The sequence below is a fragment of the Miniopterus natalensis genome, chromosome 5, assembly GCF_054644295.1.
Source record: "Miniopterus natalensis isolate mMinNat1 chromosome 5, mMinNat1.hap1, whole genome shotgun sequence".
In the NCBI taxonomy this organism is placed as follows: Eukaryota; Metazoa; Chordata; class Mammalia; order Chiroptera; family Miniopteridae; genus Miniopterus; species Miniopterus natalensis.
In genome coordinates, this window is record NC_142085.1 from 68,180,242 (window position 1) to 68,241,464 (window position 61,223).

General features: G+C 39.3%; 1 protein-coding gene across 2 annotated transcripts; it reads right to left on the bottom strand.

Moving 5' to 3' along the window:
• Nucleotides 1-30,676: 30,676 nt before the first annotated feature.
• On the bottom strand, nucleotides 30,677-50,404 carry KIAA0408 (KIAA0408 ortholog). Of its 2 annotated transcripts, XM_087817605.1 has the most exons (6): nucleotides 49,837-50,404; nucleotides 44,404-44,644; nucleotides 39,991-40,353; nucleotides 39,823-39,902; nucleotides 36,500-37,832; nucleotides 30,677-31,265 (listed from the first exon to the last, which is right to left on the bottom strand). In XM_087817605.1, exons 1-6 carry the CDS (start codon nucleotides 49,983-49,985, stop codon nucleotides 31,092-31,094), a joined length of 2,340 nt encoding a protein of 779 aa, XP_087673731.1. In that variant the 5' UTR covers nucleotides 49,986-50,404; the 3' UTR covers nucleotides 30,677-31,091. The 2 variants fall into 2 exon arrangements, with proteins under 2 accessions (XP_087673731.1, XP_016077872.2); XM_016222386.2 differs by lacking the exon at nucleotides 49,837-50,404 and having other exon boundaries at nucleotides 44,404-47,131.
• Between the last annotated feature and the right edge of the window lie 10,819 nt (nucleotides 50,405-61,223).

The following is a 61,223-nucleotide window of genomic DNA, read 5'->3' on the forward strand; positions in this document are numbered from 1 at the left end:
TAAGCATTCTTTTGTGGTGGAGCTAATTTTTGCTCTTAAGAAGAGTGTTGTAAAAAACATCCATACAAAAATTTTTAAAAGATCTCTGATAAATTCCTTAGATAATTGCTAGAAGTGCTGCCAAAGGTCATGAATAAGTTTTAAAGGTATTTGATATTTGCTTTCAACTTGTTTTCTCAAAAGGTTAGACCAATTTACACTTCTATCAGCAGTACCTAATTATGTTTGTCTCATTTCTGTAATTTATTTCTTGGCTATATTTACTACAATTTTTAAAACAGGAATCTCTAATCGTTAAAATACAGGTGTTGCTCATAAAATATATACTAGATTTATCTTGTAACAGATATTTCGATGCCAAATTGTTGCTTCTGTTGAGTGGCCCTTTTGATTCTTTGGCCTAAAGGAGACTGGTTTTAGATGCCTACTGCTACTTCCTTTTGCAACAATAGACATAGAATCTAAAAGTATATCCATTTTAGATTCCTTGTCATATGACACTTTATCTTCCTAAAATAGCATGAAATCCTTTATATTTAAGAAATGGTGCTTATTAAAGATAGGAGATTATATTCTTTGGAATGAATTTTTTTTTTTTTTACTTTTTAAAATTTGAAGGTTTTGGCATTGGAATTTCAATTTTACTCAATACACACATTATAATGTTATGGGTGGTAGAAAAAACTGAAACTGTATTTGCTAATATATTTCAGAAAGTTACTTAAATAAGTAAATCAGTGATCCAGAATAGTTGTTGCTATTCCACACTGAGATATACTGTGCAAATTTTCCCTGGGCTGAATTGTGGTATGTGATCAAGTTATCTCAGATCAAAAGTGAGTTTCCTACTTTATGACTGAATCACCCTCATTCATTTATACCTTGAAGTAATTTTAAACCGACTCCTTATGTTGCACAGAGTATCTTGGTTTTGTTAGAGTAGGTAACTAGTGTTGACGTAAGAAATCATTCAAACCTGAGAAGAATTTTTGTGAGTTCATTTGAGCCAAACTGTCGACAATTGCCAGGAAGCCAAAACCTCAACGTATTGAGATAATACTCTGAAGAATGGCAGTTTTGCACCTTGTTTTATAGATTACAATCAAAGGGGGGGACGTAAGTGGGTTACATGAAATCCATTGGTGATAGATCAGGGAGGTGGGAGAAAGCAAAGGGGGGGAGGGTGAGACATGACACGGACTTCTGGGATTGCATAAAAAGTAAAATGATAGACATATTTCTTTTACATAGGTGGGTACAGGATAGTTAACAGTCAACGGTTAACAAGATATCAATAAGAATGAGAAGATTTCTGGTCTCTGCCCTGGTGGTCGAGGGCAGGAAAAAGGGGAAATTACTTTGTTTTGCAAAGGTAAGTGTTAATCAGATATGTTACCTCAGATGCAAAAGACAACTGACAGGCTTAATTAAGGTGAAAATTAACCTTTGTGAAGGAAAAATACTGCCTTAGGTCGTGACTACCCCCCATAGACTGCTTTTAGTAAAATGTTTTAATTTCAGACCATCATTTGTGGTTATTTTAGGTCTCTGAGTTTGCAAGGCCACCATGCAGGCCTGTCCTGAGCTTTTCAGGTTTAGTGTGTGGCCCCTTTTTGTCCACACTAGTTAGGTATTAGCTAAAGAGAAGGGAGCCAGACATCTAATTAAGCCTGATTAACTAGGAAGGGGCAGCTCCACAGACATCCCATGGGAAAGGCACATTCTCTGCGAAAGGGATGTTAACCCTGAGCAGGCAGGAAAGACCAGTTTTCCAACAACCCCGCACAACCTGCCCATTCTTCCGAGTTGCCCGGGGGGAGGGATATACAGCCAGGGGGCAATTCCCTTGCTAGGCGCATGCAGAGTGGAAGCCTGGTGACCTGCAGAGCTTTGAGGCATGCAAGTAGGAGTCAAAATGGTGACCACAAAGGGGAGGAGCCTAGCCTAGGAAAATCTGGGGAAAGGATCAGATAGGATCAAGGCAGGACACCCCAGAAGATCCAGGAAGGGGATTGGATAGAGGGAGGGCCCAGCACAGCTCTGGGAAGAACCATGAAAGAGGTTGGATCGTTTGAAAGACAACCTGCTTGTTCCTGAAACCAAGAAAATATATGGTGAATTAGCAAGAACTTTTGGGCAGCCGCTACTAGAGCCTGCCCACTCTTTACATCCCTGAGGGCATATTATGTCTTTTTACCCCAATAAATCTTGCCACTATGCTTAAACTCCTCCCACGTATGTGTCCATGAACTTCTTTTCTGATGACACTGCAAGAGCCCACTTTCTCTGGCAACAGTTTAAAAGTCTCTTTTTAGAGAGAACAAAAGTCTCCTCTCTCTGTAAAGGCGTCAGGAGTCAGCCTATAGATAGAAGAGTTGTTCTGAGTGACAGACAGCCTTCCTGTTACCCCTGAAAGAACACTGCACACGCAGCTACTGACTCCTCAGGCAAGTAAGGCGGCTTTGACCTCAGTGCCTCATGACCTCATGGCTATATCAGATCTGGACAAATATACAACTGGAACTCATTTGCTTTCACAGCTGAACTCAGCAATCAATATGATGAAACACAAGGTGCTTCTTTCCCCTCTACCGCAGTCATCATTTATATTTTAGAAATGTTTCCTTTGAGATCATTAAAAATTGAATTTCAGGAGAGAAAATAGAACTGGAAAAAAGCTGTACTTCAAGGGAAAAATGTGTCTGCCATTTGCACATAAATTAATCATCAGCTGTTTTTGTCCAGGTGATTATAGCAACTCATATTTTAAAAGACAGCGAGATACAAATATAACTTTGAAAATTAATACCTACTTTGAAAATTAATTAAGTGAAATATTAAACTTTAAAATCTTTCAGAAATGTCATCCTGAAGTTTAAGGTCCTTTGTTGATCAGCTTCTAAGACTTTAGCTCATGTTACATGGCTGCAGAACTGGGGCTCTTAACCACTGTGCTATGCTGTGTCCACTCTCTCTCCCCTTTGCCTGGTTTACAATTCCTTGTTCCCTAATATACTTCTCAGGGAAACCCTCTCCATTTAAAGGTGTACTGCAATTTATAAAAATAAATCCAGACAAAGACAAATCATTGTGAAACTACACAAAACCAAAGACAAAATATTGTTTACAATTAGCCAGAGGAAGGAAAAGTCATGTGCACACGATCACAAAGACTCAAACTGTCAGACTCACACAAAACACTGAGGTGTCTTCAACATCAGGAAGCTCCAAACTGTCAGACCTCATTTCCAGAATCCCTTCACCTCACCAGTATGTACTTAGTTTTAGAGTGTTGATGATACAGTTGTAATTAACCTAGTTATTAATAATGAGAAAGGAACAGAGGGTGAAGCCAGCCATTATGGGCATGTCATTTGGACTGTTCACCAGAAAGTTACAACTTTACACTCCTCAGGGGTCCAACCAAGGGGAGACAGACACATGCCCAGTAAACTTGGGGTGGCATAGGGAAGGTGCTTGCTGTCCGTTGCACCTGAGAACAAAGGTCATTGGCCAGAACAGGCATGGCCACTGCAAGGGTGTGGAATTTGGGATACTTAATTCCCTGAACAGAAGAATTTGTGCTCTTGGTTCCTCTTGCTTCCCTTGGGGCTCTTATTGCTTGGGGTGTGCTCTCCTGCACTCTCCTCTGTGGCCCACAGCCATGTGGACCCCACATAAAATGGATTAATGGACTGCAGCTAGCCTGAGGCTGTACTGGACCTGGCTGCAACATGGAAAGGAAACTCTGGATACTGGCTCTGATTTTAGCTCTACTGAAACCCCAGCTATATGTCTTCTATGACTGGACTAAGGGAAATGAGGCTTTGGAAACCCAGGGATGTAATTCCACAGAAATAAAAATCACTCATCCTCCCTTGGGAGTCTCAGAAAATTCTTGAGATACTGTAAGGACTCCAGCCTCAGGACTTAGTCAGAAAGGGGTCACCCCACTTCGTCCGATAACATTGAGAGGCCAAATTAGCACAGGAAAGCCACTGTAAAGGTCGTTCCTTCTTCAGTGCAATTCAGCATATAAACTGCAGACTATTTACTATGGCCAATCTGGATGGAACAGATATGCCAGGCAAAAAGCACCTGTAGCTCTGTAATCGGTACATGAAACCTCTCCTGGATCTTCATGTGTTTCTTAGTTAATGCTGCCAGTCAACATTTGCAAGGAGTTCTGCACAGGGTCAGGCTTGCCTCTGGTGTCTATGTGAAGAGAGGAATGGGCTACAGACCCATTGTTATTCTTTCTATTCCAAACTATGTAAGAATAAGTTTAGGACAGGCTTTTCAACAGCAACAATGAAACCTAGGAGAGGTTACTATTGAGAAGAAAGAACTCTGAACTTAGAATTGTATGTTTCGCAAAACCTTTTAAGAATGAGGGATAAAAATACTATTTACAAAATAAAAAATCGAGTTTACCACCTACCCACTGCCCAGCTTAAAGCAGCATTTAAAGATGCGCTTCAGAGGAAGTAAGATTATCTCAGGGGCGTTGGGATGCAAAAGGATTGCTGAACAAATAGAATGGTAAATTTTGTTATGCTATTACGTGAACCATATATGAATTAATATGACTTTTTTTAAAAGCAAAGGAAGCCCGGTCGGGCATGGCTCAGCGGTTGAGCGTCGACCTAGGATCCAGGCGACTGGGGTTCGATTCCCAGTCAGGGCACATGCCCAAGTTGCGGGCTTGATCCCCAGTGGGGGGTGTGTAGGAGGCAGCCGATCAATGGCTCTCTCATCATTGATGTTTCTGTCTCTCTCTCCCCCTCTCCTTTCCTCTCTCTGAAATCAATAAAGATATACTTAAAAAAATAAAGTAAAGGAAAGAAGAAAGTCTGACAGAAAGATGGACAAAGACTGCTCTAGTGTGCTTCCCTTCAGAAAGGTTATATGGAGATATTCAGAACTACTTGGCCCAGGATTTAGTGGCAGGGGACTGGCAGGCATTTTAGAGGAGCTTCGAGATGGTCAGTTACATTGGAGGCTAGGCTACATGGTGTGGCAAAAATGAGACTAGAGAGATATGAAGGGTCCCTGTGACTGGGGGTCTGGTCAGCTGTGCTAAGCAGCGTGAATGTCATGCTTTTCACAGGCCATCGCTGTTTCTACACTGTTTCTAACATCCACATCTATAACTGTACTTACACTAGATTATGATCATTTACTCACTTATCTTTCCTACTATAGTGTGAAGACCTTTATAGAAATATCTAATTTGGTTTTGTATTATCAACTACTTAACAGTCCCTGGTACATAGTCATTGCTAAAGGCATGCTCATTAAATGACCACATATTTAACATGATGTTCCTTGGCTGCTTCAGATAGATTGAAGTACTTTGTTTGTGGTCCCACATATCCTGTAAATACCTCTAATACGACATGTACTTGTTAAAAAACGTGTCTCTGTTAGACTACTCACCCTCAGAGAATAGGGTTAATCTTTTTATCTCCCATTTCTGTCACAAGGCACAAATATTAGTTTGATTAACGAACAGAAGTCTGCATGTGTTAGTCGATGAAACTAGACTCCAAGATGGGCTGAGTCATGTGACAAACACCATTGAGGGGAGTCTGTGGTGCCCTGGAGTTTACTGACACGAGTTCATGAGTCAATTGCAAAATTCTCAGGGATTCTGTGAGCTAGTTGGTAGCACATTGGTATCTGGAAATTGACCGTGATAGAAACAATGCACACCGTGTAAATCAGCAAATGCTGCAACAGGATGTTTTTTGTTTTTGTTTCCCCAGAAAGCCATGTAAAACATTTACCAGCCCCCACATTCAGATCCCTCATCCTTAGGTCAGATGTTTAGACATGTTATATCAAGGAAGGAAGGAAGGAAGGAAGGAAGGAAGGAAGGAAGGAAGGAAGGAAGGAAGGAAGGAAGGAAGGAAGGAAGGAAGGAAGGAAGGAAGGAAGGAAGGAAGGAAGGAAGGAAGGAAGGAAGGAAGGAAGGAAGGAAGGAAGGAAGGAAGGAAGGAAGGAAGGAAGGAAGGAAGGAAGGAAGGAAGGAAGGAAGGAAGGAAGGAAGGAAGGAAGGAAGGAAGGAAGGAAGGAAGGAAGGAAGGAAGGAAGGAAGGAAGGAAGGAAGGAAGGAAGGAAGGAAGGAAGGAAGGAAGGAAGGAAGGAAGGAAGGAAGGAAGGAAGGAAGGAAGGAAGGAAGGAAGGAAGGAAGGAAGGAAGGAAGGAAGGAAGGAAGGAAGGAAGGAAGGAAGGAACTGTGAATAGGCATGGCAGGATCCAGTTTCTCCACAGCTATTTTAATACAGACCCAGATCCCTCACTAGACAATCACCTCCCTCACTCCTTTCCACCAAGCCCAGGCTGTGAGATCACTGATTCTGAAGCTTGGCAAACTGGATTAGCCACACTAGATGCCTACCAACAGGTGGCTGATTTTCCACAGCCCGAGAGGTTCCGATGCAAAGGGTTCTCCCCTCTTTCTCACATGGAGGAATGGACCAGAAAAAGTAATTTGTTAGGCCAGCTGTTTGTGGTTCCTTGCAAATTACATTATTTGTTATTTTTTGCCAGCCTGTTTTTCATGTTTGAAACTCAGTTTCTGAGTAAAGTCATGATCTTATGCTTATAACATGGGCTCAGAATGAATTTAGCTGTACAAAATGAAGGAGTTGACTTAGGTTTAAGATTTAGAAGAAGAAAAAATTGTAAGGCAATGCAAATGGAAGCCCTAAAATAAGTAAAAAGAAAATAGTAATAGTAGTTATATTGTGAAAATACAAAATGAATTTAGTCATTTGGCCAAATGTACCATGGTGAGGATGACAAGGTATCTAGATCATTAACTCCTCACTCAGCAAACAATATTGGCATAGCTACTGCATGTCAGGCCCTGTGCTAAGTGCATGGGATTCATTGGTGTGCAAGTCAGTAGTGTTCCATTTCTCCATGAAGCATACAGTCTAGCGGGGAATCTGACAATGAAACAGACAAGTAAAACACATATAGATGTAGTTGGGTGTTCTGATGAAGCAGTGCACAATCACTGTCTCAAGCTTCCACCATAAAACAGAGAATGCTGATTCTACCACACACCCTATAAGGAACGTGTCTTTCTTTAACTTCAAGTCATCTCAATTGTAATATGATTCATTAAAATCTCTTGGTTGGGAAGAGTAAGAACCAATTCTGACTACCCTAAGCCATATGAGGGAATTTGTTGAAAGACTATAGACATCTCACAAAATCGAAAGAAAAATCAGAATAGAGGAAGGGAAGGTAGAAGGCAGGTCCAGGAATCCAATGGCAGGAGACTATGACCATTTTTGTCCAGATTCTTCCAGCCATTTAAAGAACTGAGCTCAGCTAACTCCTAGGCTCCCTATCTTTTGATTGATAAGTTTGGCTGTGAAGTCCAGTTCTTGGGTCAAATAGCTAATGGCTATGTTGACAATGTCATTTTCTACAGATACAGCTATTAGGAACCCTTACTTCCTACTGTTGTGGGTTGGCTCCCAGGAAGAGGTGACTTGTGGGTCTGTTAGTCACCTCAGAAGGTGCTGTAAATAGCAAAACTACTACTAATGTACATTGCTAAGGGGCAGATAAGCAGATAAGCTAATAGGGATTGAAGCAGCCAGAGTAAAAGGAGAGCTCTTGAGTAGCATCATCACTCCAGATCCACCCAGAAGGATCTTTCATTGTCTGTATTCAAGGACAGTGCCACTCAGGACTGACTTCTGAAGGCATTTTTCTGGAGCAGGAAGCGGCACAAGCTTGTAGAGTTCACAGAGTCCTCTTCTCAATAGCAGTTGTATTCTTCAAACCAGCTCAGTTCAGTCAGTCAGGTTTTTTTTATATACACTACTGTAATTCACATCAAAAAATGAATACTTGAGGAGAAAAGAAAAAAGACAACCTTGTGTAAAACACAGGACTCAAACCAGTTAATAGTGTTAAACTGGTGGACCCTGGAGTGTGAAAACTTTGAATCTGCAGTAAATTGCCTGTGATGTCACTCAGGGGTGGGGAACCTTTTGTTTTGCCAAGGACCATTTGGATATTTATAATGTCTTTCTCAGGCCATACAAAAATATCACCTTAAAAATTAGCTATAAAAAAAACTCCTAGATTTATTGAATTTTGAGTCCTGCCTGTGGTTGCCTTGGCAGGGCCAGAGCAAATGATTTTGTGGGCCATATATGGCTCCCAGGCCAGACATCCCCCACCCCTGCTTAGATAGTGCAGTAGGTCAACTAATGACCAGTTAACTAGCACTCAACTCCTTTCCTCCACATTGTGCTAAGGGTCAGAAAAATTCCCCAGGCAACCAGGGATAGTGTAAAAGTTTATCTCTTCTTTCTTTCAGAACTGCTTACTGCCTAATACTATTTCTTATATTTTTCCAGTGGAAGTTAGGTTCTATTTTCTCTGTTGAAACTGTCCTTGCTTATTGCTAAATTTTCTTTGGGTGCAACTTTTCCCCAAGGCTCCATTACCAGCTTTTAGAAAGAAATGCCAGCCCCGCCGTGGCTCAGCTGTTGAGTGTCGACCTTGGATCCAGGCGACCGGGGGTCAATTCCTGGTCAGGGCACATGCCGGGGTTGTGAGCTTGATCCCCAGTTGGGGGCATGCAGGAGGCAGCTGATCAATGACTCTCTTATCACTGATGTTTCTCTCTCTCTCTCCCCTCTCCTTTCCTCTCTCTGAAATCAATAAAGATATATATTTTTTTTAAATAGAAAGAAATGCCATCATTTTCTTAGGCTGTTTTATCTATTACCTTAGTTTTAATATTTATAGATTATTTATAGGCATTCTCACTTCTATACCTGTAGTTCAGATATCTGTTAGCTCTAAAAAGTCAACTAAATATGTCTCACTGTCTATTCTTCCTAAACTTTAAATTCAATATTTCCAGGTGAAATTACATCTTGCTTTGAAATTTCACTTTTTTTTTTTTTTTTTGCTATTGAGTGGACATTCATCATATGTAGTTGGCCAACTCCTTTGAATACTTCCCTCTATTTTCATAATTTTCACACTATAAGCCCTGCCTTCCTAAGGTGGAAGCCAGAAAACTCACACCCACACACTCTTTTGTATCTATAGTACAAGCATAAGAACTAGATTGTAGACATTATACATAATAATAAAAGAAACTTTAGAAACTTCTATAGCACTGATTATTCCTTGTTGAAATAGTCAGATATTAGCTCTGACTGTGGGGTCAGATGTACACTGTGGCATTTAGTTGGGTCTCCAAAGTCTCTCCATTTCCCTCAGGATAATATATGGAGCCCTGAACATGGTCCTTGATAATTGGTCCTTACTAGTATCTATAACTTGTCGTCACATCAGTTCCATTACCTAGCAGTAGGGAGCTACTATCTTGCATATAATGCTCACAAATTAACATCTCAAGGTACATGACTCAAAGGCAATCACCTTTTCAACCTTTTTACACTTCTTAAATTAAATATTAATAGTTACCTTGACTTGTTAGCATGCCCTGTCCCTTGGGTACAAATTAGCTATGATTTGACAAAAAACAAAAACAAAACAAAACAAAACAAAACCCCTGTGAAATGACCATATTTCCATATATATTTTATATCACATATAATATTTTTGGATTTATGGAATTTTATTTTCTATGCTCATTCAGTGGATATAAATACATCTTAAAGGGAATTTGTTTAAGAGTCAAGTTAGTGTTCTCCCTGTTGGTCAGGAGGTAATCAGAAAGTTTGGGAGTTTAACTGTTGTGAAGACTGAGACAGAGCTCTTGCGTCCTGGATTGACTAGATGATTATTATTACTACATCAGCGGGGCCTGCCTTGCTCCGTGACTTGCATTGAGAATAGTGGTAACAGCAGGAGTTAACAACTGCTTCCTCCACACACTGTCCAAATGGTCACTACTGTTTCCCTGTAGATCTGAACATATCTGTTTTGGACAACCAACATCCCTTTCACAATCTGTCTTCCCCAGGTCAAAGCTGAATTGCAGGCAAACTTGTATAAAGAACACATTGTATGGAATGCTGAATGAACAGCTTTTGAAGGAGATTCTCACTTAATAAGGTGATTAAGTAATAAAACACTGGCTTTATTGTGTTCTTGGCTAGAAACCAGAGGAGCAACAATTTTGCAGGGAAAGCTTCTGAGAATATTCCCAGCAGAGATTCAAACCCACACTCATTCTTCTTATTGCACAGCTATATATACATCAGGACTGTGCAAGTCCGAGAAAGCCTGGCTGCAGTTCCATTTGTGAACTAGTACAGGGCAGGTCCTCGACAGAATGGTGACTCAATTCTCTAGGCTCAACTGCTTGGCACCCTGCTCCAAACCAGTTTCTTTTGTAAAGCACTTTGGAGCAGAACAAAATAATGGGTAAAGTCTAGAAATAGTTATTAGTATACTGGATACAGAAATTAAAAGGGACAGACAGATTTCTTTTACAAAGTCTAAGGCTACTAAGAAGTAGAAAGGTAGAGTAGATGGGGAATTAACACTCACTGACGCCTCGTCTGTAGCTCACTGTGCCAGGAGCTTGACAGTTACCACGTTAAATCTTAAAAAGATATTTTCTAGAAGAAACAAGTTGGCGGCGTAGGTAATGACTGTACCCACTGCCTCCCACAACCACATCAAAATTACAGCTAAAACACAGAACCACCATCACTCAGAGCCTCCTGAAATCTGGCTGAACAGAAGCCCCACAACCAGGGAGCTGAAGCAGCACCGAGACCGGGAGGAGGGGCGGAGACGCGGGCGGATCGGGGCTGAATCACAGAGACACAGCAGTTGGCCCACACCGGGGGCCCCAGGGTAAACCCGAGAGGGAATCTCGGCGGTGGGGGTTTCCCGGAGGAGGGAGGAGGGAGGGGTCCCAGCCCCACAGCAGGCCCCCAGCCCAGGGCTCCAGGGCCGGGAAGAGACGCCCCCACAACTCCGGGCTGTGAAACCAGCGGGGACTGTCCCTGAGGGTCGCGGAGGCTGCGGGAGCCCCAGCAGCTCCTCTAAAGGGCCCGGCGCGGACTCACTCGGACGCTCCCTCTGAGCCCAGCGCCGGGCAGCAGCCGGAAAGGACCCGGGACACTCGGGGGGAACTAACCTGCCTGAGATCCGGGCGAGAGGCGGAGGGGGGCTTCCTCCCAGGCAGAAGGGCTGGCGGAGGCCATGGCTCCTGTGGCGAGTCCTCCCCACACACAGCCGGCAGGCAGGCGCCATATTTCAGTCGCCAGCACCTGACTCTCACCTTTGGCCCCGCCCCGTGATTCCCGGAGGCCCCGCCCCTCCCCACCTGTAGCTCATCCAGGCCATTTCCAGGGGCTTTTCTGTGCAAGTGGCCTCTTGAGCCTCATGCTTAGGACTTTCCTAAAATCTCTCAAACAAGCAGCAGCTGCCCCATATGGCTTGATAAGCGGCCCCAGGCCTGGCACTAGCAGCAGCTGCATTGGCTCATAGCTGGGCCTCTCCTGGGCACCTCCAAGCCCAGCACAAGGAGCAGCCAACTACGGTTTGCTGAGTAGCTCATGCTGGGTGGCCCTGGGCAAGGCACTGGCACAGGCTGACTTTGCACCTCCAGGGAGTCCCAAGAGACAGTGCACCTGGTGGTCAGACTCGACCACGCTGGATTACAGCCCTACCACATCCACCAGTGACACACTCAAGGGGCCCACTTGGTGAACACCAAAGCTCCACTGAAGTAAATCCTGCTCCATAGGGGTGTCTCCAGCACAGCAGCTCTCTGGCTGTAGTTGCAGCTGGTCCTCACAGCTGATTGGCCTGGGGGTCAATTCCTCCCAGTGACGCCAACAGCAACCAACGCTCAACTACAGCAGGACAGGGCACACAGCCCACACAGGGGGGCACCTAGAAGGCCCAGCTCAGGTGACTGGGGAGGCTGAGCCACTGGGCCCTACAGGACACCTACTACACAAAGCCACTCTACAAATTCCAGGACACATAGCAGCTCTACCTAATACATAGAAACAAACACCTGGAAGCAGCCAAAATGTGGAGGCAAAGAAACATGTCACAAAGGAAAGAACAGAAGAAATCTCTAGAAGAGGAACTAAATGAAATATACCCAAGCAAGCTAACAGATACAGAGTTCAGAGTTTTGTTTATAAGGATGGTTAAGCATACTATTAGGGAAATAACTGAGAAAATCGATAACATAATAAAGTACCAATTTGAAATGAAGGCTACAGGAACTGAAATGAAAAATAATTTACAGGGAATCAACAGTAAAGTAGAGGATGCTGAGAATCAAATCAGCAATTTAGAACATGAGGAAATAAAAAATACCCAACCAGAAGAGCAAAAAGAGAAAAGAATCTAGAAATATGAAGATAGTATAAGGAGCCTTTGGGACAATTTTGAGAAGCTCAACATTCGTATTATTGGGGTGCCAGAAGGGGAAGAAACAGCAAGAAATTGAAAAACTATTTGAAAAAAATAATTACAGAAAACTTCCCCTACTTGGGGAAAGAAATAGACTTACAGGCCCAGGAAGCACAGTGGGTCCCAAAGAAGAGGAACCCAAAGAGGCCCACAGCAAGACACATCATAATTAAAATGCCAAAGGTTAAGACAAAGAGAGAATCTTAAAAGCAGCAAGAGAAAAGCAGTTAGTTCCCTACGACGGAGCACCCATACAACTGTCAGCTGATTTCTCAACAGAAACCTTGCAGGCCGGAAGGGAGTAGCAAGAAATATTCAAAGTGATGAAAAACATGGAACTACAGCCAAGATTGCTCTACCCAGCAAAGGTATCATTTAGAACCGAAGGTCAGATAAAGAGCTTCTCAGATGAGAAAAAGATAAAGGAGTTCATCACCACCAGACCAGCACTACAGGAAAAGTTGAAGGGTCTTCTTTAAGAAGAAGCTAACGAACAAAAAAATCTGATGAACTAAATAGATCCAGACACACTGACGCATGCAACCCACGATCATATTTCAGAGAGAAGAGGGAAGGGGGTGGAGGGTGGGAAGAGGTCAACCAAAGAAGTTATGTGCATATATGCATAACCCATGGACACAGTCAATAATGGGGTGAAGGCCTGGGGAGGAGGTGGGAATGAAGTGGAGGGGGTCAATTTGGGGGAAAATGGAACATCTGTAATACTCTCACCAATAAAGATAAAGATAAATTTTAAAACAGTAATTAAAGAAAGATATTTTCTATACAAAATATGTTCCTGTTTCTAAGATGACAAAACAGGTTCGTAGAAGTGGTCATTTTTCTCATTGCACAGAGCTACTAAGGAGCAAACTGAGCGGACTTAGGATTCAGTTCTAGAGATGACTGATCTAAAAATCATGCTCTTTCTACTATGTGCCTTTCTTACAAGATTTGTCTTAGTTTTTGGTTTTAGTTTCTTTCAAAAACTAAAAAGCTCACTTAAAATTAACCCCCAAGTTTCGTCAATCACCAATTAACTAGTAACTCCCTTCTGAGACAAATACAAATTAATAAAATAATATTTATAATAGCTGCATGCTGATGTCACCAGTAGGAAAAATTGTTTAAAATGGAGAGAAAAACTTGAACATGTCAATTTTTTTAAGATGTTGAAGAGATACATGGCAGAATGTATTCCTAACTTATTAAATATTTCCATTATATAGAAATGTAGCAACAGCACTCCCCTTCTAATTTAATTCAACATCTCAGACAGATTTTAAATATTTTATTCTCTACTAGAACTAATGAAATAAGTGAACTTAAAATACCTTTTGTGAAAAGAGGCCAGAGACAAGCCAAAAATTTTCTTTGAATGAGAACACACACTTGATAGGGCCAAGAAATCCCTGGACACTTTAACATGACTGAATGAGGAACAGGAGGCGCTGACTATAGAGGGCTAGAGAGCATACACATTCCTGCAATGCTGTAGCTATTTCCAAGACTAAGAACATGGTGTCTCGGAGCCATCACACAGCCAGGAACCCCTCACGTACAGACTAATTGGCAGGACAAGTGTGCACCTCATTGCTCTGGCTGCGTGCTAGCAAGCGCGGTGGCAATGTTACAGCAGTAGGGCCAGCGCAGCTCACGGACAACCCGGTTACCCCTCTGTCTGCAGAGCTCATACCCCCCCTTGAGTGGTTCACTGCTAACAAAACCTGAGACCACATCCGTGTAATGTCAAGAATGACCTGTGTGAATGCGTAACATTCCATCAAATATAAAGCTTCTTGCTTGTAGAAAGTCAGGTTGATAGGCATTCATTTACCTTCCCATTCATTGACCACATCGGTTTTTTCTCTCTCTCATTTGGATGCTTGGCATCATTTAAGAACGATCCAGGATTTATTCAGAAATTAAAAACACAAAGTTCAAATTACCAGCATCATGTCACCACCTGGATATAAATAACAGGCATATCAATTCTCCTGCTCCTTCCCTCGCACAAGGCAGATGAGAAGCTCTGACCTCTTCTTTCTAGTGGAGGCTTGTGTTTTGGTATTTCCAGTTTATGGTTCATAAAAGACCTAACCCAACATGGTTCTTCTATTTTTACTTTGGCAAAAACTGAGCCTCAGGGACATAAGAGCCGTCTAGGATATTTTAGGTCTGCCGGGCCACACTGAGAGGCCTAGTCTTCTGTGGTAAAGCCCAGCACGCTGTTTCTGACACAGCTTTCTACTTGGGCCAGGTGGCTCACTAAGTGTGGCTTCTCTCAGCTCCACCACTGCAAAAGTCACCGTGAGTTATTACGTAACTATCAACCTCAGAAACCTTTATCCATGGTACAGACTAGTGATTTTTAGCTGGCAACCCACCAGATAACCTGTTATTGTTATAACCTGATATTACCTTTATTAACATTAGAATCACACAATTTTATAGGTAGAAGTAAGCTTCTGGATCTCCGATGTTCCTCTCCTTTAGATGAGATAGGAGGAATCAGAGGCCAGGCCAGGTGTTGGTGGAGATACAAGTCTGTCCCATGACCCAAGGAGAAGTTGTAGGGTTTTATACAGAACAAGGCCATGCAATTTTTAGATACACGATTCAGGCGAGGGATGATCAAAGACAGAGAGAGATGGTCTGTACCATAAAAGTGCAAGAAAAGTAAGATTTGTCACATGCCAAAAGGCAGCTTCCAGAGCTGCTGTGCGGGAGAGGTGTCATTTTCAGAGGCAGGCCTTTCCTGTCAGGACCTGGCTGGCTGGTTTTTACCTGGTAAACTGAGACTCCGAGGCCTTCTTTCTGGCATTGAGTTCAGCTGTTCCTAAGTTTAGTCTAAGGACTCCTCTTCTGAACTCCAGAGAATTTTCATTTAAAAAAAAAGAAGACAGTACACAGATATATATTGACATTTGATAATTCCCAGTGGGTAAAAATGTCTAACTCTTATTTTCTAAAAAGTCTTACTCTCTCCTCTCTCTTTAGCTCTTTAATTTTATTCTACTGTTTACTCATCCACTTTTTTATTATTATTACATTCATTCACTTCACATTTATTAAATACATGCCTTATATGATGTACATTCCACATTCTGGATCATATATAAAGATGTATATGCTCCCTATTCTGAAGGATTTCACAGTCTCCTATGTCAGATAGGTACATAAACAGACAAATTACAATAGCATCATACCACAAAAATGATAAGAATTGCTGTTGGAGCACAGGAGAGAGTATTGCCTACTATGCTTGGGGACATCTGAGACAGAACTTGAAGAACGAGAAAACTTGGCCAGACAGAAAGAAGAGAAATTTTTTCTTGCAAGTAATAGCATGTCCAAAAGCACAAAGTTATAAAAGGGGCCTGTGATGTTTGAGAAATGATAAGCTGTTTCGTGTGGGCAGAATAAAGAGATACTTTTGATATAACATCACCAGAAGTTGTTTGACCAGAGGGATGTTGGAAAAAAGAAGCTCCAAACTTTCTAGCTTAGAAAATAGAATAAATAGTGCATATTGTAGATACATCTTTAAACAAGTCCAGGAATATAGCATAGAGTTTAGTTTGGAACATTTGACAATGTACAAAATCCAGAGGTCGTTTGTAAACAATTATTATTCTGCCTCTTCAGCAGTTATAAAAATGGTTTTCACCAAAATAGGTGGTCTTGCTTTATTCTCAGTAATCAGGAGATAAAAGAATAAGTAAATTCAGTGGCAGATACTAGCTTTAAAAAGTGCTTTATTTCCTGCTATTGGTAATAATACTGGAAAGTCGAACCACATTTCTACTGCACTTAGTTCATTAACCCAGGAGACCCCATCAGAAGCGTGGTCTAGATTTTCAGTATGATCAATTATTTAATTAATTGAAACAGTTACACACATAACTTATAATACTAGTTATTAAAATAATTTGAATTAGAATGAATGCAGATGAATAGAACCTGTGCAACATTGGAAAACACATATTAAAAGTAAATTAGATCATGATAGAGGAAACAGAGGGAAATAAAGCTAATATATTAAAAAAATGTAACTGATTTACATCAGTGTGTAATTTGGTTTTCTTCTTATTTAATGCAAATGTCTATTGTTCTATGGATGTACCTACATAATCTATTATAAAGTGTTATGAAGCATTGGACTGGAACAATCTGATATATTTCTTATATGTTCCATTTTTTCTAAAATTTTTATTTTAAGATGATTTTAAATTTATAGACAAGCTGTAAGAAAACTTCGAACGACTATGTTACCACAGTATAGTTATCAAATTCAGTATATTTAGCACTGATAAAATAGCTTTATCAAATCTACAGTCTGTATTACAATTTCGACCATTTTTTTATAACGCTCACATAGTGTTTTTCCCTTCGGTACAAGACCAATCTAGAATCAGACACTGCACGAAGTCTTCTCGTCTCTGTATTCTGCCACCCAGAATATTCCCCAGCCAACGACGCTGAGCTCTTGAATAATACAGGCAAGTTATTTCATAGAACATTCCTGAACTTTTATTTTTCTGACGTTTCCTCATAGTTAGAGTCAGGTAAGAATGCTACAGAAACAATGTTGTTCTTTTTTAGAGTGTCATATCTGGAGGCGCATGCTATCCATCTGTCCCCTCCCTGGTGATATCAATTTTAATCCCTGGTTAATGTATTGTCTGGTGTCTTAACTGTATAATTACTAATTTTCCCACTGAAACCATTAAACAGTCTTTGGGGAGACACTCTGAGACCATGAAAACATCATCAAACTTGTTTCCTACACCCTGCCTTCATATCCATCCACTGATTGTTCTTACCTAAAGCAATAGTTGCTACCATGAGGCAAAATGATGACGTCACAACCAGCACTCTTCCCGTGGTTGGCAGCCGTCATTCTACCACAAGGAAGAGCCCTTCTGCCCTCTGTCAATCAATCTCCATTCTGGGCCTATGGACTCCTATTTTATCTGAAGATATTTCTGTTCTCATTTACTTGGATAATTAAAACATCTCAGATTGCCAAGGTGGAGCCGTTTCAGGCTGGCTTCTGTGCTATTTATTTATGCCTCCATTTAAAAAACATTTTTGGGGGGTGAACACTTCCTTCATTTCTGACACAATAATGGGTTCCAGGCTCACCTTGCGCCTTCTTTGCCCCAACCCTGCAATCGGACATCTCATTTTATCGGCTTTATGGAGCCATTTAAAAAATTTTACTTTCAAAACATTTAAAACATAACCCAAAGACTTATTCTGGCATTTGGGATATATTCTTCAGTATTACTTGCTGTACTAATGAGGAAAAATATGAAAATGTTTTCTTTTTCACAAAAGAGCAGCTCATTTAAAAAAATTTAATGACACTTCTGTGGATTAAAAAAATCAACACTAAGAGATCTCTAATAGAACTTGTAAGTCAGAGAATACTATGCTGGATCAGAATATTTTCCTTGGCCATTAGAGCATGTTAACAGGGACTGAGGTGCTAATCACACAATTAAGTATTGCTGGAGTGATGGGAACAACTGTAAGATCTATATTTGTCTGCCCAACATCTGCTGCACATTAGCTCAGTACACCTATTAATTCTGGTGACACAACACTTTGCATTCTGTCACAACTGTCAGCAGTAAAAATTTGCTTTTATCACTGATTATTTAGCAATTTGAAACAGCACTTGCTATTTTTCTTAAAATTAATTTTTTATTACATGATCCAATAATGACTTTCTGCTTTTCAAAATGAAATACAGTCTATTCAAAAATATCTCACTTAAATTACATCAGAATACAAAGATGGGGTAAGTTTGGGACTAGGACCACTAAGGTGATCCTGCTCTTGCAGAATAGCCTCTATTTTTTTTCTTCCAGTTAAAAATGAGGTGAGGTAAACTGTTGAAAACAGGAGGGGCTGTGAAAGAGAGGGTTTGAAAATCATGGAGGACTGAACCATCCTTAGGACAGTGGAAGAGGGATGATTTGGGAAAACCAAAAGAGTGCCAGGCACTGAGGCCCAGGTAAACTTGATGGTTGCCCTTTGAAGCGACACACCAACCTTCAAAGGTGTAGGATCTCGTCTGGATTTCTCAGTAGTCCCTATAGACAAGAGCAAAAAAGCGACTGGACTGATATAAATCTGAGTTTTTTCTAAGTGAATGACATGGCTAGGTACAAATACTTCCCTCTCCTCCTAATACTTACTAGAAGAAATTCTAAAAATTTAATTCATAGAAGAAATTCTAAAATTTAGAAGACAGAGGAAAGAGGAAAGAACACACTTCATAACATAAACGAACACATAAGTAGCTCTTGGATATAATTATTTATGCCCTTTAAATACATAACATGTTTTTACTGCTTATATAATGAATATCAATGAGTCAATGAGGTATATTTCTTCAAATTGAAATAATATTTTACAGTGATAAGTTATGTCTCAGGCATGTGGGAAATTCAGATTTAAAATACTTTACTGAAAATGATTGGCAGTTGCCCTGAACCCTGACCTCCTTTTGACAATGTGCAGAATGACCCACCCTCTCAATCTTATATGTCTCCTGTAGCTGGTTCAATAATCATCAAGTATCTTTTGCCCAAATATAATTTTGTAAATGCGTTTACCATAGTTTCCCAATTACTCTGTTTGGATTGGAATTAAAAAATAAAATAAATATTCTCCATGTTCAAAGGCTGCTAAGTACTTGTACAAATACCAACTCTTTCAGAAATGTTTAATTGGGGGAATTATTTTTACATTATGTCGTAAAAAAAGATGAGTCAAAAGATTAGAAATGTTCTTGTGTTTGTTTTTCATTGTGATCTAAGTAGAAGAAAAAAGCCAATGAAATGTGTTGAACAAATAATGAAAAAAGGCAAATATGCGTGTATCTGTCCCCCAGAATAAAGAGCGAGCGGGCTCACTTCGATTGTTACAGACACTGTAACACAAACTTAAAGACATAAAAACACCCAGGGAGGAGGTGTGTCCTGCCTTTCTCTGAGTTAACAACCATTTGAATCCCGACACCAACAGCAGTGTTTCTGTTATCTTTAACCTCAGTTTGGCCGAGGTTCCTAATCCGATTCTTTTCCTCCCAATCTTTGCTCTGCCCGCTGAGAGCTACAGATCAAGTTTTCCAGCTCAGGCAGAGGAGTCCTGTATCTTCCCAGTTAAAAGACCAATTGTGTTATGCTTTTTGTCTCCTCCCCTTTGGACGAGCAGCATTCTCTTGTAACAGAAGGTCCCATACTCAATGTCAACAGCTTCTTTCTCTCTCCCTCTCTCTCTCTCCGCCACCTCTTTGGCCGCTTGGCTTCCTGGCCTCGGACTTGATTCCTGATTGTCACCACTGGGCCTTGAGCCTGATGCCTCTGCTCTCAGTGGCCCTAGTCACCTCGGTGAGGGTGTTTGTGCTCTTTCCCTTGAACTTTTCTTTGAAGTGCCTAATTACCACTTTCTTAAGGACAATGCGGGGGTGCGGGGGGGGGGGGGAAGGAGGTGTCCTCTTGCCTGTATTCCTTCTGGTGAAAACATAATTGTGTCCTGGATACAATCCTGGTATTTTAATGCTCAGGAAATACCTCTCCCATGAGGGGAGTGTATGTTTTTTATAAGGTAAGGGGGAGGAGGAGGGGACTGAGAAAGCTAGCAGATTTCCTGCCTTTTTCCTCCGGTTACCACTTTCCCCTCTCCCCACTCAGTGCTAATCTCTGCTCTGAGGTGACCCTCACGCTCCCTGCGTCCCCACTGCTCCGTGAGAAGTGCACACGCCACAGAGATACCTCAAACCTTCCACCCCAGCGCTCCACTCCTCACGGGACTTGAATCCATCTCCCTGCCCGTGGTCAAACCCCAGGCCCTGCACGACGCTCATACGTCCCAAATGTTCTAAAGCCCTGGGTTACTTTCACACTCTTAAGAAATTTGGATTAAAAAGAGATATTTAAGTCTTTCAAGGTAGAATAATCTGAACCTGCTACCTTTAGTAGAATCAGCCGGATAATAATTCATAGCAGTGTGATGCATAAAGATGTAGAACCTGTGCGATGGACTGTAAGTCACTTACAATGACTTTTCAATTTCAGGGCTTGGAAGAACTCTGAAGTTCTTCGTTTCACATTGACTTAAATATGAAATACAGTTGCATGCGGGAAGTTTGGTTACTGTCCCTTTCCTCCTGTGACTTTAATTTAGAAAGAAATTCTTTGCAGTATTTCAGGTTTCTGTGAGGGAGAAGGGTTTTCTGGGTCTGGTTTTCCAGAAACTCTGAGATCACGCCACACTCCAGGCGATGCAGGCTCTTCCCATTCACAGAACCAGTATCGGTTGAGGGGCTCCCCGCCTCCATCCACAGTCTAATACTCAGGCTCATAGTATCTCCGTAGGTAGGGGCCAGTCGGGGCGCAGCATCACCAAAGGTGGACGTCCACTGAACCTAGCCTCCTGATCCTGAGCCAGGTTCTTTTCTCTCTCTCTCTCTCTATATATATATATATATAGAGAGAGAGAGAGAGAGAGATGATTGATAGGTAGATGATAGATAGATTTTATATATATATATATAAAATCTTTATTAATGTCAGCAAGAGGAAGGGAGAGGGAGAGAGAGAGAAACATCAATGATGAGAGAGTCATTGATCGGCTGCCTCCTGCACGCCCCCCTGCTGGGGATCGAGCCGGAAACTTGGGCCTGTGCCCTGACGGGGAATCGAAGCACAGTCTCCCAGATCCTAGGCCGTTGCTCAACCGCTGAGCCCCGCCTCGCTGGGCCTGAGCCAGGTTCTTGACCTCCTGCTCTGGGTCCCAGTATATTCTTCTCAAGTCTGTTCAGGAAAAGAATTGAAGGATCAGTGATCACTAAGAATGCTCTATCATCTCCCCTGCCTCAGAAATAAAATGAAAAGGGGAGTTAGCCCAAATTAGCTTTAGACTGCTCAGTGAGTTTTATCTAAAACATGTGAATGAAGTAAATGGGTGCTATACGTTTTTTTTTTTTAAAGTTTCAATAATGTCTTATTTAATTAAAAATATACAAAATATGTCAATATGTAATCAATACAAAATTATTAATGAGATGTACATTCATTTTTTTGGTAGCAAGTCTTCAAACTGTGCATATTGTATACTTATAGCACATCATTAATGATTTTGTTAAAAGCAAGAAAAACATATGTAATGGGATGTATGGTTATTTATTATGTTTGTCTTTATTTTATGATTCAACATATCACCAGTCTATAAAAAGTATACCAAATGTGTAACAGTGATTGAATTCAGCCAACTTAGATATTTTTCACTTTCAAGTCAGATAAAAAATCCATAGTTTTACACATATTTTGCAACTTTGTTTTTGTGAAGGTATGTGACAACTAGAATATGGGCCTCCATTTGTGCTTTTATCCCAAGCCCCGCCAGTGTTAGGGGTGGAACTGATTACTTTCTACCACATGAGCAGGTACCGTGGAGGGGAGAATTCACAGGCAGCCAGAGCCCCTGTCCGTGATCACACTGACCACCGAGCTTCTTCTTCCTAAATGTCTTCCCACACTCCCTTTGTTCTCAGCCTTTCCTTTACAATGAAATAAATACTTGTTGACTAAACAATGTGGGGTTTTTACTTCTGCGGCCTATATAGACTTTCACATGTGCCACCTGGCTGGTACATAACACATTCCATGAGTCAGAGATAACAGGTAAGGAAACAGGTTGAGAAAGTTTAAAGTGATGAAAGCAAAGTTTTAATTAGCCCCCCAGGGCTTCTTGTTTTAAGTTCTTGCTCTTTCACCTTCATTTTGTTGCTTCATTTTGGGTGTGATTCTGACCACGAGAAATGAGAATTAGGAAAGCATGTGAAGTGTAGCAACGAGCGAGACCCAAGAAGGAGAAAGTAGCTGTTTGGCTTCACTGAAGCTCACTGTCTGTGTTCAGGAAAAACGGGAAATGTGAACAGGGCTGTGTTGATGGAGCCCTGGGTGTTAGGTTGGGATTTTGCAATTTACCCTGATGATTTTGCACCATATTTTCTAGAGAAAGTAATTGAAGTAGAGAAATCTTATTAATAAAAATACTGTTTATTTGCTCTAGAGAGTAAGCTGATTAGTGGGAGCAGGAGGGGAGATAAGTAGTTCACCTTGAACCTGCTAATAATAACCCGCTAAAGCCTACCCCTTCCTTTCACTCTGCAGCGTGGGAAGGAAGCAGCTAATTCTGACCAGCTGGTTCCTCAGTGTGTACAACTGGTCATGAAAATATGTGTAAGATCATCTTGTTCCTGGATTTAAAGTCCTGCTATGGCTATTTTACTTGGTGTATAAACATGTCTTAAAACACCTCAGAGGGCCTTAAGCAACCTAGCTCTTCTTTACCTTTGTAGTTTTCTTCCTATTTCTCTCTGCCCTGCTCACTCACTCTGACCTAGCCACACTGGCTGCTTTGCTTTGCTTCCGATACATTAGACACACTGCTGCCTCAGGACACTGGCACTCGTTACGCCCTCTACCTAGAATCCTCTTTCCTCCAGATACCTATGTAGTTCATCCCCTCCTGTCCTCATAATTGTTGCTCAAATATCTTCCCCATGACACCTGCCTAATCTCGTTACTTAAATGGAACCTCTGCTCCAGCACACCCTGTCCCCTTTCTGTTTCATTTCCCAACACACTGCTTATCATCACATGGCATCCTATAGCCTTTATTCATATATTTACTGAGGGGAGAGATTTGATCAGTTTTGCAATGGCTGTACTTGTCAAGACTTACAGTGCCCGGCACGTAAAGGTACTCGATAATATTTGTTAAATAAAATGAATGACACCTTTTCTTCTCTGGTAATTGTGCATAACATTTTTGGGATATTTTGGTTTGTTAAAGAAACTGTTAACCTTCTTATGGATTTCTATGAATCTGGAGAAATTTCTTCATCCCTCTGAAAACGTTGTGTTACTGTTAGAGACTTTCTTTTCCAAGACTGGCACTGACAGCAGGGTTTTAGTCACACTGAACAAAGATGACCTATTTCTTCTAGGTCTTAGAATGGGGCTTGCTAAAGCCTGGAACCTTGCAAAACTCTCCGTTGCTGGCTGGGATCTGTGGTCAGAAATATTAGTACTCAAATGGTCTAGTCTGTTATGCCACTCTAATTGTATTTTATGTGTTTGTATTTAATGTGTTATTATAATAGTGTTTTATGCTCACAGACTGGTAACGCTGGAAATGCTTCAAAGATATGTACACTTTTCTCTATAATCAAGTTTTAAACCTTGAGGGCGAAGGACCAGGTTTCTATGTCTAAACTGGTGGCACAGTTTAGGCATCATAGAATAATAAATATAGGTTGACTTGGTGTAGTGATGACTGTCTTTTAATTATAAGTCAAATAATGCCAGAGAAATTATAGTCTTATCCATGGGTATTAACTATACCAAGCTCCTCAAGATTCATATCAGAACAAACAACTCCTGCATGACCTTAAAATATCAAGAAATTTGAAATCAGAGAATGGAAGGAAAGGAATAACTGAAAAGATAATTTTCTGTTACCTTGTTTCAACATTTATTGCCAACATTTAATTGTTGAGAATGTTTTCAAAATACTATTTCATCTTAGTCATGCTGTGTGGCCTGGGCTAGGAGACTACGGATTATATTTCCTAGGCTCCTTTGACCCTGGCAGATCAAAATGATACAGGAAAAGCTTCTAGTTTTTAGCTCCTACCCTATGAAAACCGTTGGCAGTTTTGCAGTGGAAATGAGGCGAGGTCATCCCAGATTCTACAGTACAAACGGAAGCAGCATTTTTCTTTATGGAATGGTCCTTACTTAGCATTCCAGTTCAGCCCTGACAAAGTGGGTGCTCCCCAGGCAGGAGCATTAGCAGCACCTAATCCTAGGTATTCTCTCTCCTTGCTCCTCTAGCCTCCATCAACATTTCGTTCTTCCAGATATTCCAGTAGCTTTGTTATCAATTTCTTGGTATGTGTTTAAATTCCTACTGCTGTGTCTGTCCTGATTGGACCCTGACTGATAAAGTACTGATAGGAAGCCACAAGAAATCTTCTACTACAAACAGAGGATCTCTCTTTGACACCAGAATAGAGAGGCAACTCAACAATTATGCTCCTTTTGGAAGTCATATAGTTTCACAAAAATGAAGTATGTTCATGCTTCTGAAACAAAAATGCAGTAGTGTGTCATATTATAAACTCAGCACAGCTCTTTGGAAAATAAAATTGACTTGAAGATTGTATTTCAAAAGACAATATTTTTTTTTACTCTTAAAAGTCTGGGGGCATGTAATTATACTAGTAAACTCTACCAAACACCTAAGAAAAAACTAACACTGATCCTTCACAAACTCTTCAAACAAACAGAAGGGGGAGAACACCTCAGATTTCAGTCTGTGAGGCCAGTATTATCCTCCTATCAAAGAAAATAAAGCTTAGTAATGCTCCCTGCTGTAGTTATGGTCAACTAGGTTTGGGGTTTACAGGAAATTGGCAAGGTGAAAAAGATACACTTATTGAATGGTGCTCCGCAGCTCTAACATGCCAGATGGACTTCCCGAAATGACTGGTTGAGAGGTGAGTGCTAATCTTGCTCTTTATTTTAAATTTAAACACTAGAAATTTAGCACTTTGATCAGATATTGATCTTTGTTCATTAATTTTATAAGGATAACTTATAGTAAAATAACCAGTGAGTTTTAAAAGATACGAGCTGTATTTTTAATAAATGGAAAAACACACACTACAGGGAAACAGACCTACAGTTGCTGACATTGGGGAAGGAAGGTCTCCTTTCATATACCACATGGATCAGCAGCCCTGGAGCAGCCCATCAATAGTACCTCCTCTCAAAGAGTTTGTCTTCATTTCCTTTGTGTATTAGTGGGCTGGAAAGAAATGCTGAAATTTTGTTGAAAATTCACAGAAATAATTATTTAGATGCCTATTTTTTTAGATATATTTGTAAAGAATTGGGCAATTAGTTTGAAAACTCACTCTTGGACGCATATGTGCTGGCTTAGGCAGAGAAAATGAGGAACAGATTTTCAATTTAGTGGAGTTACTCTTTTTTAGAGAGTTGAAAATTTATTATAACAATGGTTAAAACATGGCTTGAAATGATAAATCATTGCCTTGCCTAAGGATAAACAGTAATTCTCAAAGTTGGCTTATTCAGCAAAAACATTTTATGGGTGGATCAGGAAATTGAAATTGTGAAAGCTTGTGCTGGGTGTGTTAAGATGGCAGCAGAATTAAACTATGAGACTTGGGAAGAGTTGACTTTATTGACAGTGAAATTTTGGAAAATTTAATTCAGTTTATATGTGATAAAAGTTAGTCCACATATGTTTTTCTTCCTTCGGAAGGCCCATCAACTAGTTTTTCCTTAAGACAATAAAAGCAGCAGCCTTACAATATTTCATATGACATGTCACTGGATTTTTCAACTAAAAGATGCTCAACAAAATTTCTTTCAGTGTTCTGGTCCTTGTGCCTTGTGGATTGGATTATGCTTATAAAGTTTGCAAAACAGTGAAAAAAACTATTTCAATTTGCATGCACATTTTAAAGTGGATTCATATTCTCAAAATATGGTGACACTATGACAAGAAATTACTATACAATGTAAATTCAGGTTGGCTCAATTTTATGAAATAAGTACATTCAGTCCAGCTGTGATTAAATAAGGAAGCAGAGAGGAAAAAATTTTCCCCCTGATAGCACATGATTAAAACATTAAAAAATTTTGTTAATTTATTCAACAAATATTTATTGAGCCTACTATCTGCAGACACTTTTTTAAGTACTTGGCATAATCGATGAACAAAGAGAAAAATTCATATACAAGGACTAAACATTTTCAAGTTAAAACCCCTCAAATTTGAAGAATTTTAGATACCATCAGAGACCTTTGGAGAGCTATTTATTTTCTCTGCTATTAGAGAACTTTCTGGAAATATTCAAGAAACACTGATCTAGCTGCTTTCTTACTTTTGTAAATACCTAGGTAGTTAATTTGAGAATCAGAAGTCTGCTTGAATGAGTGTGGAAAAAGTGAGCTGATGGAATTGGGTAACCTCGAGGGATATAGTGAGACAGACATCAGTCTGGGGGAAGCTCCTGTTCCTACAACAGAATGGAACAGTCTTGTGCACAGAAACTTCATGTTCTTAGACCCTGGTCTTTTCTGCTAGACAGCAATGGATCCACACTGGATAGTCTTGTTCTTGAACGACCTTTTCCTCTGCTCCATGCAGCCCATTTCCTTTCATTCAGACAGAGCTTGGAGCAGTTATTAAGTCTCATTTCCTTTAGTTATAATCACATTGCATTTCTTTTTCTGTGACTTTATATTCTCAGGTACAATTTGAGTTTTCTCTATGCTCACCCACTTATATTTATACAATTTTGTGATAATCTAGATTCTTCTAAAATGATCTATTTGATGATGTGCTTATTTTTTAAAAAAATTTTATTGGAGAAAAATATCACTTTCCATTTCTGTGGTGTCTAATTTTGCTCTTATGGTCTATTGCATGAAGGTACAGATGACCTACTTTATGTATGTGATTGTCTGGATACAATTTTAGATTCTGGTGACCGTCACAGGAGAATGGCAGTAACAGAAGTTGGAGAGTATCAGTTTGCACCTCATCATCTCTGCCGATCTTTTAAATCCCTCAAAGGGAGGGCTGCTGATGGCCTCCTATCAATTCTAGTTCCTAAAGATATCACAGAGGAGAGCTGAAGCTGCACTGACCCCCCACTTACTTCAGTTTTGTGGTGATTACAGTCCAGTTGCCTTCAGATGGGTCCTTCACTTGCTACCCAAGTCTTCTTGGCTCCCAAATTCAGTAGAGATCTGATGGGCCAGTGAAGACCTCTCCACTCTTATTTCCAGTGGAAATCTTCCTTCTTACCTCTACCTGCATTTCTTAACTTTCTTTCAAGCTGGTTTCCAGGACTGGGTTTCTAGATCTAGTATCTTGCTTTTGCCTATTTCTTTCCCTGGACACTTCATTCCTATCCTGGTCCTGGACCTAGTGTCCTGTCCCAGCTGCTTTATGAAGAATCTCCTTGAGGATAACCACCTGCCTGAGTTCTGAGCACGGTTGACCCTGGAGTCCTTGATGATGTGCTTTTCCAAGCCCCTTGATTTTCCTGGGAGAGCCTAGCATTTGCTGAGTTAAACTATTTCAGCTTTGGCTCCCTGGACTACACTATCAACAGCTTCCTTTTTAATGAGGTGACATGCCTGGTCTCAGCTTCTCTCTCCTTGCCTGGGATTTCCTAGGAAGAATCCATATTCCCAGTGATTTACCTTCTGAATCTTAACATACAGAGACTATTGTTCCCTTTCACTCTTACTTGCAAGTTCCTTTAAAAATATTGTAAATAGTCCTTGGCTTTCATTTAAAATTAACTATTTCACTCCAGATCTCATTAACTCAGAGAATCATTTACTGAGTTAACTGTAACACAGAATTTCTTGCAAAGATTGAAATGACAAAAAACAAAAGAAAAACCCCTCATATTTTAGGAGATGCTAGGTTGAACTATGTACATTTTAAGTTTAGACTTTATAAAAACTTTCAGCTATTCTGAAGACCAGTGTAGAAAGGAGGAAAATCAAAATATTCTCATTGTATACAGATGCCACAGCAGGGCTTTCCACACCTATTTATTTGGTAGCTTCCAAAGACTGAAGGAGTTATCAATATCAAGTAGTGGCTTGTCACAAATGTGCCGAAAAATAATTTAAAGAATCTTCGTAGGAAACCAGATTCCCTTTTCTTAGGTCCAGATATGTTTTCAGAATGACGTGGAGTCTGGCTAAATCCTCTATGTAGAGGAAGATCATGTTTTGTGCGTGATAATTTGGTCATCTTCATTGTAAAAACAAAAAAAAGTTCTAATTTTTGATAAAGTGAATTCTGGAAACATCATTTATATTTTTATATTTGGCTTTGACATAAGGCTACATAGAGAACTTGTGCAGACGTGCCCGTGCTCACACATGCACAGATACACGCACAGAAATCAAGCATTCTTCTCTGCTGCATTCTTATTCCTTTCTGAGATAAACCATCATATCAGTAATCCTCAACTGAAATAATATAATATTTTCCCCCCAAAAGTCTGCTAGGGAAAACTTCAATGAACACAAATGTTTCTTACCAAATATTTCCAAAGTGTTTACAAATGCCTTAAATCCAGCCATGATGCCATAATAAAGGGTATCGTGTTGGGAAGAAAATGTCCATCCAAAGTAGAAAACTACTGGTTAAAAATCACAACGCATCAAAAGATATTTTTTCAAGGACAATTTCCATTTACCCAAGATGTTTTTCCATAAAAATTTATAAAATACTCTAAAAGAGAAAACAGAACATTCAAATAAGCTTTGTTTTAGTTTCCTAATCTTTACAGTCAAGGAGCTGGACTAGATGCCGAGTTTTTTTCAGCTCTAATGTTCTATGATTTTAGTCCACATGTTAAAATGCGTCCCACTGTTTAAATCAATTGGTAATAGAAAATGTAGCTCAAAATTATGAAGCCTAATCTATAACCCTTTTAATTTACACATAACAAAGGCCAGTCCCAGGGAAATAACACTACTACCCAATGCTACCCATCCATTTGGGTATCAATGCCACTTCTTCCACATCTCCTGAATCATCAAGTATTTCCCTTTTTGCTTTGTTTTGTTTTATTAAAAACTCCATATTCCCACTTCCCACACCTAGAAAATCTGCTTTAGTAATTTTGGGGTGAGGTTAGTGATCTAATTTTGTAAAAGAGATTCTCAATATTCTGACTTGTAGTTAAAGGTCTGAACCACAGGTCCACATCAGACTACCTGGGGCACGGTGATGTAGAGGAACAGGTGTGTAGCACAGTTCTTGGGCAGCCTCTCCAATGTTACGCAGCAGCATCTTCCTAATAGGTCCATCATTCTATGGACCTCCCTAGTGTTTTCTCCCTTCCAGGTGAAATGTATATTATATGAATGACATCACTTGGTGTCTAAGTCACTTTTCTCTGATAGGCTTCCTATGAAAAAGGATATTCCGAAGGAAACGAGAATTCAAAGAGTAGACTGATAGCCCTTACTTACCATCTGCTCCAACCTCACATTCTAGAAGTTTAATTCAGCTCAACTCCTGGAAATTCCCTTATTGGAGAGCATAAATCTGTCCATCACCATGCAACAGTCTTGAGCCTGTTAAGGCAGTCTGGGATTTGGAAATTATGTACTTGGTGTATTATGAAGTCAGTTTCTGTAAATTGTTAGAATATATCATAAGGAGAAGGCTCTTTGGATACTTTTTCATAAGAATTTCTTGACCTTTTTGGTAGTAAAAGAAAAGCTTAAATAGGCTTAATATCTAATAGCATTGCTATTTTATAGAGAGAAAACGGACAGCAAAATTGCTTCTAAGAGATTCCAAGCACTTCAACATTCATGTAACTGTCAGTTCTCAATACAGATTTTATGTGTTTACTATATGCAAATTGTGGACAAAATACATTTCTGCCCCTTATGTTACTCATGGGTGCCAAAGTTTAGTTTAAGGCTTTTATATGTAGCACACTAAAAGAAATACATTATGATTCAGCCCTCAATAAAACATCATTCCTGATCTTTTTTATTCACAAAAAAGCAAATTAATCTTTTATCTACTCATATTAGGAAAAAGGTTAGAAAAAGGAAACAGGAAATGACTTACCTCTAAATATGTATGACTCCAAAAAAGTGGTTGAACTAAAGCTTAATACAATTTTAACAAAAAGTAGGATTCAACATAATTTCATTTCTTTTTAAATCTCATTTAAAGAATGTTTGTTATTGAATTTAACGAAGTAAATTCATTTTTAAGTCATGTTGTTTATAAGGCAGTCTCTGAGGATCAAGTATACATTTAAAGCCATAATAGACTACCAAGTGATACATAAAAGCTTTTGTGAACATTTTATGTTTGCTTTAGAAGGCTGATTTGTTAAACCTGTGACAATTTTATTTTTTTAAAAGAGTAAAACAGGAGATCGTATCCTTATATGGATTAAGAAACTATTTATGAGTTGTATATAGAAATCTACCAATGTTAGGTATGTGTATAATTCTTGCCTTCAATGTAGTTGGGCCAAGGAAGTGGTTAGTTAATATACGTACCTCAAATGCTTTAAGTGAATACCTATGAAAAGGTATACAAAATATAAATAGTACTGTATATTTTCAAAAATTTTAAATAAACACAAAGAATATATAGGTGTACATGTTATAATTTCAAAGTCAACACTAGCACATAAGTTTTTTTTATCTAAATACATACTAGGATATTGCAACACATGCACCTACAAACACATGACCATGCACATAACCTTGCTTTCTGCCACTTGCAAGAAAGTTAGAATATACAATATAGTACATTGTTTCAACTTAAATCATATTGGCAAATTAATGAGGATGGCGTTAAAAAATTCTGATCTAAGAAATCAACATGTAGAAAGATAATTATGCCATAGATTAAAAACACTGAAGACTGATGGGAAGCTAAGGTTTTGATTGTTTGTCCCAGTAATCTTGAAAGATACAGAAGAGACAGGATTGCCTGTAAACGCTGAGAATGATCTGTTTGGCAATTGGGATTTTTGAAATCTAGCAATCCAGGCCAGAGACTCAGACCATCGATGCTTCGGATCGCAGAGAAATAGTATAGTTCTGGGCAGTTGTTCGCAAGGCTGGGGGTGCTGATGGAGATCTTGACGCCCACCTGGATGGGAGACGGCGATTTGCTGGTCTAGCTGGGCGGGAAAATCCTTTTCCACGTGAAAATTTCACTGCCACGGATTCCTACAACACAGAAGAAAACATTCGTCACACGATACCTGCACCAACGCTGGGCGTAAGATTTTATGAATCCCAACAATGGGATTAACGTATTAGCATATTTACAAGCAAGAGAAAGCATAAGAAAACTAAAGAAGATATCTATTATTTGTGGTATTGAATGTTTTAATCAAAGCAATTCACTTTTAATATAGAATATGACATTTAGAAATCTCTTCACATTGACAAATTTTAACACAACTGATGTCTTTTTAGAACTAAAAAAGAACTTGTATTTTCTTTTTCTTTCTTTGGAATCTTATTTTTCTCAAGGGAAGAGATGAAGAACTATCCCTCAGCATCCACAGTAGAGGACCCTCCCCAAATCTTCAATCAGTGCAAAAATGGGAAATATTTAGTAATAGTTCTTGTTAGCTAATGAGAATTTGGATGGAAGTATACGACCATTTCCCACCTGAAGCTATAGGACCTTACAGGTATTTATAGGCTCAATTACAAAAGAAAGATTCATAATATGCACCTTATGTTCACTGCAGAATTATTTACAATAGCCAAGCTATAGAAGCAACCCAAGTGCCCATCAATTAATAGATGAGTGGATTAAAAAGCTGTGGCACATATATACAATGGAATATTACTCAGCCATAAAAATAATAAAATCTTACTATTTGCTTGGATAAACCTAGAGTACCCTAAGTGAAATAAGTCAGTTGGTGAAAGAAAAATACCATATTATTTCACTTACATGTGAAATCTAGAGAACAATATAAATGAACACACAAAACAGAAACAGACTCATAGATCAGAAAACAGACTGATGGATGCCAGAGGGGAGGGGGTTGGGGAACTGAGTGAAAAAGGTGAAGGGATTAAGAAGTACAAATTAGTAGTTACAAAATAGTCATGGGAATGTAAAGTACTGCATAGAAAATAAAGTCAATAGCATTGTAACAACTATGTATGGTGCCAGTTGGGTACTGGAAATATCAGGGGGATCACTTTGTAAAGTATATGATTGTCTAATCAGTATGCTGTACACTGGAAACTAATACAAAGTAATAATGAATGTAAACTGTAATTGAAAAATATTAAAAATTTAAAAATGTAAAAAAATAAAGATACAAAAGTAGGATAATTATTTGTACATTGTGCAAGTTTGCACAAGGTTTCTGATAAAATAGATGAAAAGTGATATTTCTGTAGGGTTTGAAAGCCACATAAAATATTTTTTAATGCCAGAAGGGAGTAACCTGCATAGCTTAAAACTATGTTGCATACATATTGAATTGCATACAAGGATTTTTAAAGAATTAGCTAATTATAACAATATGTCGCCCTGTAAGCTTTTGTAAATTACACATAAAAGGGGATTGTTGGATAGCTCTTCATTGTAAATACCAATCTCTTCTTCTACCTCTTCTTTACCGATAACTAATGAAGATTATACATTTTCAAACTGTCTGGAAAAAAAAAAAAAAAAGAATACTGTTTATTCGAATACCAGTTTTTTGGCAATTTCTACGCTAAAAATTTAAGGCTCAGTGGTTGTGTCGACCTATGTACCAGGGGTTCCAGGTCTGATTCCTGGTCAGGGCTGCGGGCTCAATCTCCAGCAGAGGGCATTCAGGAGGCTGCCAACTGATGTTGATATCTCTCTCTCATTAATGTTTCTATCTCTCTCCCTCTCCCTCCCTTTCTCTAAAAAAAATCAACAAAAAGATATTTAAAAATATATATGCTAAGAATTTATACAAACAAGGGTGAAATTTTAAGCTATAATATCATTTTTTATTTCAATGTACTGCCTATTAGCTATGCAAATAAGGGAAGTTTGTAAGGCACTATTTTAAACAATATGTTTTACCCATATTCTCATTTATGTGACTAATCCCATGAGAAAAAACATGAATCAAATGCATCCATAGTTAATAACTGAAAAGTGCAAGCTATTTTAAAAATATTTCCCATATACTTTAAAAAACATAAATACTTCAAAAAATGAAATTCAATAAATCAACAAATGCATATTCAGAATACTTTTTCAAAAAACTTACAACAAACATTTGATCTTCTTGAGGTTCTTAAGCCTATTTATTATATTTATGTTATCCTATTTCAGAATTTTAAAAAGTTATAATGTGCTAACTCCAGCATTAAAACTACACTTTAAAAAGTTCACGTTGAGGAGATTAAAGACAGTAGCAGACTGAGTGGAAGCTGCACTGACACGCCCCCCGGGACCAATCTGGATTTACAATTAAAACATAGAAAAACCATCCTGAAAACCAACTGAAGACGAGCTGCAGAGCACCCTCATGACCAAGGACAAAAAGTGGAGGCCGCACAGAGACTGGTAGGAAGTGTGGACGCGAGAGGCCCGGCTGGGCTCCCATAGGCAGCATCTGAAGGGCTGGAGGGAGAGCTCAGCTGTGGGGGGTCCCACTGAGGACTCTGGGGTCTAACCCCAGGCTGGGCTCCCCAGCCCAGAGCACAGAACTGAGAAAGGTGCCCACCTAACATCTGGCTGTGAAAAGCAGCCAGGTTTCTCTCTGCCAGGGAGAGGAGGCTGGAATTACAGGCACCCTCTTAAAGAGCCAACACACAGAGTTTAGTGTGCTGTCACTCACCTTGGGCTCCGGCAGAAGGAGGGCAGAGTGGACTGGAGCTGTGTGAAGAGAATCTAGTGTTGTGGGCTCTAGAGATTGAAATCAGAAGGCACCCTTCTGGATTCCTGTGCCGAGTCATTCCCCCATACTGCAGAGGACATCTTTCTCAGGCAGATAATTTGAGGCTTTTGCCCTGGGGGGTGGAAGCAATTGTCCCACCCTGCTGGAAAACCTCTCACACTACCCAGAGGAGTTTCTACAGCCTGAGGCTCATTAAGAAAAATCAGATTAATCAGCCTACTGGCAGAGGCAGATCTCAGAGTGCTTTAACTCTTTGCCTGATCTGTTTCTGGACCGGGCCTTGGAAAAGCAGACTTTGGTGTGCATCTTGGTCCTGTCCAAACACACCCAGCCCCAGCAGAGGGGACCTCAAGCAGAGGGTTGTTGACAGCTCCATTCAGGATCCTCAGGGCCAGTCACAAAATGCATCTGACAGCCTGCACCAGAGACCCTCCAAAAAGACTTAGCGTTCTAGCAGATTTACTTAATACATAGAAACAAACCCAAACAAACAGCCAAAATGGGGAGACAAAAAAAAACAAGCCCCAAAAGAGAAGTCTCCAGAAAAAGAGCTAAATGAAATGGAGATAAGCAATCCATCAGATATAGAGTTCAGAATACTGAATGTAAGGATGCTCAACAGCATGAAAAAAGACATGGAAACTATGAAGGAAATGAAGAATGACATAGCAGAAATAAAGAATACATTGGAAGGAATAAACAGCAGATTAGAGGAAGCTGAGGATCGGATCGGTGAATTAAAAGACAGGGTAGAAAAAAATCACTCAATCAGAGATACAAAAAGAAAAAACAATTAAGAAACAGGAGGACAGTTTAAGGGAGTTGTGGGACAACATGAAACATAACAATATTCACATTATAGGAGTGCCAGAAAAGGTCAAAGGAAAAAGTCACACAAGTTCAGGAGGCACAGAGAGTCGCAAGCAAGAATAATTCAAGGAGGCCCACGCCCAGAAACATCATAATTAAAATGCCAAGAATTCAAGACAAAGAGAGAATCTTAAAGGCAGCAAGAGAAAAACAATCTGTTACCTACAAAGGAGCTCCCATAAGGCTGTTAACTGATTTCTCATCAGAAACTCTACAGGCCAGGAGGGAATGGCATAAAATATTCAAAATAATGCAAAACAAGGATTTGAAACTAAGACTACTCTATTCAGCAAGGCTATCATTCAAAATGGATCGTGAAATAAAGAGCTTCCCAGACAAAAAAAAAAGCTAAAGGAGTTTATCACCACCAAACCAGCACTGCAGGAAATGTTAAAGGGACTGCTGTAATAATAATAAGAAATAGAGAGAGAAACATAGGCATAAAGAATTAAAATGGCAATAAATAAGGACCTATCAATAATAACCTGAAGGACTTTAAGGAAGGGAGAGATCAATAGCAATACAGTCATACTAGGGGACTTTAACACCTCATTGACTTCACTGGACAGATCTTCTAGACAAAAAGTCAACACAGAAACAGTGACTTTAAATGCATATTAGATCAGATGGATTTAATTGATATTTATGGATCATTTCTCCCCAAAGCTGCAGAATACACATTCCTCTCAAATGCATGTGGGTCATTCTCATAGACCACATGTTAGGACACAAAACAAGTCTCTACAAGGTCAAGAAGACTGAAATCATATCAAGCATCTCAGATCACAATGGCATGAAATTAGAAATCAACATCAGTAAAAACACTCAAAAACATTCAAAAACATGGAGGCTAAATAACATGTTATTAAACAATGAATGGGTTACCAATAAGATCAAGAAAGAAATCAAAAACTTCCTGGAAACAAATGAAAATGAACACACAACAACTCAAAATCTATGGGACACAGTGAAAGCAGTCTTAAGAGGGAAGTTCATAACACTACAGGCCTACCTCAAAAAGCAAGAAAAATTTTTAGGAAAACTATCTAACCCTACAACTTAAAGAATTAGAAAGCTCCCCTGTGAAGCCCTCCAGACCAGGGCTTTTGTTTCCTGGGAGTTTTTTTTTAAATTACTGCTGCATTTTCACCTGTTATTAGCCTATTCAGGTTTTCTGATTCTTCCTGATTCAGTTTTACATGATCTCACTCATATGTGGAATCTAATAAACAAAATAGACTGAGGAACAAAACAGAAACAGAGACAAAGAAGCATGGAACAGACTGACAAATCTCAGAGGGAAGGTGGGGTGGGGGAGTGGGTGGGGAGAGATTAATCAAAGAACTTATCTGCATATATGCATAACCCATGGACACAGACAACAGTGTAGTGAAGGCCTGTGTGTGTGTGAGGGGATGGATGTGGGGTGGAGGGGATCAATGGGGGGAAAAAGGGGACATCTGTAATACTTTCAACAATAAAGATAAATTAAAAAATAAATAAAAAGTTCATGTTGCGTTATAATCCAAAGGTTTACAGTTATTCACAAATGAAGGATCAAAAATTTAAGATGCCAACACATGCACCTACAGTATATTAATATGACTGCAAGGGACTGAATTCTAAGCCACGGCTAAATATGAATGCAATTCCACCAAAATACGTTCATTACTTTCTCACCTCTGTTATCTTTTTCCAGTCCACTCCTTGCTTCACTTGCTGCGCCCCACACATAGCAGTTTTTCCTTGAAGCTCTTGTTCGATTTGGAGCATTTCTAAATGCTGACTTAATGTGGCCCCAACACTGACATCAGAATTACATTTGGTCCAATTATCCTGGCAGCATTTAGAATTTTGCAATGCAGGCCCTGTTGATGTCTCATAGGTTTTCAGCAGCTTTTCCACAACACCATAATTTGACCTTGGATCAGCTGATCTTGGTCGGCCAGACAAATTGCTAGGTCTCCAGTCATGCTCGTGGAGCATATTCCGATAACTGCTGGGACCTACGTGTTCCTGTGTTTGTCTGACCAGGCCTGTTGTGGAATTTTTGGTGGGATTATCAGGCACATTTTCTCTAGGCACAGGCATGTGGGCACTGGTTTTCAGAATATCAGACACATTGTCATTTTCTGTTATGTTGCCTATACCAGTAATTAAGGTATCACAGGGTTTAAGATCTTCAGATGATTCTGAGTAGCTTTGATTTTTCTGTATTGCATGGCAATTTCTATCTGTTCGGAATACGGTCCTATTAAATTCATCAGTCTTTACAGCCAGCTTTTCATTCCTAGTAGTCTTTTCAAAGCCACAACTGAAACTTCTAAGTGGGCCACTGCTCTGTGTCACCGAGGAGCTAGAGTCACTGCTTACATGAAGGTCAGAATAAGATTTAGCAGGATGATCTGGGATCATCTTTTCATATTTTGACTTACTGGGAGCAGAGCAGGTTTTCTGAAAGCACAAGGTCTTGGGGCTATTTTTTGTGCCTATCACAGTGTCATAAGGCCACATGCCAAATCCAACATTCTCATTACATGGAAGCTTGTTATCTATTTTGGCTTCTGGTGCCAAAGAAGAAAACATGATCCCATCTTTCAAAGTCTTCCTTTCATTTAGACACAATGTAGGTATCTCATTGTGCCTCACAAGGACATGAGGACTGCAGTTCCTTCCACCTTGACCCTCTTGGACCACCTGGCTGTTGTGGTCTAAACGGTCCTTCACCCTTTCATGGGCTTGTTCAGGATAAGAGCTGGGAAGATTTCGAGATGTACTTCTTGGAGGAGGAACTGGTGGAGTTTCATTTCTTTGTAGCGCAATTGTATCAATTCCATATTTTTTCATAAAATTGTTTTGGAGCATATCAGTATAACTCAGATTCTTGCTATTTTTCTGTTTTTCTTTTTCTAAATTGACTGGAGGAATGCACTGGCCATTGTTGATCCTGTGGGCTCTAGGGGACATGTTAATTACATTTGGCATTTCCTGGAGAAAAGAATCTGACTTCATCCTAAACAATGATAAAACATGTTACATTAGTGATAACTTTATTTTAGGATAAGGTCTAAAAAAACACACAAAACAAAAAAACAAAAAAACAAACCCAAACAAACTTGGCCTAAGCAATGGATTTCTGCTATAGAAGGAGCCACAACTTCCTGAAGCATTGTTTTTATATAAATCCCTTAGTCAAAACCCCCAAGTCTTTTTTACTGTAGGATAAAGCACACTTCTCAGTGCTGCATTCAAGGCTCTACATACTCTGACCCAAACTATCTTTCCAGCTGTGTCTCTCATTTTTCTATTACCCAAAACTTCACCTACACTCAGGCTAGATCACGTATAGTCTCTTGGGTGTCTGCTATTAGCATTCCCATTTCTACAGGTTTTCTCTAGTCATTTCCTTACCTCCACTGTGCCTACTGAATTCCTGCTCATTATATCTTGTGAGCTCAAGTTCCTCCCCTTGAATTTGAAGTAACATTCTAAGTAGTATGACAGAAATCTGAATAAAAGTGCAACAAGACATGAGTGATACCAAATGAAAGGTGTCATTTGGACTTGAAAGAAAAAAAAGAATTTTGGGGGTGAGTAAAGGAAAGACAGGCAAAGCGAGTGGCAGTAAAAGCAGTGTGGCTATTCAAAGAACAATGAGCACTTTGGTGCGGCTGGGCTACAAGCCCAAGCGGGCAGAAGGGTGGAAATAAGTGAGCAACACTGGGCATCACAGTATCTCCGAACTGCATAGTAAGGATTTTGAACTTTCCCCAAGGCCATGAAGTAACAACAAAAACTTTGTACCAGATGCGATTTATAAAAGAAAACGGGCAAGTAACTTTTTAGAATTAAGTTAATAAACACTTAAGAACTTATATGCATATATACAGAACCCATGGACACAGTGAAGGCCTGACAGGGGGGCTGGAGGGGGTTAATGGGGGAAAAAAGGGAACAACTGTAATACTTTCAACAATAAAGGTAAATTTAAAAAATAAAGGAAATAAAAACCTAAATATAGCCACAATAGGGAATCACAAGTTAAAGTTAATTAATCATACTGATAAATATAAATCATTTATCTCTTCAACTTATAAAATATTATGTGCTAGCTCACAATCAAGTGCAGATAAATACTCATTAACAGAATAGTAAACAAAAGCTAAATGGGCAAGTAGAGGGCAAAATTATGGATTAAACATGGTTGGATGAGAAAATATATTGTAAGTCAGTACAAAAATTCTCTCTGAGCTCCCTAAGAGATTAAAAAAAATAAAAATAAAATAAGGGCACACATTGCTATAGCTTCCTAAGAGAAGCTTCTTGTTTCCCTAGGGAATAAATGTTGATCCCAGGACAACCCATCTTTACCTAACTTGTACAAAATTCCAATTTATTTTTTAATTTGGCTAAAACTTACTTTTACAATTACATAGGTATTTCTGAATTGAAACACTATTTTTAAAGCATTGTATATATGTGTGTACATATTTCCAATATGTTGTTCTGAAAATTATGTATACTTCCATTAAACACATAATAAATGTAGAGAAATAAATGATCCTTAGGTAGAAAACATTTCAGTGGAACATCATTATGTAATTAAACACCACACTGTTAAATCTGATATAGTTTAAAGATGTATTTAACTGGATTAACCCAGTTGTATACTTTTCCATTGGCTAAATACTCAAAATGAAAAAAAAAACCCAACAAAACTTCATCAGAAGATACTTGTTAATTTACTATGGATAGTATCCCTTAACTAAATACCAAAAGAGTAAAGTGCTCCTAATAGTCGAATTGCAAAGAGAATTAGAAGATCTGTTTTAAGAATTAGCAAACAGGGAAATATTCAATGAAAGACTTTATCTCTTATCTAAGATAACAGATTTTAATAACTCATTGGTAACTATCGCTAACAAAATGTAAGGCATTCATGAACTGAAAATAGTACTTTTCTTGATTTTCCAATGTAAATAATCATAGATGTACCAGCTTACCTTCTATGGTTAGACCGCTTTCGAATTTCCTCTTGGAAGCTGCATAATTCTTCACTGACTTTGGCAAGTTCTTCAAGAGCCTTTATGTATATAAGCAATAGCGGGTAAGCACTTTGAAATGTAAATAATCCTTTAGACACAGCTTTAGGCCAGTCACATCTAACTTACCGTGTGGAGGGCGCCAGAACAGCCCTGGCTTGCTTCCTCTGAAGTCCTCAGGTCAGGCCAGGCGTCACGTTCCTTTTGGCTGCCTGTGGCCAGAGGGTCCATAAACCCCACCTTTGATTTTTCTGTTGTTTTTTGTTCCTTACACATTTGGTTTCCTCCAATGAGTAAGCTCTGCTCTGTTTTGTTTTCTTTTTCCAGACCATCCCTGTGATTCATGCCCATAAATTCACATTGTCCTGAACTGGGGTATTTTGGAGAAGATTCCACCACTTTATCTTGCATGGACTTCTCATGGTCAAGATCAATGACCTTGGTACGTTCATTCATGTTCATTTTCCTCCGAAGCTTTACTTCATGGCAAAGCTGCACGGAAAACAAAGATAAGACTTTTTTCCCCCTTAAGTTACTTTGCTAAGCACACTATTTTGATTCCCTTTGCCATATGACTATATACTACCCTGGGGTATTAATGCCTTTAAATAGTTCTTTTAAAGTCTGGATTAGCCATAAAACTTTGATAAACCATAAAGACTACTTTTTGTAAGCCAAAGCATGGATGATAATTTCTGTCTTTCTCATCAGAAATTCAACTTAGTCAAAATTAAACCAAACCCTTATCTACATATAGATATCACTATAAGAGAGAAGCACTGTCACACAACTGGAATGACCTGAATCAATCAATTACTGGCCATGCTCTCTCATTGCTTTTGGAGAGAAGCAAGAGTCTAACTCACATTTAAAGTCATGTTTTTAAATACAGTAGGCCAACATTTAACTGTCTTAACAGTTGACAATCTCATATTCTGTTCCCTAAGTAGATATTTTGCAATTGAAGGATGTTTCTGTTGGAAGTTATGTTGGTGAGGGCTAGTTAAAACTGAATGGTTTTTTTTTTAATGCCAGGCTATACGCATTTAAAAAAAGGTTTCCTTCCTGATTAAAACAAATGTGACCCTGTCCTATGTGATATAAAAGAATTCTAAGGCTTTCATCATCTGTCTATGTTAAAGTGGACCCCAGATTATTTCTTTTTTCTTTAATCCTCACCTGAGGATATGTTTTTATTGATTTTTAGAGAGACAGGGAGGGAGAGAGAGAAGGAGAGAGAATCATCCACGTGAGATAGACACATCGATCAGTTGACTGCCGTACGTGTCCCTACCTGGGATCAAACCTGCAACCTGCATATGTACCCTCACCTGGAATCAAATCCACAACTTTTTGGTGTATAGGACAATGCTCCAACCACCCAAGCCACTTGGCAGGGCCCGGGCCCCCAAATTATTTCTTGATGAGAATTTAGTTTAACCTGCAGGCACTCACTCAGTTCACCTCTGAGCAGAGGAAGCATGTGGCTTTCTCTTCTGGCATGAGTTCTGAAAAAGCTTGTCAGATTTCAAAGAAGACTAACAAATAACTATTAAAGCAAAGGACTACATTTTACAGCCACAACCTATATTTGCACTACATCTATTATTTAAGGAATAACAGATTTATTACTGCTCAATATTTATCTAAATCTCATATGAGAGAAGCACTATACATAGTTGATGCCTGAAGGTTATACAGGATATTTATTTCCCTAGATACTTATAAATCTATCATTAGGTGAAGTGCGGATAGCATCAACTTGCAGCCATGACCCCTATAAAATTTTTTACTGAACTGTCCTGGGCATTATGATTTTGGGCATTATGACCTTGAGGGTATTAAAAGAAGCAATCCTCAAAAGTACCATGTTAAATCTAAGGATGCTGCTGGAGATGCCCTCTTTTTGAGGAGTCATGGGTGAAACAAGATTGCTTTAGTTTCAATATTAGGGACAGAAAGGCTATTCTTGGAAAATAAATTTGCTTCTGTTTTCTGAATATTGAAAAATACATTTTATATGTGAACCTTCCTCTTGTCTTTATCTCACCTTTCTTTTTGTTTTGGCATACTGCGACTTAAGTAGAATTTTTATATGCCATCATAAAGTCTCTTGGGAATTTATGTGAGATATGAATAAGCAAATAACATGATGTTATTGATGGAAAACTACTTTGTATAAGGAATCTGGTACTAGCTCTTGTCAGTGGTTATCTAATCATTCGAACAAAGGAAGTAAGTAGGAAAGATTGCATATGATAAAAAGCTCCCAGGCATATATGTACTCTATCCAGGGATTCTATCTGGATTATACCAGGTTTCAAGTGATCCAAGGCTGTACATCTTGGTTTTACAGTAGCAAATGCAATGATCATAGATAGCGGCTGAATAGAGAATCATTAGCATTTTAATACCCAATGCTGGAACCTCTCACTAGATCATATTATTACCTGGAATCACTAAAGTTATATGTATGCTCCTAAAAATCTACAGTTCTCTAATACATGGCTTAATAGTTTGCATCTGATTTAATATACAGAACTTATACCAAGTATTGATTATTGATTTCAGTTAAAAAAATTATCTTGAGTCTCTGTGACATGTGAGGATGATTTCTCTTTTCCTCAATCTTTTCTACTCTCAGCTTTGTAGACTGCAAGAAGTGATGTATAAAAGGTACATTCTTGCACGTTACAAAGCCGGGACTCTAAAAGAAATATATACTTGTATAATAAGGGGAGCAAAATGCTAGCATTCAGGTACTGAGGAGCGTCATCTATGGGTATTCTGGGTAGCACATTTTCTGAACACTTTCCCTAGTTATTAGAGCTGTATACCGCAAGCAGCAAGGTGAAGAAAAACATTAGAGCTCTTCTTTCTCCTTGACGCAGAAGGGATAGTATTTACATGGACTATCAGTCTAAGTTCAAAGTATGTTTGCCCTGGCCGGTGTGGCTCAGTTGGTTGAGCATTGTCTGGTGCACAGAAAGGTCACTGGTTCAATTCCCGGCCAGGGCACATATCCAGGTTGAGGGTTTGATCCCAGTCAGGGTGCTTAAGGGGGCAACCAATCGATGTTTCTCTCTCTCTCCCCCTTCCATTTTCTCTCTCCCTTTCCCTTCCTCTTTCTCTAAAATCAATAAAAACATATTTAAAAAATAAAAAAATAAAGTATGTTTAATGCTTGCTAATTGGTAAGGCTAATATTTACCATAGACAGAATTTACAGAGCTGTCAGAATAATTATTTTACAATAACAAATTTAACCAGAAAGAAGATTGTTTTTGCAAGTTGGCTTAAATCATTGGCTAGACTAATCCTGACCCCCTTAATTATTTTGCTTGGATGCTAGAATTATCTGAGACTGTTACTAACTGGACCTTCCAAACTTTTGGGAGCCAATGACCCATCACTTCAGGTTTCTGACTGGAATTGTGGATTCTGATTTGACACTGGCATCTCCTTGTTGATCCACTCTGAGTCTCTGGGTGGAGGAATTAAGAGAGTGAGCAAAACACCTTTTCTAAACTATAGAGGGATGAGCAGTGGATTCTTCCTTCAGTCTCTTAATTATATACCACATGCTTGCCTTCTCACCTCTGTTTTAGAGGGATAGTTTAATAGCTACTCTTTTTAAAAAATTTTCTCGTAGCATGCCAATTTGTATTTTATTCACAACCAATTACATGGTTGTTAAAAAGAAAAATATTTGCACTATAAACACATAAAGCACAGCTTTGATTGCCTCTGAATAAAGGCCAAAGAGTCTGTTAAAATGATTGCTTTGGCTATGTACACAAAACCGTGTAAGTCAATACCATAGAAGTTATCAGAAGAAAGCAAGATACGTATGAATACTTTTCAGTTGCAACAAGCTTAAATACACATCAATGTAAATGCTTAAGGGGAATATTCTAGGCCCAACATGCTGAGGGAAGGCTAATGGGGATTAAATGACTCTTGGTATCAGACTCATGGCATGTCATTTTTCATTACCCTTTTTCTAATATATGTGCCAGTAAATGTGGCACCAGAATAAATATCATGTCCACTGCCATTTTCTGTCTGAGACACGCACTCCATCTGATTTTATGGAATTATCTAATATGTAGTTTCCTTTCGCAGACATTATTCATCTATCATCTCAGGAAAGTTCTGCATTTTAATGCTCAATTGTAATTTTGCTAATTTGTTTCACCAATTAAGTCTTTCTTACATCTTCCTCCTAAACCCAGGATTTGAAAACTCATGAAAAAATACACACCTCTTTTGATACCAAGGCGCTCTAGGCAGAAAATAAACTGATACTCTTTACGGTGACATTTCAAGTTCTTAATTTTCATGCACGGCTATAAAATAAGCCTGGTCCGTATGATACCATTGGGTAAGGTTACGCTATTTTTGGTGTAGTAAATGTCAGTGAGACATGCATCTCTTAAGTGGAATTAGAAAAATAAAAATAGTTTACAAAACAAAACAGACTTCTGCATTTTCATTCTGAGCTTTAAGTTTCCAATGTGTTCAAAACAAGTCAACTTGTACCTCTTCTATCTTCTTCTGCATGATCTTCCATTGGGCCTCCCATTCCTTCCTTTCATTGTCAAACTGGTCCAGTAACTCCATCTTTTCCTTCTGCCAGTCAGTCTGTGTGTCCTCCCACTGCTTATGCAGGTCCATGGCAGCCACGTGAGTGTTAGTGAAGGGGGGTTTCTGCTCGTCTCTGCCTTCTCTTAAATGTTTTCTGGAAGCTTGGAGTTGTTTTATTTGAAGCAGTCTCACTTGCCTTTAAAATAAGCCTAATGTAAACATAACAAGAGTGAGTTCCAAATCCCTGTGCTTTCTGGCAACATTTTATCATTTTGTCAAGAGCCATCGACATAAACAAATTATACGAAAATTGGACTTAGAAGAAGAGAAGAGATGACAATCTACTTAAGAAGGAACGAATACCGTCAAAAAAATAAGTATTATCTAAAGTTTGTTTTCCCCCTTTCTAAGACAAGACGGCAAAATTATAGTGCACAAGATGGTTCAATGCACAAGTGAGATGTAAGGATTCCTTTAACTAACCGCCTAATCCAAACAGAATTTTTCATGACTCTCTAAGAACGGAAGCCTGAAATTCAACTGCATGGTCACATCTACACAACTGTGGTAGATTCTCCAGCAGCAGAATTCCTCCTTCTGTTCCGCTTATGCAAGCAGGTTGCATATTTCTGTGACTTAAAGAAGTGAGACAGTGCTGGACTAGAGTCTCAATTTTATATTCAGAGTTCAAGCCCATGCCAAAGGTGATTACTGTATTAATAAGACCCCAACATTTGGCAGTAAATCTGGGACTGGTATATTAGCAAGAAACCAAACTAAATCACAAAACCAATTTTCACTATTTTACTTTATCAAGTAAAATGTAAAAGCAGCAAAACTATCCTGGGAGCCAAATATTAAAATTTATCCATGCTCTCTTTTCCTTCTAATAGATAATATACCAGAACCAATTTGGGATACTGAATACAGAGAATTAAAGAAAACATTTGGTTCAGTTTGCAAAGAAACCCTTGATCACATTAAACAGTACCTAAAATGATTAGATTTCTAGCATTTAGGGTATGTGTATTTAGGGTCCAAAGATGCAATTTAAAATACCAGATTAGTAACGCTGTTACAAATCACCTAAAATCTTTGAGATTAATTTATTTACATTAAAATAGGGCTAATCACAGGGTTGTTCTAAAGATTACATGACATAGGAAATGCAAAGTAGTTTGAGACATTTTTAAAATTTTCTTTATTTTTTGCTTTAAAAAATCTTGTGCTGACTTCCACTGAAAATAATTTTTATTAATAAAGTCATCTACTTTTTTAATGGATAGAGAAGTATGTTTAAAATGTTTGACTCATTCTAAGATAATCATGCCTATAAGAAATCTAACTCTTCAGGTTTCTAGGCCAGGACCAAAATGTCTTAACTTAGCAGGTGGCAGTTAATGCTAATTATGAGCTGAAGTTCCCAAGAGTTACTAGCTGCCTGGGTGCTGCTAGAATCATGGACTGAAGCCAACATAACCAGGCAGCACGCCTCGTTTTCTGTCAGGAGAGAGCTGCGTATCATAGCCCAAATATAAGATAAACATTGAAGACTAATTTAAATTTTTGTCAGACTGTTCTGAACATGCATATCTGAGTAGCAAACTGTTCCAAGCATGTATTTTCTGAGCTACTATCTAGCAATGAGCTATAATAGACTAATAAGGGTAAAAACGTTAGTGCTACATGCAGCTCCCCACCTTCAAAAACACCCCATTAATGTTCGGATCTGTATTGTTACTCTTTTCTCAAACAATCTGCTACAGATACTTGGATCACTTTTACCTATTTCTTTGGCACTCACAATACTATGACTAATTCACTCAAGAAAAAAGTAATTTCAGATTTAACCATTAAAGATGTATCCACTTAGCCACGCTCTTTTTCTAATCTCATTTTCCACCCTCTATAATCTTTCCTTCCTTCTTCCACCAGTGACCACAAAGACCTGTCACAGCAAATGCAAGCTGCCCCAAATATACATCAAAGACCTAACAAAATGAAGACAGTAAATAATATACAGAATTTTGGTTTTTTGTTTTGGTGAATCTGTCACTAATTTGATTATATAGTAATTCTTTAGGTTAGTTTAATAACTATTCATGGGACATGCAGACAGTGATTATTTTCAGAGACTAGCCGACTGCTTAAAGCTGTATGTAATTAACTGCGAGCTGAAACTACCTTGCTTACGAGCAGGTATTTAGGGACAGTGGAGTGGTTTAAGATATTAAGAGATAGTTGCAGATTTAATCAAAGAAATTACAGAAAGGGAGCAGAATAATTTCAAACTATCTGGAGAAAGGTGTTATGATATTCGATATTTCATCCTGACGGTCTTTAAACACTGGGATTGTTCAGAAGTCATCGCAAAGTTTCCCTTACAATTATATAGCAAGTGGCTCCCATTTCCCTTTCTCTTCCTAAATTCTTGAACCACTTCCAGATCAGGGTTAAAAGGTGATACACCCTTTTCTTTTCCACCTAACTGAAGACCATCCAGGCAAACTCTAAATCAGGTTTGCCCTGGTAAGAGGAAGACACATGAGCCCAGATACATGTTTCTAAAGCAGACATAATCCTGCACTCAACTGCCAAGAGCCAAGCTCATCAATTAATACACAGAAGGGCCCAACTAGAGCTTCCCCTTTCCAAGGCCAGAGCAATTTTTTTTTTAAAAAAAATGTACCTTTATTGATTTTAGAGAGAGGAAGGGGGAGAGAGAGAGAAGCATCAATGATGAGAGTCACTAACTGGCTGCCTCCCGCACGCCCCCGACTGGGGATTGAGCCCGCAGCCCGGGCATGTGCCCTGACCGGGAATCAAAGCCCGATCTCCTGGATCCTAGGTCGACACTCAACTGCTGAGCCACGGCCAGCGGGGCCAAAGCAATTCTTAGTGGCAGGAAATGTAACGGGTATGGATCAAAAACAAGCCTTTGAAAGAAAATTCCTATAGAGCTGTAACTGTGCCAACTATGGGGGGAGGATTTGTTTTGCCCTCTTAGCATCTGTCTTGTCACAAATGTCAAGTGTAATATGGCTGAATATAGTGCTCCCTCCTCTAAAACTAAAGTGCAGGGCACAAAGTTGGGAGGATTAACTGAGCAAGAAAGAGAGAAAAGTGTTTTGGGTCCTAGTAGGTGTTTAATGAACACCTGTTTCTTCTTTCTATCCCTTCCTTTCTTTGTCTTTTTTCTTGTCTTCCCTCCCTCTCTCTTTCTCTCCCTTCATCTATCCCCCTCTGTTTTCTTTCTAAAATAAAATTGATGGTTTTGATCTTTATTTAATTGGAAAATTGATAGAAGCAACTCTCATATTTTCAGTAATTTTCCTTTGCACTCAGTAGTTTTCAAGTATTTCAAAGATTCGTGGAAAGTTAAATATTTAAGAAAAATTTTTTATTAGTATTTAAAGTAAACAAATCTTATATAAAGCTGCTTTTGTTATAATTCTTCTTAAAAAGATATATTTTTAAAAAGCCAACTAACAAGGCCACTTTGTAGGGACATAATGTTCTATAACGAGAGGTTATGGGGTAAAGTGGCTCACCACATTCAGACACTCCATGTCAGTGCTGTACTGAGGCAAATATAAAAGTCCTCTTTGTTCCTAGCTGTCACTCTTTTTCACCCACAGATATGGGCATCTATGTGGGAGAGAAGAAAGGATTTCTGCTATGTGCACCCCTCCCCGTGTCTCTTTGATTCTCCATTCCTTCCAGAATTTCATTCAGAATAAAAACTATTAGGGCGAATGTAAACGAGTAGAGTGAGCTGCTCTGCTCGGCCAGGCACTAGCTCTTCCCCCACCAACTCTAGGACGGCATCACATAATCCACTTAGCTCCCCCCCCAGGCTTCAAGCCAGAATTGTAGAGTTGTGCGTGGGATGCATGAGGATGGTGATGGGAGGAAAATAGTTCTGTTAACCTTCCGGCCTTATTCAGAAGCAAAATTTAACAGTAACACATGAGTCTCATGATAAATCATTCTCATTTCCCAAATTAGCCTCAACGGGTCATGGTGACACTTCTTTGTCTGAGGGGTGCTCCATTCTTACTACTCCTGGTCATTACCATTTCACCCTCCCCCCCAACGAAAACTGGATTTTATCCAAACAAATGAAACTGTTGGGGAAGTTGACTCCATTGCAACTTTTCTCTTCCGAGATTTTTGTTTAGAGTATTTGTTTCTTGCTCTCCTATTTCCTCTTTCTAAACATATTACTTTTCATATAGTTGAAGATCTTTCCTTTGTAGGATGTCACATATTCCAGTAAGAATGCCACACACAGTAGGTACTGTCAATCTCACAATTCCTAGAATCATTTGCCCTGGAGATGCTTTGCTTCCTCTTGACTCTGAGGAATTAGACATTCCTATGTCAGTACCCATCAGAGTAATGCACCCTTTGCCTCGAAGACTCCCTGGCCCTTTCGCCAGACTATTATAAATCGCTTGCATCACTTCAACTTTATCCCTCCCCTACTGTTCGCCCGCAAATGCATCTTTCCAAAGACAACCATGATTTGATTTTGTTACAGGGCAAAAGGGAATAATTTTTATTGCTATTGCTTACTATCTCAACATGTTCCTCATATTTCAATAAGGTCAAAGAGATATTTCCACACGCAAGTCTGAAGAACTGAGTTTTGCCTTCTCATTTTTAATTACCTTTTCTCCTTCCTTGTCTCTTCTCTAGTTATATATTCAAACTACAAAACATCCAAGATACAGGTGCACTGATTTTATATCTCTTATACAATAAGGCTCTGGAGGAAACTTTTGGCTCAGGTAAACAAATATCTAAACTTAACCAGCTTAAACAGAAGACTTGGTGGTAAGATTCCTGCCTAACAACTGCAGATTAACCCATTATGAATGGCCCACTCTTCAACTCAAATTACAGAAGCACTTCTCACGCAGTGAGCAAACCATCGTCTTGGATGAAACCACATTTATTAGTTTTTCATTGCCATTTTCAAATATCAGCAGCCTCAAAGGTTGTGAACTTTACTTTGCAAATGTTAAAGTCTTCACCCTAATGAAAATAGCATTCTAATAAATAAATTCCATAAAATCTATGGTAGGCAAAGTGCTATTTGAAGTAATGAGAAGGGCAGTGTTTGAAAAACAGGCAGAGAGCGGATGGCACTCGGAGTTGGGAAATCCACTCACAGCAGCTGAACCCTCTGTCCCTGCGAGTCAGTAAAATCCGTTATGAACCCCGCCCCACTGCTCTAAGCCCAGACACAGACACTGAAACAGGCAGATGTTGAAATCAGCCTCCACTTAAATAGTATCCATAGTTTCAAACACGTCAACAGCAGCCCCTTTACATTTTGCCAGAATTAGTCACTTGCTTTCGAACTGCCAGAAAGACACATACCTTCTTGCTCTGGGGAGAAGTCCTATGGATGTTCGACCACTGGCCAGTCTAGCAGGGGAAGGATAGCTAGTTGCTTTAAAGAGAAAAGTCTCAGCTTGGTGAAGCTTGCTTCTTTGCAAGAAAGGGAAACGCAAGAGGAGTCCAACCATTCAACAGAGCAGTACTGACAAGTCCCTTTGAAGCCTTCAGCACTTTCACAAATCAAAAAGCTGCTCAGCTCAGTCTCACAGCAGCAGCCCAGACTCCTGTGACGTCGGGCCCTCGAAGGCGGTCTTCCAGCCACCGCTTCCAACCCGAGCTTTGTAACTTTAGAGCAGCTCCTTTTCTGGGTAAACAACTCCAGGTCCAGGACATTTTTAGCTTTTATAATGGAGCTCAGTATTTTCAAACTTGCCAAAGGAGCTGGTAGTAATATCACACGATGACAATGGCCAATTTTATATTTCTTTTATTTGGAAAACTCAACTCCTCTTTTAATAGGCAAGAATTCTCTCTCGCATGCCTCTCTCCCCTTTTGGCCAGCATCAGAATGCACTTCTCAGTGCTTTTAGAGGTTGTTGTCTGGATGTGGCAGAACATGTGTAGCAATGATACACAGGCTGTCCCCCCCAAAATGTGTATGCACTTTAACAGCTGATAGCTCAATTTGAAAATTAAATGTATTTTAATAAACCCTGCCTTTATAATTATTCAAAGTGTGTGTATACATTTTGGGGGCGCACCCTATATATATGATCTCAAAAAATTTGTGAAAATATATTAAATTTCTGTCTTTAAATAAAGTAGAAATGGGACATATTTAAAGACCAACCTCATAGCTCCTTGTGATTCTATGACAGTTTGCTGCCTGTGTCTACAGCTATAGTGATGTCTTTCTGCTGAAGGAAATTAGAACCAATGCGAAAAGGAGATACTTATTACTGGAGGAAAAAAAGCCAAGGAGGTACCGATGTGCTTATTTTCAATTACAGTGCACTGTGGCCCAAGTCTCTGCAGGGGCTCCCTAAACCATGACCAAATGGATCTGTCTGGGAAATGCTAGGAAACCTTGTTTCCCCAGCCACATTTCCAGGTTGCGTGAACTTGCACATACACGCATCTGCTCATATTTGGTTTAACTGACTTAAAGAAAGTGTCTAGAGTAATTTGGTGTCTAATTCAGCAAATAAGCTAGATAACAGGTTAAATAATAAGGCCTTACCCTCAAGTCTGTGTAGTTGTTCACGCTCACATTATTCTTGCCTGCTTCCAGATAAATATTTCATGGGGAACTAAAAAGTTTAATAATAGTAACCCACTCACAGGACTTTAGCATATGTAGGACAATTGACTGAAATCATATTCTGTGTTCTGGAAGCCTGGTATCATAATCTCAAAAGCAATAACGACAGCAATGAGTATAATAGTGACCACCCACGGAGAGACAGCTCTTGGCAAGGCTCTGTGCTACGTACTTGGAATATATCTTTCTTTTAGGTCATCCTCACAGCAACTGTGTCTGTGGATACTATTAACCCAACCTTACGGATAAAACAATGGCTCAGAGAGGTAAGGAATCTTGCTTAAACTCATAGAAATATGCTTATGCAAAAGAGTGGGGCTTGGAACCAGGTTCTCCAACCGGAGGTCCTGGAATTTTGTCACCCAGATCTTGGTTTCAATTCTACCACCACCACTTATCTGCATGAAATTTGAGTTTCAGCTTCTTCCATAAAGGGATAATTATATTTATTTTGTGAGTTTGTTGTAAAAAGTATGAGGGATACTTACAGTACCAGATACATAAGAAAAGTTAGCTCATTTCTGCCTTCATCCTTATGAGGACAGGAGGAAGATCCTGGGGTGGTGTGTGTGTAGGGGGGTGTCCTCCAAAGCATCTATACAGAATTATCTATCTAGTAACACTGTTCCCCCTTGCCCACTCTTCCACTCCAGACCTCTTAATTTCCATGTATCCTTTGTAAATCAAATTAAGACTATTTTCTGAATCCTATCAGAAAACCTGGAACACTAATTTGAAAGAATATATGCACTCCTCTGTTCACTGCAGCTTTATTTACAATAGCCAAGATCTGGAAGCAGCCCAAGTGCCCACCAGTAAATGAGCGGATAAAAAAAGCTGTGGGACATTTACACCATGGAATACTACGCAGCTGTAAAAAAGAAGGGAATCTTATCCTTTACGACAGCATGGATAGACCTGGAGAGCATTATGCTAAGTGAAATAAGCCAGGCAGAGAAAGACAAGTACCATATGATCTCACTCATATGTGCAATCTAGTGAACAAAATGAACTAACAAGCAAACAGAGACAGACTCACAGGTAGAGAGCAGGCTGGCAGCCATTGGAAAAGGGGGAAGGGTGGGGGAGTGGATGGATAGAGCAAAAAGAAAAAAAGAAAAAAAGAAAGAAAACTAATGGACATGGACGACAGTGTGGTGACTGCCGGGGGAGGTGGTGGAAGGAGGTGGAGGAGGGCATGGGGGGATAGATGGTGATGGACAGAGACTTGACTTGGGGTAGTGAACACACAATACAGTGTACAGATGATGTGCTGTAGAATTGTGCACCTGAAACCTGTATAATTTTGTTAACCAGTCTCACCCCAATAAATTCAATAGTAAAGAACTTCAGATAATATGTGGTTAAGTTATAGAAGAAATTATGTTTGGTTATAGACTATACTATCAATCAGTAGTACCTATGTAAATGCCCCTTCTCATGGATGTACCAGGAATTATTTATTGCAGGTGCTTTATCTGCTTCTTACCATGGTAAAGCTGAACTTAAATTATATATAAATAAAATAAAAAAACTAAGGAAAGACTTTGACAAGAATTTCACACCGAGTCCATCACTTCTTATATTATTTACCAACACTTTGTTGTAATTTTTCATACGTATTAGCTAAAGTTTCTATGCTATATTTCATACTCAAAAGAAACAAAGTAACACAATTAGATAATAGCATGTAAAGCAATAAATATTGAGCACAGGTTTTTTGAAACTTTCCACTAAAACTTTGTTTGAAGAAAACTTTGCTTTAAGGAAAAGTTTCTGCTGCTATGTACATGAAATTAATGGATTTAAGGATCGATGCTGGTGTACTCAGCCCTGCAGTGATATTCAGACACCTTGAAGTGCCTGACATTTTCAGGTTGGTGTCCAAATGGCTGAAAACCTTTTGGGAAAAATGTAACTTGTTGTATAATCCAGCCTAGCTTTAAATCATTTAAATATTTAAACCTTCAAATATTAAATTGATCCAAATTATTGCTCTATGTGTTGCAGGGAATTTGGAAAAATCATTCATATTTGATGACATACTAATCCTATTTTGATATATTTCAAATATGTTAAGAAGTGTATATAATACTTAATGCAAAGTAAATGTAGACACACCAGATGCCATTAAGACACACACACACAAAATCCTGGAAAGGATTTGAAAAAGTTTATACAACTAGCGATATAAAGCGACACATTAAAATATTTTGAGAGCGATGAAAGAGGAACACTAAGTGCATGAAAGTCACTAGCAGGTGTTTCCAGACTTACAGAATCTTACAGCCTGAAAGGCCTCTGGAATCATCTAGCCAACCACCTTCTCATTTTACAGCTGAGGAAAGGAGGCCCTGATGTTGAGTCATTTGCTCAAGGTCACAAAGTCATTTACTAGCAATGCCAGGAATAGAATTCAGGTCTTCTCATTGCTGTGCCTTGAAGTTTAAAATTCCAAGGCATTCAAGGGAAGGGAAGAGAGCCCAGGGAAGAGTATGGGGTGTGAGAGGCTGATTTCTGGCTTTGTTAAATTTTAAACTCAGCTTTCTTCTAAGTCCAAATGAGGAAGATGAGACTCCATCTTCCAAGTGTAACACAGGGGTCCTAGAGCAGAATATTTATCTTGATGACCATTTATTGAAAGAGGCTTGTGTCCTTAGATAATATAAATCCTAGGTCAAAATACAAAAACGAAAAGATTTTAACTTAGAGGTTGGAAAAAATCTGGGGATCAACACACCAACTTTGCCTTTAGCATGCCAGTACACACTTAATTTATCGGTTTTTGTATGGAGGATGATCTTGAAGCATCACAAAGCAGTTATTTAATCTCTTTATGCTATGACCACCCTGGTTGGGTGTGAGACTGGGTGGTTTCTGACTTCTTGCTTAGGTCATTTGTCAGTCCCCTTTTCCTTTACTTTTTGAACACATTTAGCAGTAAAAGGGGCATCGCATTTCTATTTTCACTAGTAAGGAGATAAAAAAAGTTGGAAAGGTGACAACTTTGAAAAACTGGACTCATTTTTAAGCATATTAAAATTTAGAAGCTACTACAGGTGACATATTTAAAATAATCCTTCCTTCTAGAATTATGCTGGCCCTTTGCAATTTTCAAAATACTTTAGGATACATGATCTCAGTTGTTTAGAAGTCCCTAGAATCTTAAATTATCTTCCATTCCTAGGGAGAGGTCTTGGGTGCTCCTGTTAACATTTCTTTTAACAAATATCCGTAAGCACCAACTCTATGCCAGGTGTCCTGTTCGATCTGAGGATTGGAAGAAGACTGGGCTTTGTCCTCAACAGGCTTGGTCCACTCTGCAGATCCCTAAAGTATGACCTGTAGCAGGGCCGCCCACATCCTGAGTAGCCCACTGTCTAGAAATCAATTCATCAACTAATGTTGAGAGTCTCTCCTGGTAGTCCCCATAGCATTTCACCAAGTGGGCCTCAGTTTAGCATTATTCTCAGCCTTTGCTGCACACCATGGTCACTCAGAGAATTATTTTAAAAATTACTAAGGTTGTCACTTTTCCCTAGACTTTCTGAATGAGACCATCCAGTGGTGAGGACTGGGTTTCTTCACTTTTATAAAGTTCCACACCTGATTCTGCCAAATTTGGTCCTGTGTTATTTGAGTCCTAAAATAAAAGAGGTTGGACTCTGTGTTATAAAAAGTAGTATAATTTTGATACTTATAAGAATCTGGTTTGGGTTATACAGTCATGAGAGTCACACACAGACTGTTTGTTACCCATGGAAGTTACATATTTAGAATGTTGTTTTCTAGCTAATGTGCTATTTTCCCAGTGCTGGATACTTTCCCCCTAGAATCATGAGATACTGGCTCTCTTTCCTGAGAGCTGAGGGCTGGTGACATGTCAACAGGTTTTTTTCCAGCCAAGCCAATCTGTCATAGGGCTATGTATAGGAATTTCCAAATGACAGAACTATTCAAAAGAAACAGTTTCAAAACTATGTTCTTTTTAAGAACTGGTGTGTATTCTGAAGAAATAAAACATTTTAGAAATGTGGGCTATTTAACACTAGAGTTTTTATAATAGGTTTTCAAATTTGTTTTTAGCATCTCATTATATTATTTCCAGATTCTTGACTTGGGAGATGTTGACAATGTTGACGACAAAATGTAAATAATAAGGAGGGTTGGAAATGCCTGCCCACCACTAGAGGGCCGCCCTGAGTCATTTCTCTCTGTTAGGAAGTCCTGGCAGTAAAACAGGGCTGAGAGAAGCCATTTAGTGAGTATAAATTGAAGGACACAGGAATTAACCCCTATTCTCCCTCACTCCCTGCCCCCAGGGAGTTGCTAGCCCACCTATATCTTCTACCAGAAATGTTAGACTTATCACCATTAGGTGATGGCATTATATTTTCAGTTATTGTCTAATAAATGCCATTGACAGAGGAAGCAGTCTCACCACAGCACAGAAAACAACAGCTAGCACACAGAAAGGGCTGGACAAAACAAGCCTATATAGGTAAGCTTTAATTAGAGCTCGGAAAGAAACTGTTTTATTCATGGGGCATGGAGTGGGGAGAGGGAGAGATCAGAATGAGGAACCCTATGGGTGGGTGCCGGATTTTGAGGGTTTAGTTCAGCATCATAATGTGAGAAGGCTCATGTAGATCTGGAGATGATGGTACAGAAGGGAGGCTCATGCCACCCTTCAGTGCAGCCTGGGGCCCACTCTGATCAGAGGACTTCAGAGCAGCCAGACCCATCTCCACACCAAGGGCTCTCAGTGCATTCACGTCAGACACACTACGAGAATGGCTGTCCTGGCCCTTACACTATATTCTTCTGTTGTTGTTGTTGCCATTAAAATATTTTGAACAGTAAGATTCCTACAACTTCATTCTTGAATCCACCCTGCTAGTTTGAATTACTATTTCTACAAATATCAGCACTTCAAATAGCTACTTATGAATAAATTCTATCCCCTCTAAAATGAGGAGTGTGGCCGGAGACTTGAGTTTCTCCTCCCGGAGGCCTTCTCACTCGATTTGTGAGGTCCAAAGCTGGGATGCTCACTTTTTTTTCAATGATCTCCTTTGGCTACTTCCCTGCAGCTTTTTCCACATTGAGAATCTAAGCAGTTAGGGTAACATTAACACCCTCCATGCAGTGGCCCTGGTACCTCAGTAGACACACATTTCCTTTCAGACGAAACAGCTCAGATTCCTAGGGGTCACCTAAAATCCAGGAGAAATTAATTTTGCTGACTTATGTTAAACTCTCCCTCTGAAGTTCTAAATGACTGATCTAGGCTGACACAGAAGATGTTCCATTTAAAAAGTCTAACTGTTTTACCTGTCCAGGAGTTAATAAAACAGAGGGAGTGACATGGATTGTGCAAAAATTGCACATGTTCACAAACAAGAAGAGAATCCTAAACTAGACACTAAACTGAGCTTTCTGACTTTAAGAAATAAAAGACTCTATAAAATATTTTTTAAAGCTCTTAAATTCCCTTCCCTTACTAAATCATTTGAGGCAAGTGGGCAAATTAATGTCTCTCTGGCCCTCACACCTTCTAAATTTTCAAAGGCCTAGGTTTGAGCAGGTACTTTCGACAGGAATTTAAAGAGCCAACTTGCTGACTTTGAAGGAACATTATGGTGGACGACCTCAGAAAGGTACAAATGTTGTTGGCGAGCCTTCAAAAGTCACTTACGCATTTTATTTGTTAACATAGATTATATAAGCAACTCAACTCAGGACACTTGGAAGAGACTACAGAAGATAAATTTGTAAAGCAACATTTTTCAGATTTGATAATCTCCAGAGCTTTGCCACTGGTGGTACAATAAAGCTCCTGAAATAGTTGCGCCATTCTGAAGATTTCAGGCTCATTTGGCCATTTTGTGAAATTCAGTGTTCTAAGCTTTTCTGAAACGTTCTAGATTTTTGAATTGTGCAGTCCTCCAATTCACTGTTTATTTAATATATATTTTGGTATAAGATAAAAACGTTTAGTTATTTAATATATCTAAAAACGTGCTGATAATTTAAAAGAAAAGTGATCAAAAGAAAAGTAAAATAATATAAACTGGACTTGAAATACCCTAAACAGGAATTTTGGTTTAGCCAACATTCAAAGAAACATTCTAATACACAAGTCAAAAATTTGAAAAGGTTGAATAATTGCTAAAAACCACTGATTATATATTCTTATATCATAAATTTTATAAATTTATAAAATCACGCAATTTTATTTTCAGATGTTGGATTTTGATGGTACCTATTTTGAAAAATAGCTATAGGAAAACTCATACAACTAGGAACTAAAAAACCTTTTATAATTATAACTGAAATTGAATAGCCAGGAAATGTCAATACCTTTAAGTTTATTAAGTATAAACATCCGAGATATAAGACGAGGCCTTCTAGGACAGCACAGCCTGGCTTAACACTGGATAGTGAAAGGTGGAGATTTCTGAAGTTTCTCCTTATTTTTGAGAGGTGAATGTTACATTTGCTGCTCCTATTCTCTGATCAAGTGAGGTCTTAAATACTGTACTTGAAAGTTGTTCCTGGAAGCGTTTTAACAATTACCAGTAACTTCACCAGGACAGCTGCAGAGTTATTTTAGAACTGAACTGAATACTTTGCAGTGAGCGAGTCTCTAAGCAGAGAAGGTGTGGAATGAAATGCATTAAGTTACATCCAAAGGACCTTTAGAGATTCTATGATTTTGCACACACTTTCAGAATGGCCAACATTTAAAGTAGCTACCACCACACCCTCCTCTCCCAACTGATCAACACAAAAGTAGGAGTATTTAGTAGGTTACCACAAAGCTGTCTTCCTCTGTCTGAGTTTCCCTCTGAAATTCCACAAGTAGACTGTTGAGAATACCAGGACCTACTCAGGAAATGTTAGTTATATCAAAATGTGCCTGCAATCACTTCACCTCCTAACGGCTAAATCAAAATTACAAAACCATCTTTCATTAGACCTAACTGGTTTATAACTAGGGTTTAAGCAGTAAGTGTTTTCAAAAACACTATTTCTGAACTGCACCAAATCCAGGAGTATAAGCAGCAGTCAACTTTTCACACTTTCTGATATTATACTCCACCACTTTCCTCTTCAGTCCCTACACTGCTAAGGAATCTGACCCAACGCATGACTCTACCAGATGAAAGTGGGCTGTAGTTCTACAAGAATAAAGCTGCAAACACTGCATGAGTATTTGAAGTTAAGGCAGAGCTACCACACGGATGTTCCAAACTTCCCTGGCAGCCAATTAAACAACCATATCCCACTCTACCACACGGACCGAAGGGAAGGTTGGGGGATGCAGGCCAGTGCACATTCCAGGCTCAGCACTGCATTTCCCTTTGTTTTGTGTTTTAGTTAGTTGTGCTTAAAAATAGTCTACTGAATTTATTTTTCTTAAATTAGGCCCAAATTACCAAAGACACTCCCTTCCTACACCCAAGAATGTGCATGCAAGGACATTTTCTACAATAAGGTTGGTTTGTTTGAACTTACTTTCCACAAGATGTTTAAATAGCAAGCACGCAGCTTCAAAGTGCAAATAGGAGAAGATTCTTTGCCTCAATAATTGGGGGATTTTGTTTTCTTGATGAACAAAGAACTGGGTGTTCCTGTTTTAAAACTAGCTTTATACAATACAAGTAACAGGATGAAAGGGGAGAGAAAGAAGATACTGGAATTCTTTCTGAGGTCCTGGGCACCATCTTTGTTAACTTCTCTTTCCAAGCCTGTGTCCTGTGGTGCAAGGAAGAGACGCACCCTAAATCCTGGGTGTCTAGAGAACAGCTGAAGTTCCAGAGAGATTAAGGCAAGGGACAAGGTCGCTTCATGCCTGCCGGCCTTTGCTGAGACCGCCTCCCAATTACTAGCCCCCAGAGGCCGCAGGCCCCTAGGACAGAGGCAGGTGTGACCTTCCTGACGCTGGATGCACCATTCATACACCACAGTGCGGTAGGGGCGTGTGTGTTCACGCAGGCGCCAGCTGGGAAGCCAGCCGCACAGTGGGTAGGGCCGAGTTGGAAAGGGCTTCCCTGGACTTTGAATAGAAAGTAAAATTGCCTCACCAACTTCAGAGGAGCTGTCAGAGCGACTCCCAACGCCCCTAAATCTGTGAGCAGTAGCCAAGTGAGTCCTGTTTCTTCTTCCCAATATCTTATATTGAGGGCTTGGATTGACTCTGAGATTCTCATAAAATTCTTCTATAAAATCAATGCCTTAGGAGTTCATAGGTAAGATTAATACCCCGATTGCCAGGATGACCTAAATTCCCCGAAAGAGATCTGAAGATGAATGGGGCTGGTGTTTCAGTAGCCCAAACCTCCCTTGGTTAGCCAATCCTTTCTAATTCAGGTCACAGAATGCCATGGAGGTGTTGCTCCACCCATGCATATATTTATGGTATCACTGAATCCCAAGCTAGTACCGCATGGTTTACTGAAACCTTGGTATAGCTATGTATATATATTCTAGATAATTTGAACACCTAAAGATGTTTGGTGGTTCTGGGAATTAAAAAGATATATAAATGCCTCGATCAGCACATTCAGTTCCAATTAGCGTGGGGTAGGGCCTCAATTCTAGAAATATCCCAGGAACTCAGATGTGCAGCCAGGGTTGAGAACCACTGATCTAGATATTTAGTGCCTGATTCCTCTCAGAAAGTTAAAATGCTGAAGCCAGTTTCTTAAAGACATTCACAATGTATATCCATGCTACTTCTGACGTGAACAAGTGCACTGCATACCACGCTTCTCCCCAGGGACAATATTAGAAATTTGGTCAGGAGGATAATTATTTGAAATTCTGACCCCTTTCCTATCAATGCCAGAAGAGCTGCTCAGTCATGTGACAACCCACAACACCTTCATACACTACCGAATATTTGCAGGTAGCCGAGAATCACTGCTTAGCTGGCTCCAAAGGCAATAAATATTTCAGATAAATTTCTGCCCTAAGACATTTGCTTTCAGTTGTTTGGAAAAATAGTTCTTCTGGTCTGGAGACTTATCGGGGATCTAACAAACAGGTTTTGGTTATTAAGGTGGTTACTTTCCCTGAGATAAAATTTTAAAAAAAGTAAATGCTTGAATAACTCAGTAAATATAGCACTTATGTTTTTTAAATTCCTTTTTTCATGAAGTTCTACCTAGACTTTAAAAATAATTATTTTAATCATTTATTTTTAAGAATAGTTTATTGATTTTTAGAAAGAGAGGAAGGGAAAGGGAGAGAGAGAGAGAAACATTGATGTGAGAGTGTAACACCAAGGGGCTGCCTCCTACAAGACTCCTACCGGGAATCGAGCCAGCAACCTGGGCATGTGCCCTGACTGGGAATCGACCCAGCAACCTTTGTTGCCTGGGACAATGCACAACCAACTGGGCCACACTGGCCAGGGCCTACCTAGCCTTTTGAATCTCGAAGATGAAACACTAGATGTAGTGACAGATTCCAGCTGTTGGTTAACCACTCCTCACTCCAAGTCTCTCCTCCCCTCCAAAACAAAATGAAATAAAAACCAAAAAGAAAAAATAAGCCATGGAGATTAAGAGCAGTTATTTTAAACTGAAATTTCAACTATTGTTAAGTGTTTCTCCTCCTCCCTTTAAAAAGAAATTAATACCCAAAGGAGCACTGGGACATGAGGTCACAAAAGTCTGTTACCAGTACCAACATTCATAGCAGAGTAAACATTTTCCACATATTATTCTTTATTCCAAGATGCAAGATACTTACCTTGACTACAGATTTTCATCTCCACCTACCAATCTCAGAGTATTTCCAAGTATGTGACCTCAGTGAGTGCTGTGGTTTCTGAATCTTCACTGGCACAGGTGCATTTCACCTTTCCATTGGGTACATTGCCAATAAGATGGACCAATAAGGCCTTCGGGGTACATGGAGACTATCCAGGCCATTTTAGATGGGAGGGTAAGGGGGCTCAAGTTCAACAAAGTAAGTTTATGTCTAGAGAGTAATCCCTATTGGAACTATATACTACTAGCTGTGGATTGTGATTTAATAAAGTCCCAGAGAATGACTATATTTTTTCCTATTCAAAATATTTCACATATTACAA

Bases quoted from the DNA above. Each gene is read 5' to 3' on its own strand.
- KIAA0408 (XM_087817605.1), bottom strand. From the start codon at position 49,985: ATGGTTGGACTCCTCTTGCGTTTCCCTTTCTTGCAAAGAAGCAAGCTT. The intron at 37,833-39,822 runs GTAAGCTGGTAC...ATCATTGTTTAG, and splicing joins AAGCGGTCTAACCATAGAAG to GATGAAGTCAGATTCTTTTC. The intron at 31,266-36,499 runs GTGAGAAAGTAA...TCTGTGTTGTAG, and splicing joins ACTGGAAAAAGATAACAGAG to GAATCCGTGGCAGTGAAATT.